Source organism: Gossypium arboreum, chromosome 6 (genome assembly GCF_025698485.1).
Source record: "Gossypium arboreum isolate Shixiya-1 chromosome 6, ASM2569848v2, whole genome shotgun sequence".
Taxonomy (NCBI): domain Eukaryota; kingdom Viridiplantae; phylum Streptophyta; class Magnoliopsida; order Malvales; family Malvaceae; genus Gossypium; species Gossypium arboreum.
In genome coordinates, this window is record NC_069075.1 from 13,504,770 (window position 1) to 13,575,096 (window position 70,327).

The 70,327-nt window shown below is 32.6% G+C and overlaps 8 protein-coding genes, 2 long non-coding RNA genes and 2 other non-coding genes across 17 annotated transcripts in view; 6 read left to right on the top strand and 6 right to left on the bottom strand.

The window, feature by feature from the left end:
* Positions 1-441: 441 nt before the first annotated feature.
* Positions 442-548, bottom strand: LOC128294273 (small nucleolar RNA R71). Its single transcript, XR_008284587.1, has one exon. It is a non-coding gene; the product is annotated as a small nucleolar RNA R71 (small nucleolar RNA).
* A 9,087-nt stretch (positions 549-9,635) lies between these two features.
* LOC108485763 (sodium/hydrogen exchanger 1-like) lies at positions 9,636-12,281 on the bottom strand. Of its 2 annotated transcripts, XR_008284422.1 has the most exons (7): positions 11,896-12,281; positions 11,745-11,820; positions 11,602-11,648; positions 11,253-11,365; positions 10,991-11,064; positions 10,439-10,557; positions 9,636-10,037 (listed from the first exon to the last, which is right to left on the bottom strand). XR_008284422.1 is itself a non-coding variant. In XM_053030135.1 (3 exons), the coding sequence occupies exons 1-3, from the start codon at positions 10,715-10,717 to the stop codon at positions 9,959-9,961; spliced, it is 228 nt and encodes a 75-aa protein (XP_052886095.1). In that variant the 5' UTR covers positions 10,718-10,964; the 3' UTR covers positions 9,636-9,958. The 2 variants fall into 2 exon arrangements, 1 of the variants encoding a protein (XP_052886095.1); XM_053030135.1 differs by lacking the exons at positions 10,991-11,064; positions 11,253-11,365; positions 11,602-11,648; positions 11,745-11,820; positions 11,896-12,281 and adding an exon at positions 10,688-10,964.
* Positions 12,282-19,912: 7,631 nt separating this feature from the next.
* Positions 19,913-20,571, top strand: LOC128294148 (uncharacterized). 2 transcript variants are annotated; one of them, XR_008284416.1, is made up of 2 exons: positions 19,913-20,007; positions 20,158-20,571. It is a non-coding gene; the product is annotated as an uncharacterized LOC128294148 (long non-coding RNA). The 2 variants fall into 2 exon arrangements; XR_008284415.1 differs by having other exon boundaries at positions 19,918-20,011.
* A 2,456-nt stretch (positions 20,572-23,027) lies between these two features.
* On the top strand, positions 23,028-23,906 carry LOC128293729 (uncharacterized). Of its 2 annotated transcripts, XR_008283914.1 has the most exons (3): positions 23,028-23,057; positions 23,225-23,439; positions 23,693-23,906. It is a non-coding gene; the product is annotated as an uncharacterized LOC128293729 (long non-coding RNA). The 2 variants fall into 2 exon arrangements; XR_008283913.1 differs by lacking the exon at positions 23,028-23,057 and having other exon boundaries at positions 23,064-23,439.
* A 13,285-nt stretch (positions 23,907-37,191) lies between these two features.
* Positions 37,192-38,993, bottom strand: LOC108485553 (ATP synthase gamma chain, chloroplastic). Its single transcript, XM_053029574.1, has one exon. It carries the CDS (start codon positions 38,527-38,529, stop codon positions 37,399-37,401), a length of 1,131 nt encoding a protein of 376 aa, XP_052885534.1. The 5' UTR covers positions 38,530-38,993; the 3' UTR covers positions 37,192-37,398.
* A 495-nt stretch (positions 38,994-39,488) lies between these two features.
* LOC108485552 (pentatricopeptide repeat-containing protein At1g11710, mitochondrial) lies at positions 39,489-41,701 on the bottom strand. The gene has a single exon (XM_053029573.1). The coding sequence runs from the start codon at positions 41,699-41,701 to the stop codon at positions 39,734-39,736; it is 1,968 nt and encodes a 655-aa protein (XP_052885533.1). The 3' UTR covers positions 39,489-39,733.
* Positions 41,702-52,668: 10,967 nt separating this feature from the next.
* Positions 52,669-56,118, top strand: LOC108485554 (uncharacterized GPI-anchored protein At1g61900-like). Of its 3 annotated transcripts, none has more exons than XM_053029242.1 (8): positions 52,669-52,997; positions 53,594-53,773; positions 53,861-54,466; positions 54,587-54,832; positions 54,968-54,979; positions 55,160-55,303; positions 55,435-55,486; positions 55,666-56,118. In XM_053029242.1, the coding sequence occupies exons 1-8, from the start codon at positions 52,937-52,939 to the stop codon at positions 55,676-55,678; spliced, it is 1,314 nt and encodes a 437-aa protein (XP_052885202.1). In that variant the 5' UTR covers positions 52,669-52,936; the 3' UTR covers positions 55,679-56,118. The 3 variants fall into 3 exon arrangements, with proteins under 3 accessions (XP_052885202.1, XP_017644899.1, XP_052885201.1); XM_017789410.2 differs by having other exon boundaries at positions 52,674-52,997; positions 55,435-55,479; XM_053029241.1 differs by lacking the exon at positions 54,968-54,979 and having other exon boundaries at positions 52,674-52,997; positions 55,435-55,479.
* A 2,205-nt stretch (positions 56,119-58,323) lies between these two features.
* LOC108485555 (uncharacterized) lies at positions 58,324-59,019 on the bottom strand. The gene has a single exon (XM_017789411.2). It carries the CDS (start codon positions 58,813-58,815, stop codon positions 58,483-58,485), a length of 333 nt encoding a protein of 110 aa, XP_017644900.1. The 5' UTR covers positions 58,816-59,019; the 3' UTR covers positions 58,324-58,482.
* Positions 59,020-60,093: 1,074 nt separating this feature from the next.
* Positions 60,094-60,166, top strand: TRNAR-UCU (transfer RNA arginine (anticodon UCU)). The gene has a single exon. It is a non-coding gene; the product is annotated as a tRNA-Arg (tRNA).
* Positions 60,167-60,268: 102 nt separating this feature from the next.
* LOC108485557 (uncharacterized) lies at positions 60,269-63,523 on the top strand. Its single transcript, XM_017789413.2, has 2 exons — positions 60,269-60,407; positions 62,039-63,523. Exon 2 carries the CDS (start codon positions 62,040-62,042, stop codon positions 63,261-63,263), a length of 1,224 nt encoding a protein of 407 aa, XP_017644902.1. The 5' UTR covers positions 60,269-60,407; position 62,039; the 3' UTR covers positions 63,264-63,523.
* A 159-nt stretch (positions 63,524-63,682) lies between these two features.
* Positions 63,683-65,740, top strand: LOC108485558 (mediator of RNA polymerase II transcription subunit 21). The gene is made up of 4 exons (XM_017789414.2): positions 63,683-64,081; positions 64,175-64,252; positions 64,341-64,392; positions 65,250-65,740. The coding sequence occupies exons 1-4, from the start codon at positions 63,875-63,877 to the stop codon at positions 65,324-65,326; spliced, it is 414 nt and encodes a 137-aa protein (XP_017644903.1). The 5' UTR covers positions 63,683-63,874; the 3' UTR covers positions 65,327-65,740.
* Positions 65,472-70,327, bottom strand: part of LOC108485556 (uncharacterized) — a 7,465-nt gene continuing 2,609 nt past the window's right edge. The window contains exons 7-18 of the mRNA XM_017789412.2: positions 70,115-70,171; positions 69,802-69,924; positions 69,604-69,720; positions 69,230-69,337; positions 69,004-69,139; positions 68,525-68,662; positions 67,921-68,097; positions 67,025-67,836; positions 66,529-66,718; positions 66,112-66,337; positions 65,871-66,026; positions 65,472-65,773 (exon numbers count right to left, since the gene is read on the bottom strand). Of these exons, the coding sequence (XP_017644901.1) occupies positions 65,674-65,773; positions 65,871-66,026; positions 66,112-66,337; positions 66,529-66,718; positions 67,025-67,836; positions 67,921-68,097; positions 68,525-68,662; positions 69,004-69,139; positions 69,230-69,337; positions 69,604-69,720; positions 69,802-69,924; positions 70,115-70,171 (2,340 nt within the window). The 3' untranslated portion in view covers positions 65,472-65,673. The remainder of the gene's footprint in view (positions 65,774-65,870; positions 66,027-66,111; positions 66,338-66,528; positions 66,719-67,024; positions 67,837-67,920; positions 68,098-68,524; positions 68,663-69,003; positions 69,140-69,229; positions 69,338-69,603; positions 69,721-69,801; positions 69,925-70,114; positions 70,172-70,327) is intronic.

Sequence of the window (70,327 nt, forward strand, 5' to 3'; positions counted from 1 at the left end):
GAGATGGTTGATAATCAGAACAATCCGTTACCTCTTGTGGTTGCAGTAAATCCAGTAGATCAGAATCTTGCTCCTCGAACTATGTATGATTATGCTAAACCTACTTTCACAGAAACTGAATCGAGTATAGTTAGGCCTACTGTTGCTGCAAATAATTATGAACTGAAACCTAATACGATTCAAATGATACAACAGTTTGTTCAGTTTGATGGTTTGCAGGACGAGGATCCAAACACTCATTTAGCAAATTTTCTGGAATTCTGCGACACCTTTAAGATCAATGGAATTTTTGACGATGTCATTCGTCTTCAGTTTTTTTCCTTTTAATTGAGAAATAAGGCTAAACAATGGTTGAATTCGTTACCACGAGAGTCAATCACCACTTGGGAACAAATGACCCAAAAATTTTTACTTAAATATTTTCCGCCAGCTAAAACAGCTAAATTAAGGAATGATATCTCTTCTTTTATGCAGATGGATCTAGAAACTCTTTATGATGCATGGGAGAGGTACAAGGACTTATTATGAAGGTGCCCTCACCATGGGTTACCTCTATGGCTGCAAGTTTAGACCTTTTACAACGGTGTGAACCCTTCAACAAGGGAACTGATCGATGCAGCCACCTGTGAAACTTTAAACAACAAAACACCTGAAGAGGCTTACGAATTTATTAAAGAGATGTCACTGAATAACTATCAGTGGCAAGTCATAAGAACAAAACTGACAACAGCAACTGGTGTTTTCAACCTCGACGCGGTCACTATGCTATCCAACCAGGTAGAACTTTTAAATAAAAAGATTGATAGTTTGTATGGTTTGACTCAGGTACATCCAGTGATGAGGTGTGATTCAAATGGAGGAGGAGTACACAACACAGATTATCCATCCTTCAACCCTAGCACAAAAGAGGAACAAGTCCACTATAGCGTAATAATTCTAGACCTCAAAATAACCCGTATAGTAACACTTATAATGCAGGTTGGAGGAACCATCCCAATTTCTCGTGGGGTGGTCAAGGAAATCAACGGCCACAACATCCTCCAGGTTTTCAACAACCACCCTACCAACAAGAGAAGAAATCAAACCTTGAAGAGATTCTTACAAAATTCATCTCGGTGTCAGAAACTCATTTTTAGAATATCGAAACAACGTTTAAGAATCAGTAAGCGTCAATTCAAGGGCTCGAAGCTCAAATAGGATAGCTTGCTAAGTTGATCTCTGAACGACCACAAGATGGCCTACGAAGCAACACTGAAATTAACCCAAGGGAGCAACTTCATGCCATTACTGTGTACAATGAAAAAGGGTTAGTTGAGGATGAACCGAACCTGAGGCAAGAAAATATGGTGGATAACGGTAAGATTGATGTAAGTAAAGAGTATAAACCTCGTGTGCCATACCCCAAAGCGACAAGGAAAGACCATACAGACAAACAATTTGGTAAATTCCTGAAATTATTAAAAAAATTACTTATTAACGTATCGTTTATTGAAGTTCTTTCGCAGATGCCAAAAGCGGTGAAATTTTTAAAGGAGCTTTTAGCAAATAAGCGAAAGTTAGATGATGCATCGCACGTGGAATTGAACGTAGTTTGCTCAGCCATTCTACAGAATAGCCTACCCAACAAGTTGAAAGATCCAGGAAGTTTTACGATTCCTTGCTTAATTAGTAGTTTAACTGTTAATAATCTGTTAGCTGATCTAAGGGCGAGTATTAATGTCATGTCCTATAAAATGTTTAAACAACTAGGTATTGGGAAACCCAAAGCATTTAATTGGCAGATAAAACAATTAGATTTTCTAGGGGTATTATCGAAGACGTGCTTGTCAAAATTGATAAATTTATATTCCCAGTTGACTTTGTTGTTCTAGACATAGATGAGAATAGTGACGTACCTCTAATTTTAGGAAGGGCCTTTTCAGCAACTGCTAGAACTATCATTGACGTTAGCACAGGTGAATTGATACTTCGTGCAGGAAATGACACGATTAAACTCCAAGCTCATAATTCTACTAAAATATCTAGTAATCGAGATGATTGTTTAAGTTTTAATAATTTAAGTAATGTTACAATTCAAACTCCTTTGCAAGAATCCCTTAGAAAGAACGTGATGGAGCTTCATTCTAATCCATGCCACAAAAGAGCGACTCACGAAGAACGAAGGCTTCATATCAATGAACTAGATGAATGGCGAACACATATCAAGGAGAAACCAAAAGCACACGATGAATCAAAGCAACACCACGACAAGCGTAGTGATGAAACAACGCAATTTATGGTTGAGGACTAAGTATTTTTAGATGAAAATGACGCTCGAATTGCTACTTCAAAGCACAGTAAAAACAGAGCGATTCCCTTCACGATATTGAATATCTTCCCACATGATACAGTCGAGGTAACACACACTGAATTCAGAACTTTCAAGGTAAATAATACTAGACTAATACCTTATTTTGATAAAATTGATAGCAGAGGTGAGGATTTTCAACTCCTCAATCCACCGTGACCGTGAAAATATGAGGTAAGTCAAGCTTAAAATTTAAATAAGCGCTTCCCGGGAGGCAACCCTAGTAGTAACACCACTAACTAGTTAAATTTAGCTATTTTCGTGTTTTTTATGTAGGAACATTGACCCACACGGCCTGGAGACACGGACGTGTCCATGGCCGTGTCGAAACAAGGCTAAAAATCCCTAAGTATCAAGCCACACAGTCATAAATTTGATTCACATAGCCGTGCGACACGGCCGTGTGAAAACTGGAGAAAAATTTTTAAATTTTTAAACAAGTCAGAGAGGTACACGGGCAAGGCACATGGTCGTGTGTTCAGACACACGAGCATTAGAGAAGTGAACATCGTAGCACACGATCGTGCGATACGGCTGTGTGAACCACACGATCTAGACACACGGGCATGTCCCTAGGCTGTGTGACGAATGGTACTTAAATTTTCACGATAAATACGGGCTAAACTCGAGCCACAGGAGTGTGTAACACGGCCGTGTGGCCCAACGCGAGGCCTTAACACGACCGTGCCCCTATTTTAACCCCCAAACCCAAATGTTATTTACTTTTGTCTTCTTCCCCAACCTCCCCCATCCATAGCCGCCATCGTCATCCACCACCCTCCCACCGTCCGGTTACCACCCTCTCCGACACCTCTACTTACGAAGCATGGCAACTGGTCATGTATTTGATTTGGTACATTTTATCACCCTCGCTTTTCGCCACCAGACAGATCGCCATAGGAGGGGCCCCATTTGTCTTGGCCCCTACGTGACTCGCCTCGCTCGACACTTCAGCCTCTTCGACACTCCAGAGATGTCATCGACACTAACATTAGTAGGCCAGATATCTCCTCAAGGAATATCTAGTATGATCCACATGAGGATGATAGAGCGACGCCGTGGAATACACCCCCCTCAGTACAGACTTGTCTACTCTGATGACCAGTACGAGCCAGAGGACATTACTGATGATATTCTCCCCCTCACGAGGACCCACCCCTACCACTACCACCACCATCGAGTCACAAACCTCCTGTCGCCACTTTGACAGATTTATCCGATCGATTCACTCGCTTTGAGCAACAGTGCTTTGAGCGGTTCGACAGCATCGATGCCACTCTTTGACAGATTTGCCACCACCTCCACATCTCTCCTTCGGCACCGTCGACCCACGAGGCATCTGATGATGAGGACCTTTGAGTCACTTTATTTTACTATTATTTTTATTTTTATTTTTATTTCAGTTCTATTTTATCACTTATTTATTTTTGAAGACTTATGTTTTCTATTCTGAACCATGTTTATCTTTATAATGATTATCAAGTAATCCCTTAATTCTCTTCCACAGTGGTGTTTATTTTTTTATTAGTTACTCAGACTCATGCCTTTCATTAGCCTTCTCTACAACTCTCGCTTCCGCTATTCCAAGAATTTCATCCAAAAATTTAGGGAAGTTTCACTTCTCTCCCTCTCTTCTGATACTATGCTTATATTTCTATTATTTATCTTTGTACATTGAGGACAATGTACATCTTTAGTGTGGGGAGTTTATTTATGTAATTATCAAAAAATCCCTGAATTTTTGTTCTCAAATAATTTTCCCATATCATTATTAGATTGAATTCTGATTGATTTATGATTTTTATTGATATGTTTTGAATTAAATCAAAGGTAACCGTGCATTGATTGTTTAAACTTTAAGACATTAGAGAATCAAGCATGATAAGTTGACATTTGAGAATTAAAATTTCTAGGTTATTTCCCTAAATTGAGGTATTATCTTGAAGTTTTGAATTTACAGGATTGACATCAAATACCAAAAATTTTCGTGAGATTTTAAGCCTTTTAGAGCATATATCCTTCTTGCTCACTTATTTTATTAGTTATGAGTGTGTCAACATTGATTTGCTATTCCAGAACCTGCATCGATTATACATGTCGAGACCATACCTTTGATTTGATATACTGAAATGATAAAGGCACTTAGATTTTAACTCATTTTCCCCATAAAAAGCCTACCCACATAATTGACCCCTAGTGAACCCCTTCAAGCCTTGACTTTTATTTCTTGACTTTTTCCCTTAATATTAACCCACAATTTAACCCTTTTTGATTCGTTAAAAATTTATCCCTTTTCATTAACTCCTTTTTATCGAGATTTGATTTGACTAGTTACCTAACTGTGTTCGTTCATTCGAGTTGCTGAATTATTTCTTATTATGTATTACCCATTATTGTACTTGTTCTTGTTCTAAAAAAAACGTATATTTATATTCATTCAAATTACAGATTATTCTAAAGAGCTTGGATAAGTTAAAGTCATTATATTGAGAGAAAAGCTAACTTCATTAGTTTTGGTTACTTTTAACTCTAGCACTTGTTTGTAATTCAGTAATTAGCTTTGTTTTTCTAAGTTTGGTAATTTACTAAATTAATCTCGATTCTAACCTTCTTTTTCAACCTTTATCCACACCTTTAACCCAAGCCCCATTACAACCCTATTAAAGACCTTTTGATTTGTGTATCATCTTATTTATAGTGGTGGAGATTTGATTTTCATGCAAGCCTATGGTAATAACTTTTCATGTTTGACTATTGAGTGCTTAATTATTGAACCTTAAACACTTTGAGTGATTTGAGTGAATCTTTAGTGAGAATTTCCACCCTTGTCGATTTGGAATTAAAGATAATTACTTAGATAAACGGGGATACCTATGATTTTATGATTAAAATGCTCAACTTGGATTGTTTGAAACTTTAATGTTCTTTTAGTTAAGCTCTTAATGTATGATTACTTGTGGATTATTTCAAACATTATTGATGAAAATTATAAGTTGAGAAGAATTTGTTTGATAAACCATAATATATACATATTTTTACCCCATTCTTGGCATATTTATGGATGATTTTTCCTTGGTTTCATTGAGTTTGATGCTCCTAATTCTTTAAATTCATGTTTTATACTTAGGTGAGCATGGGAAGGCGAAAAGAGTAAGAAACAGGCCAAAAACAGGCAAAATGGGCCTAATTCAGCGTTTCACATGGCTTAGGCATTTCCACACGGGTAAACTATACGCCCGTGTGTGACACACGGGTAAGCCACACGCCCGTGTGTCATAGCCGTGTCGACATTAAACCAAGTCAGAATTGCACATGGCCTGAGCACCTTCACAAGGGCGTGGCACACAGCCGTGTCCCTGTTGAGCTCAAGTCTAATTCTACTCGGAAAAGGCTAATTTTAAGCTATTTTGGGCATTCCAAAGTCTATATAAACACCCTAGAAGAATATTAGGGGGCACACAGAGAGTCAATGCAGAAAACACTCAAGGTCAGCCATTGAAATCATCTCGGAAGTAGGATCTCCTTCAAGACTATAGATCTCCATTCAATTTCTACCGAAGTTTTTGCGTTTCTTTATGTTTTGTTGTTTTCCCAATTTTGAGATGTTTCCCTCTATTGTTATGAACTAAATTCCCTAAATACCTAAGGGAGATGAAACCTAAGATGAATCTTATTACTATTTGAATTATATGATAAATACTTGTTCTTATTCTTAATTGTGAATTTAACCATTGCTTTAATATTCCAGGATATTAATTCATGTTTTTGATATGCTTATTTAAAGGAGGAAAATTCCTTTTTAAGAGTAGATCGCCCATAATTAAGCGGAGTTACATGCAATCTTAGAGATAGGACGACATAAATCTATCGGATTAGAGTCAAATCTAATAAGGGAATCCATAGATTGAGTTAATACGACAATAGGGGTTTTAATTAGGAAGAGATTTCGATTAATCAACTTAGAGTCAGTTGCTTTTAGTCTCGAGAAAGATATTAACATAAATCAGGGATTCCTATAGATTAAGTCAAGTGAATAAATCATCTAATTCAGAGGTAATAAGTGAATTCTAGGTGAATTCTTCGTTGGGTATTGTCTTCTCCATCGGTTTTCCTAAAGTATTTTCCAACTTTTATCTCTGTCATAGTCTTAGTTAATTAGATAGTTAATTTTAGTTTTGAAAGCACCCCTTCATTTCTCAGGCTAGATAATAAAAAGATAGTAATTACTAATATTTTTAGTCCTCGTGGATACGATATTTCAGTTCTCACCTCAACTATACTACTGTTCGATGGGTGCGCTTGCCTTAGTGAAATTTTTAGTTAGTTTTACGACCATCACTAACCAAAAATTTGGGGTGATGTGTTCTAATCTAAATTTACTAAACTAATTTAACTAAGAACGCAATAGAGAATGAATCAAAGAAATAATTTAATATTAACTAATGAGATAGACAATACCCATGAAAGAATCCACCTAGACTTCATATTTTATTATGAATCTGAATTAAATGATTTATTCACTTGTGTCTTGATCCGTAGAAATCCCTAAATTATGTTGATATCTCTTTCAAGAGTAAGAACAACTGACTCTAGGTTGATTAATTGAAATCTCTTTCTAATTAAAACCCTTATTGTCACATTAACTTGATCTATGGATTTCTTTATTAGATTTGACTCTAATCCGATAGATTATGTCATCCTATTTCTAGGATTGCATGCAACTCCACTTAATTATGCTAGATCTACTCTTAAACAATGACTTTTACTCCATTGAATTAAGCACATGAAACATGAATTAATATCCCAAAAATATTAAAACAAGAAATAAGCATACATAATTGAGAACAAGAATCAAGTATTTATCGCATAAAAACAGACATTAAATAAAAGGATTCATCATAGGTTTCATCCTCCCTAGGTATCTAGGGAATTAGTTCATAATCTTAAATGAAAACATCTCAAAGTCAGAATAACCGCAAGACATAAGAAACTCAATAAAACTTCAAAAGAAATTAAAAGGAGATCTTCGATCTTGATGGAAATCCGCTTCCGAGTTGATTCCGATGGTATTCTTCAAGTGTTTTCTTCGATCTTCTCTAATTGTCCCCTTATGTCTTCTTCTAATTGGTATTTATAGACTTTAGAATGCTCAGAAAGTCTAAATATTGGGTTTTTTCGCATATTTGGGAAGCAGGGCTTGATACACGGATTGGCACATGGGCATGAGTCTAGCCCGTGTGGCTTACATGGGCATGTGTCCAGCCCGTGTGGAAATGCCCAGGTCGGTGGCTCCTGAAAACAGCTCTATTTGTCAGATTTTAGCTTGTTTTTCGCTCCTTTCACTACTAAATGCTCTCCTAAGTATAGAAATATGAATTTAAAGGACTAGGAGCATCAAATTCATTAATTTGTATAATTAATCATCCAAAAATGTATTAAGAATACGATTAAAATATGTCACTTTTATAGCTTATTAATATTGCTCCAAATGTGGTTAACAGTGAAATCGTAGATAGAGAAAATATGTTAGTTGACTTCGATCAAGAAAATGAAGATGACATTGAAGAGTATGAGATAAAATGTGATGAATATCATACAAATACAGAATTTGTTTTGTGATTGCTAAACTTGTTTTGTTCTTTTTTTTTTTTTTAGAGATTGTTAAAGATGTTTTTCATTATTTAGCTATGATCATTTAAGATTTTTAGACGTTTTATTTTTCAAATGAAATTTTTTTAATTTATTCATCTTGAATTTTTTTTTTCCTCTTAGTACACACTAGGGTGTTACAATATTGTTTCTTTGTGCTAAAATTATGAACTTCTACAAAAAAAAAATACACTTTGAATTAGAAAAATTATTGTGAATTGTAACCAATGGAAAATCTTGCCATTTGATTTTGGGGCTAATTAAGAGACTAAGTATGTACTGTCATCTAAAAGCTTAAAGTTATAATCTTAAAGATGAAAATATAAGAACAAAGTGGATAAGTAATAGTGTCTTTTGCCGTAACTTTGAGATGTTAATGTGAATTCTATATCGCTTTTAAAGCATGTTCGCTAAATAAAAAAATAATCGTCACTAATAAGAATTTACATCAGCAATGAGGAAAAATAGTCACTATTTTTTCAATACATCAAAAAATCAATTATCATAAAAAGTTTTAAAGGTAATTTTGCACCTAACATATAGTTATGTACACAAACAATGTTTTCAAAATTGCCATATAAGCTACATAATCAACAATTAAACATGACAATTATTTATTTTCATCATGTTTGTGTTATAATTTGTGATGCCATTTTAAGAATCACTTAAGAAATATATCAATAATTAGTAGTATGTGTAACATAAAAAAAAATTCAAACATTTAAGTGACAGTTCTATTTCAATTAATAATAAACATTTACTTAAATAAGTGCGTAAGTGCATGTATAGTACATTTTCTCTTCATTGTAATGAAAAAACAAAAGTGTCACTACTACAACAAAACAACCCTATCGCGACACTTTTTTTTACCTAAGACAACGCAAAAAAGGTTGGCATAGGTTTCGTGACGCTTCTTTCGATGCTTCTAAAAAGGTTGTCTATAGTAAAGTTGCATAGGCTCCGCGATGCTTTTGAAAAAGCGTTGCCATAAGTCAACATAAGCTGACCCTTATTGAAGGGTTGTGAAAGGCTTAGTCAATGCCGACCTTTAAAAAACATTGGGATAAACCTAGTCAAGGCCAACCTTTGAAAAAGGTTGGGGTAGACCCGTCTAAGACAGCCTTAAAAAGGTTGAAATAGACCAGTCTAAGGCAACCCTTAAAAAAGGTTGGGATAAACCTTGTCTAAGGCAACTCTTAAAAAAGGCTGGGATAAACTCGTTTAAGACAATCTTAAAAAGGTTGAGATAGACCTTGTCTAAGGCAACCCTTAAAAAAGGTTAGGATAGACTCATTTAAAGCAACCCTAAAAAGGCTAGGATAAACCTTGTCTAAAGATACCTTTAAAAAGGTTGAGATAAAGCCGTCTAATACAACCTTAAAAAAGTTGGGATATACCTTATTTAAAACAACCTTTAAAAAGGTTAGGATAGACGCATCTAAAGCAACCTTTAAAAGGTTGGAATAAACCCGTTTAAGACAATCTTAAAAAGGTTGGAATAAACACGTCTAAGGCATTTATTTTCTATTTTTTATTGTTTCAATATTAATATATTTTCATAAACATTTACAATGAATAGAAATTGTGCTTTAAATACAACTAAAAAATATTAAATTAAAAATAAAATAAAGATTGAATATTTATTACAAAAATCGATCCAATATCAAAATACACTAACATTTAGCCAAAATGTATACCACCAACATTCAACCCAATGTACAAAAGTAAACAAATAAAAAAGTTCCTAAGACGATGGATATTGATATTGATGTTATACTACATAACAGCTAATACAGTCTGAAATTGCAACTTCAATTCCAAGAAACTCCTCTTATTTCTACAAGGGTAGCCTCAGGTAGTGAAACATGTCCAGATCCAAGTATACCATATACCTACTTGTAACATAAGCAATCTTCTCTCATTTCACCATTATTGCTTCCCAACTCTTCGCTATATTTAGCACTATCCCTCAAGCCTCAACCTTGCTGTAAGCCAATTGTAGACCTTATTCATCTCTTTAGGGATTGTGTAATGACCAATCCTGCACAAACCAGATCAAAAACTTAAAACTTTGTCTGGTTTTGTATTTCCTTTAAGATCAAAAGGACTGAGATTAGAAAGGCTTTAGGAAAGCAAAATATTAACTAAATGCCGCCATCACTTTTACTCTAAAAAAATTTAAATAAAACATCAAACCTTAACAAGTAGAAAAGACATCTATGTTCCTCTATTTACAGCAATGAAAACATTGGGGAATTCTCAATGCACTCAAGTTTAAACTAGAATAGAAACTTAGGAATGGCTATTTAAATAAAACAAAGCTTCTCATTGGATAAGTATTATATGTCCATCTATTTTACCTTTTACAAGGTATAATAAATTATCTTCATATTTTTCATTCACAAGATAAATTAAAATGAAAATGAAAGATAACAAACTTACTCAGTATTGAATATAATAGGGGGCAGAATATGGATAAAGAACAGATCTTCACTAAAGACTAAAAGATGAGAGCTTTTACCCTCACTTGTCAACAAAATAATGACCTCAATAAAAACACCCTGCAAACAAAAGTAATTTAAATCAAATATATCAAACAAGAAAAACATACAAAACCAAGCAATCAAAACTTAGCTGAATTGTCCATGAATGACAAAATCAACGTCAAAAGATGTCAATAGAGAAACTCACAATGATAAGGGCAGTAATTGATTCGTTCATCCATCTATTCTACACCAAAAGATGACCAATCACAATGCAAGCACAAAGAAGCGCTACAAATATGTTCATGGAGACCACAGACGCATGGTCTGAAGTAGATAGTGTCTGCAACTTAGTAAAGACAGCAGCTAACTCCGGCGCCACCATATTGATTTTTTTAATCAAATTTTATTAAACAACCAAGAGAATCTTGAGAGTCAAATGATTTTAGGGGGAAAAGGCAGAGAAGGGGGCGCAAGAAGACAGATATAGACTCAAATTAATGGTGCACACCAGAATCCAATGCAAGCACCTCTCGCTCCATCGCTTCAAGTTTCACAAGGGGTGAAATAAAAAATAGGGAGAATCTGGTAAAGACAAGATACCGACATAAGTCCAAAATTCTGATGACTTAGGGAATCAGTATAAACAATGAAAGACCAAATGATTACTCCTTTAAAAATCCCTATAGTGAAGCTCGAATCAAGCAATGGAAAGTAAAAGGAAAAATAAAATTCAATAACTAAGCTCTGCCCTTTACAATTTAATCATTTACCTTTTCAAAGCACCCTTGAGAAATTCTCTTTCAACTTCAAAATGGTAGCATGTATGCTCAGGTTCAGTTTATGCATTTGATGAGCCTCCATATTTGGATAAGTAACTATCATACTAGCAAAGAAAAGTGTCAATGGAGGTAGGCCAAACAATTATTACATCACCAAATAAAAATAAACACACCGTTTAGAAGTAGGATAAGAAAAAAATACAGTTTAAATTGACAATAACAGAAGCAGGCAAAAAAAAAAAATTCTTGTGAATATCATTTCTAAATTCTGATAGGCTAGCAAAAGAATGACAAGTTAGGCATCTAGAATAGCAATAGGAAAGATTATGGATGAACAGACCTCCTTTTCATCGGGAAATTCAATACTACCCATGAATAGCATGTGTTCTACAAAGAAATAAAGAAACTTCATGAATATAGGCAGAGCAGAAATAAGTGCAGTTAAGCAGAATGGGAAGTGAATAAAACTGTAAGTAACGAAACCTAGAAAATGAGCAAGATCCTGCGCCTCAGGAGGGTCAGAGAAGCTGCCAAATCCAACACACATTGCTGCCGCTGCCTACGACCAAATTTGCAATCGATGAATCAACTAATGTCAAGACTTCAATCAATAAACGGAGGAGAAAAGACGAACCTTTTTAGTCTGAGCAATCTTCACTTTCTCATTGTCGGCGTTGGCTTCATCTTCATCTTCGTCTTCGTCTTCTTCTTCGTCTTCTTCTTCATCATCATCATCATCATCATCATCATCTTCATCCCCATGCACAGATGACTGCTAAAGAGCAGATGGAAGAGATATCAAGCTTGGTTATGATGGTAACCAAAAGGGCTGTCGGCAACTGATCCAGCCTCTCCACTCTCCAACTTCCCATCCTCTTTTTCTCTTTCAGTTTACTTTGGGAAAAATAAAATGGGGAACGAAAAAGAAGAGATTTCAGGTGAAATTTTGGGGGGTGGGGGAAACCGATTTTGGGAAAAAGAAGAGGGAAAAGAAAGCTTTAAAATTTTTCTTCTCTTTTTGTAATTATATATTCTTTCAATATTTTAGGAAATTAAATTAAAATTTTCAATTTACTAATTAATTTTGTTTCTCTAGATATGTATGTGTTAGCAATTTTTTAATTTTAATATATATAAAATTTATCTATTATCTCTTAAATAATTTAAATTATAATGATAATTTTAATATATTAAAATTAATATTATCTCTTTTAAAATTATATAATAAATCATTTAATATATAAATTAAAAAACAATCAATCATATACCAAAAAAACTTTAAAATTATTTTAAATAATAGTATTTTTAACTTTTTTCATTTTTAACATATATTTTTCTATGTTTTTACTTTCAAATTTTTCTACGTATCATTAATTTTTTTCGAAGATTTTAAATATTAAATTAAAAATAAGTTGTATTTTAATTAATATAAAGAAACTAGTTAACTAATAAATAGAAGATGATGAAAGACTACATGAGTTGTCGAAAAGAATACATGATAACCACTTGGATGATGGGTGAGAATACAGGGAGCAAAACGGCGCCGTTTTGTTTTAAATAAAATGATTTTTTGCGACATTTTTATCAAAATCCCTAAACCTAAACACAAAACCCTAAACTCTAAAAACTAAAACTCAAAACTCAAACATTAACATCTAAACCCTAAACCATAAAACATAAACCACAAAACTCTAAAATCATAAATCTTAAACCCTAAACTTTAAATCATAAATTATAGCCTTAAACCCTAAAATAAAATAAACTTTTGCAGCACTATTGCTTACCTTTTGTGGCGTTTTTCTTATAAACGCTGCTAATGCTTGACTTTTTTAATGATATATGAGAAATTTTTATATTGAATTATTATATCTTTCATATCAATTTTAAATAAATAATTTTTGAAAATTTCAATAATATTTAAAAGAATTAGATAAAATTTGAAATTTTATATAAATTTTATGTAAGAAAACAAAACAAAAATTTCAAAATATGAAAAAAAGCTTTAATTTTTTTTCTCTTCGTAATTATATATTCTTACAATATTTTAGGAAATTTAACTAATTTTTTCATTTTACTAATTAATTTTGTTTCTCTAGAGATGCATGGGTTAGCAATTTTTTAATTTTAATATATATAAAATTTATCTATTATCTCTTAAATAATTTAAACTATAATGATAAGTTTATCTATAAAGCGATGATTCGATAATCAGTACAATGGATAAATACACGTTGATAAGTAGAAGAACATACTTTAGATCCAAGTTGATCTAACGCTTATGTTGAGATAAAACTAAACTATAAAAGTGAAAGGGAATAAGAGCTTTCGATTGGTGCACCTGGTGAGAATAGAGAATGTCATACAGTAGTGATTTTGGTAGCTTGATGACTTAAATGAAAACTTTTGAATAGTTTATTTATCATTTAGTAGCTCGCTGTCATACAGCACTGAAACTATTGTCAATACAAATAGGAAAAAAAATTAATGTCATAGCAATTCTTTAATTTCTAATTTGATTATGAAACTTTTTCCATTAACAATGGTCATTAAACATGTTTTAACCTTAAATTAAAATTTATCTTTAAAGAAAAAAAACAATTATGTCTAATATGAATATGGCCTTTTCTATGCTTGTCATGAAAAATGCAGTGAGGATATATAAATCTTAAACATTATTCTCACTCAAAGCTATTAAGTCATTTTTATTTTACTATATATAATTATTAACACTCATTATGTAAAATTTTAAGAATATTCATATTTTAAATTTAAAGATATTATTTAAAATATTAATACCAAATTTTTTATTTAATATAAAATTAATTTATTAGAAAAGTGATATATACAATTATAAAATTAGTGATTGGTGGTATATCGGGAGTTAGGACATAAGAGTTTTTCTTTTCATATGGCAACACTTTTATATAGTTGGGAAAGGTATAACACAAGTCGGCATAGTATTGGACAAAACCAACTCTTATTTAAGCGTTGCCTTAGGCATGCATATCCCGACCCTCGTCCAAAGAGTTGGCCAAAGCATATGTTGGCAAGTCTATCCCAACACTTAAGAAAGTGTTGGCCCAAAAGTGTCGGCATAGTGTTGGACAAAGCCGACTCTTATTTAAGTGTTGCCTTAGGCATGCATATAGCTACTCTTATACAAAGAGTTAGCCAAAATGTATGCCGACAAGTCTACCCCATCACTTAGAAAAGTGTCGACATACTGTTGAACAAAGCCGACTCTTATTTAAGTGTTGTCTTAAGGATGCATATCCCAACTCTTATACAAAGGGTTGGCCAAAGTGTATAACAACAAGTCTATCCCAACACTTAGGAAAGTATCGGCCCAAAAGTGTTGGCATAGTGTTGGACAAAGCCGACTCTTATTTAAGCGTTGCCTTAGGCATGCATATCCCAACTCTTATATAAAGAGTTGGCCAAAGTGTATGTCGGCGAGTCTATCCCAACACATAGGAAAGTGTCAGCCTGAAAGTGTCGGCATAGTGTTGGACAAAGCCGACTCTTATTTAAGCGTTGCCTTAGGCATGCATATCCCAACTCTTATACAAAGAGTTGGCCAAAGCGTAGGTCGACAAGTCTATCCCAACACTTAAAAAAGTGTCGCCCCAAAAGTGTCGCAGTAGGCATGTTTTGTTGTAGTGGACTAATGATACAAGAAAATTTTCAAATAAAATTTAAAATGTCACTAAAAAAGTTCCCACCAAATATATTTGGTAGCAAGAATATTAATTGACACAATCTCATGATGTTTCTCAAAATCATCATATAAAATATAAGATAAATAACAAGGAGTAACAAATTATTGCATTCGTCATGATAAACCTATTTTTATGACATAAATACCCTGTTGCGTTTTATGTATTATAAATACAAAAAACCAAATTGTCACTAATAAATCTTATTAATTCGTTACAAAAATAATTTAAACTAGTGACGATGGAAAATCATCACAATTTTCTTGAAATGTCACAAAAAGATTTCCAACCAAATTTTTTTATATGTAAATTTTAGCATCAAATATATAGTGACATAAAATTATGGCGTTTTTTGAAATTGTCATATAAGATTTACTATCAATAATTAAATGTGACACTTAGTTGTTTTTTTCACATTTGTAGTATATTTGTGACATTGTAAGCATCACGTAGAAAATGCATCACTAATTTATAAATTTGTTTTAATGTTTTGAACTATTATTTCAGTTTTTGGATTTTCAATTTTCGGATTATTGAACTTCTTTGCTTTTGCTACTGTTACTTCCTTTTGATGATGATACTGCTGCAGAACTGATTTCAGAATTGTTGATGAGCTAATTCTACCTAAGAATTTTATTTACTTTGATGCATTAATTCATTACTTGATTAGCTTACTTAGTTATAATTATGGTTGGTTAGTTATTGATGCAAAGTCGGCTAAGCATTGACGATTAATTTACTTAAATATTTTCTAAAGTTAAGTTTATTGAGTTAATGAGAATATGCTAAGGAGGAGCTGAGATTACTTGATGATTTAGCTTCCTACATTGTGTATGTTTTGTTCAAAAAATAATTGTCAAAGGGGGAGATTATTGAAAAGCATAGAACTAGTAATTGAGTGCCAAGGGTAGTAATTGAGTGCCAAGGGAGTGTCCACTCCCCTACCACTGGAGTTGTTTTAGATAGTTTCCATATTTGAGATATTGACAATTTATTGAGAGATATCTATAGGTTGTGTGGATTATGTGGATGGTATCTAGCCTATTATTGAAGATCATATCGTTTAGGGAAACATGTTTTCGAGATTGGATCAGATTAGATCATCCTTATCTAATACCTTGAATCGTGGATATTGGATTAATTTAGAACATTGCATTCTTAGCTGCCAAGAGTCCTTATTTACCTTATTTATTATTATTCTATTGCCTTCAACTTGTATAATTGAGAGACTTGTATAGTTTCATGAACCTAGAATCGAAAGCACTAAATATGTTCAAGTGAGAAACTATATTTTGTGAACATATATTGATAGTAAAACCTTTGTGTTGTGGTTTTACTTGTTCAATTCACATGGGTGAATTTAGTGGTGAACGTTCTAGCCTTCAAATATACAAGTAAGGAAATTGTCACGTGTATGTAATAGATTTAGGATCATTGTGTAAGAGTTTAAAGATAGTTGATACTTCTCATTGAGCTAGACTCCACAAATGTAAAGAAATTGAACTGCGTAATACTTCTAACTGAACTAGACTCCACAAATGTAAAGAAATTGAACTGCGTAAACAAACTTTTTATCCCTGGCTTGTTTATAATTTCACGCAATATTGAAGGAGTACCCACTTCCTTATCACTCCTTTCAAACACCAAACTTATTTCTAAGCAATTGTTTCAAGATAATAACATTTGTTAAACATAACTTAATAAACGTTTAAAATCTAATCTTTATTTATTAAACATAATTTGTATATAACTTACCCAATTAATAAATATAAATTTATTAATCTCAAAATAAATAAACTTCAACATTTTTGAATGTAAGTTTGTGAAACTTACGTTAATAAATATTTTCATGAATGAAATAAAAAGTTTATCCCCTAAAATTTCTCATTCACATTTTGAGTTCTATAAAATAATAATAATAACTTTCATTAGACAAGTTTTTATAAAAAAAATTTCCAACAACTAGTAAGGTTATCATGATTGCCTAATTTCACACATTAATGGGTTAAGTAGGGTGGACCAATAGTGACTCTGTGTCAAATCCTTGAGTATGAGGTAGATGGAAAAAAAACAACCTGTGGCGAAGTATCAATAGATTGGGTGGGGTTGCCCTTACAATTTTTTCTTCTTTTTCTTTTTTTTTTTTTTTTAGAGGAAAGAGAGTAATGAACCATAACAGATGCACCTAACTATAAAGTGCAAACTAGAAGCAAGACAAACAGGTTAACCTAGTAGAAAAACATTAAATATATCCATTGAGATCAGCCAGCAAGCATTAAGTAGGAAGTGGAGTCAGCCTGCAGCAACCCGTAAGCCAAGCACGACAGTAAGCCACTGGTCCATTAGGTATCCCCGTTTAAGACCTTCGGATAGGTTTACTGCAAGTAATCTCACTGCTGCCACACCTTCCGCGGGTGCAAGTCCTTAATTGCGCTCACCAATTGCATGCAAACAATGCGTCAGTGCCAAGCTATCATCAACAAAAAAAGATTATGATGAGGAGGAGGAGGATGAAGAAGCGCGTTGTTATGAAGGGATACGTACGTCAAGCTTGAAGGAAAGGTGTTTAACCATGGCCAAGGAGCTAAGGTTGAGGTTTTACATATTAACAGGTCCCTTATTATGTTACTGTTGTTGGTACCGCAAGTACTAATTTTTCAAGCTCTTTCTGGCCTACCGGTTGTGTATTAACTAACTTCTTAAATTGTGCCGTGATCTTCAAGTATCATCATTAATTTAAGTACTTCTATAGTTCGATATTAATTCTTGCAATTCAAAAATACATTGCAGGGTTTAGTCATTAGCAGAGTTTCCACGTGAAAACAGTCATAAAGTGGGGCTGTTTTTTTGCTGTAAAAGATGGGTGTTAGTCTGTTACAGATGCAGACATGCGATCATTGGGGTTAGACACAGGTTTCCCCTCCTTTTTTTCGATATTTGAGTTTATATATGTACTTTCAAAAATCAATTAAGAAATATCAATGGCCCTTTCTCTTATATGTTTGCACCAGTGAGATAATAGGAGGGGCTCAAAAAGAGCTGGGATCGATCAATCACTAGTACAATAGAAACAATCTTTCTTTTTGACCACTATTGGGGTTAGTGTACAAGGGCTTTGTATTGAATCTTTGTTCTTTCTTTAACCGGCACTTGCTTTTACTAGGGGAACATGCTTCAAGCATATTCACCATTGTAGAACATGGGTTCTGTCAGTAACAATTGAGAAAGCACTGCCCAAATCTAATCTAATGGGCTACATTGATTAACTTTTAGGGACCATGGGTCAATCTTCACTTATTTTGTGTGCGTTAGCGTTACCCCCATTGTTGATGGGGTTGTAAACAGGTTGGTACTTACTGAATTCCAGGATCTCCTCTGATAACTCATTTAAAAGGTTTTAGGCTTGAAATTTCCCGGTATCACGCCACTCATCATGTCCAATTAGTCGGTTAGGGCAATTGTGAGTAAAAGTATTGTGCAGGTCACAATGTTAATAGTTAAATTGTATTTTTTTCTATTTACTCAAAAAAATGAGTAAATTAGTCCCTATGCGTTAGATTAGAGAGCAATTTAGTCTTTTTTTTATTAAAAATTTCATCCATTTTTATTATTAAAAGTAGCACGGATGACAGAGTAACAAGACAATTACACGTGACATGCTAAGTATATATCATTTTGACATACATGAACTAATTTTAAATAGTAAAAATTGATAAAATTTTTAAAAGAATGATCAGTTTACTTTTTGCTATAATGTATAAGGACTAATTTGTCTATTTTTGAGTAGAGAAGATAAAATATAATTTGACTCTTAATACAATAATCTTTATATACTTCTACCAATAATTATGATAATTATTTATCTAGTTATATACTATGTTGTTAAGATCGTTTATGGGGGCAGCTTCACCAAAATTTCCAAAAATATACTTCAATTAGTAGCTTCATTTAATTTTCTATCTAATCAAAACATGGTCCATAGGTCCCATGTTAAATATAATACTTCACATCAGTGATATATTTATAATGTAATACGACCAAATCATCATTATGATTGCTTATCAAAATAATTAAAATTATGGAAAAATGAAACCCCAACTACAATACCAACTTTCTTTTTAGGATCATGTACTTGTTGTTTGCCCCATTAATTGCAAATATTAATTGTGTCCTTCCAACATCATTCCTATGTGCTATATGTTTGAGATGGTTACACAGTTTGCTAATAATGCAGCAACAATTTGGTGCAATTTGGGTCTTAAATGCAAAATATGGGTCTCAGAGATATTGTTTGGTACAGTCTCACAATACCTAAAAATTAAGTTCACCAACCAAAGACTTCATTCCCCAACTCTTTTTTGAAATTCAAATGGTGTTGGCACCACACCAATAGCAGCAACAACAACAAGGCCCTTCCACCTCATAAATACAAAATTGAAAGCTCAAGGGTTTGTTTCAGTGAGAGCTTTCCTATTGTCTCTCAACTTTATATTTAATACACCCACACCTTTTTTGTTGTTGGGTTGGTGGCCAATTCAATGCAACCATTTACCTTTTAACGCTTACCTCTCTCTCTCTCTCTTTTTATTTATTTGGTTGTATGTATGAGTGAACCCTCTTTGTCTCTAAACTCTTAATATATGAGATTCTCTCATCTCCTCCTCTTCCTACTCCATTAATGTTTCTTCTCTTCTATACCTTGAAAGCTGTTTCTTTTTCATGTCTTTAGCTTTCTTTGTTCATTATTTTCTATCATCTGTTGATGTTGAAGGTAAATATGTATTATGTATATGAATACTCCCTTTCATATGTATGTGATTGTAATTCTCCAATATACAGGAAGGAAGATGGTGTGAGAGCATGGGGAAAGCATACATAGAAAAAAGTAAGAATGTTAACGAGATATTGGTGCGGTTCAATTTAAGAGCATCACTCTAAAGGTTAAGAGTTATGTTATTTGATTGAGCCGTGCCAATATCACGTAATAATTATACACCTTTGCTCTTAGTAAAAGTATGAGAGTTCCAAAGGTAGGTAAGCCCTACTGCTCTTTTTGCCATGTTTAATGATGCTACTGCTGTTTTCTCCATTTAGATTAGTTTTTGAATGTTGAGGGCTTCATACCATACAAGATTACAGATAAGATTGTCCATATATATGTATGTATGTATTGGGTGCAGGATTTTGAAGTTCTTATTGACCATTTTTGAAATGCATGCAAGGTGGGTTGAAGAACCCAGACAAGAACCATCGAAGAGGACAATTTCAAGGAGGATTAAATATTATTATTTTATTGAGTTGCCAACTTGCCATCAAGCTCAGTCAAAGCCAAATTTCATGCAGGGAAATTTCCACCAAAACATGGTTGTGAATAGAGTAGTATATATATGGACAAAAACAAAGACAATGTCAAAGTTATTGTTCAGTGTGTAGCTTTTCCATGTTTCTTGTTGTCCAAATGGCGATCGAATCGACCATTTGGTTGAATTTAGAGAAACTTTTGATGGGGTAGGTTACATAGATTTAATCAATGAAACTGAACTTTTATGTTTATCAGTTACTTCTACGTAATGTCCACATTTTTGACAAATTGATATGGGTAGTTGACAACATCCATATCTCCTTTTAAGCCTTTTTATAACACATTCCAAACTCCAAATATATCTACCTTCCATCTATATACCTTTTAAATTTTTAAAATTCTCTGACATTAATAAATATTCAAAAATATGGTTATCACATATATATTTAGTTTAATTATTTGGTTAAGGTATTAAATAAAGTACGGTCAAATATTTGTAGATATCTAGTAATTAATTGATTATTTTTTAATTAATGGACTGACTATAAATTAAGGTTAATGTGTAAAAGTTATATATTAGGGTTATGGTTCTTAAATTACACATACGTAATTTTTTTTTGTAACAACCCAAAAGTTAGTGATGTTGGAAAATGTCGTTTCAGAACTTCGTTTCTATAAACCAGACCCGTAAATATTTAAATATTTATGGAACTATAATAGAAGTAAATTGAATTTCAGTCAGGTAATGTTGTCAAATTACTAATTAATTAAGGTAGGGACTAAATTGTAAATGTGGTAAAAGTGCAATTACTAAATAACTCCAATTAGAATTTAAAGTGAGGGTCTTGTATAAAAAGTATATCATTAAGGTCAGGAAAGTGGACGGTAGTAGTTGATGTTGAATTTACTTAAGGTTAAATTTGTGGATTGAAAGAGAAAATCTTGTCTTCTTCGTTCATCAAAACCGAATATAGAGAAGAGAAGAACTTTCAGCTAGGGGTTTTGAACTTTGAAGCTTAATTTGGTTAATGCAATTTAGTTCTTTTCTTGTAATTTTTATGTTTTTAGAATCTTGAAAGTTTAAGCTAGTTGACCCATGTAGTATTTTTTAGAGCTGTTAAAGATTTAGGATGTTGTCATTGTTGGATATTTGAAGTTTTAGGTACTAATTTGATATATTTTAACCTTAACGTTGAAAAAGGACTAAATTGTAAAGTCAATTGATGATTTTTTTCAATAGGGTCTAAATGCAAAAATTTCAAAATTTCTAGTAGAAATGAGAAATAGGAGGTCCAATAAAGATTTAGTGAATTCGGCTTGAAATTTTGAGATTTGAATTGAAAGTTATGTTAGTCTTGGTTTTAGGGACCAAATTGAATAAAATGAAAAAGTTGTTTAAATTAGCAATTGAATGTGAATTTGTTTGTATATTGATGAATTATTATGCTTGTGTTAATCTGTAGCTAATGTTGACTATGATTCCTCGAAGAAAAGGGTAAAAGACAATCGTCGACAAATAACTCAGAGTTTACGGTTTGTATTTCTATAATCTGAACTACTTTGCATTTTTTCATAATGGATTGTTTGTGCATGGTAAGACTTTGTGCATGGTAAGACCATAAGGTGAGACAATTTTTTTATAAATAAGTTGTATTGGATTGTTTTGAATTGAATAATGTTAATGAGGACTAAATTAAATATAAGTGAAAAATGCATATGTTTATATAAATGTGAAATTGAATACATATTGTGTAACATCCCGTTTTTCAGTGGTGACGGAATAGTGGTTTCGGGACCACAAATTTTTGTCGTATCAACTCATAAATATTATTTTTAGAATATTTATAGAGTCATTATAGTCGTATTAAAATTTGGTTAAGAAATATTAATGTTTAGTTAGTTAATTAAAGAAAAAGTACTAAATTGAAAAATGTGCAAAACTTTTTAATTATAGTAATTAGGTGATGAAATGGTGTAATTATTAATTGAGGAAGGACTTAAGTGATAATTAAGCCCTAAATAATATAGTGGGACAGCAAATTGATGGATAAGGACAAAATAATGAAATTGTAATGGCAAACTTGTAATTTAGTTGAAATTAAAACAAAATTAAGTAAGAAGAAATAGGTTTTCTTCTTCATTTTCTTCTTTTTTCATTTCCGAAACACAATAGAAATACCTTGGAGAATCAGTTGAGCATAGGAGCTTCCATGTGAGTTCAATTCTTACTCGTTTCTTGTAATTTTTATGTTTTTGAGATCGTTGCAACTAGATCGAGCTAATCCTCACCTTCGTTTCTGATTCTGTTAAAAATTTTGGAGGTTGTCATTGATAAATATTAGATGTTTTTGATGAATAACATGGATTTGGAGCTTTGATTGTGTTGTTTGATGATTTTGCAAAGTGATTTTTTGTTAAATATTGATTTTAGAATTAAATTGTGAAAATGTCAAAATATTAGGGTTTGATAGTGAATCTTAGGTTTATTAGGCGCTATATGAGGGCCTAGAATATTTGGATAGATTATTGATTTGAGTAAATTAGTTAATTGATAGATTAACTAATTAAGGGATTAAATTGCAAAAATTGTAAAAGTTTGGGGTAATTGCATAAATTCAAAAAATAAAAGGGTATTAATTGTAAAATGGATTGGAAATGAAATATATGCTAATAAATGAGTAATTTTATATTCTAGATCAAGATCCCGTAGATACTCGCAGAAAAGGAAAAATAGCATAATAGTCCCACAACTTCTGCAATTACAACAATTCAGTCCAGGTAAGTTCGTACGGTTAAAATTTAACATTTGTATAAATTGATGATTGGTATTATGCATATATTCTATTGTTGGAAATGAATTATTGTTTGAATTATAATATTGAATTGGATATTCAGTTTGAATTGAACGCGGGATTTGAGTACATTCGTGATTTGGTGTATGACAGGGGTTTGGAATAGAGATGGTATTGGAGGGATATATCGGTAATTTACCCAAGTAAATCAAGGTTCAGCATTTGTTGTGAACTCTCATGTTTTACTTTCTGTTTGGGGTGATTAGGTGGATCAGCTCTTACGAGCTTCTATTCAGCTTTTGAGCTTCTGTTGGCGTATTCGAGAGGACCAGATCTTATTAGTTTTTGTTGACGATGTACTCTTACCCGTAAGTCGTTCTTCTAATGGAAAATTCTCGGTAACGTGATGATTTATTTAATGAATTTGAAAGACACGCTATTTATTTTTGTATTGATTTGAATACAGATGTATTTATCGATTAAAGTTGTGAATGACAATGAGTTGTCTTGGTTTATTTTTATTATTTGATTTATTATAGTTAGTTCAGTAAGATTTTTGTTTAACTCATCGAACTTACTAAGCTTCATTAAGCTTACTTGTGTTGTTTAATGTCATTGTAGATTTTCTAAAGGTTGGACGATCAGATCGGCACTCAAGTTACGCTATCCAGTTTACTTCGATAGTTTTTTGAAACGTTAAATTTGGATTATATGGCATGTATAGGCTCTTGTGCTATTTTGGTTAATGTTTGGCTTATGTAAATGTTATGAATGATATTTTGTGCAAATAACCAATTTGCAAAGGGTATGAGAATGAGGTATAGTTGTTATGCTAGTATGTGTGGCTTACATATATTTGATTTGTTGTGGTTATGGTAACTTTGTTAGGTATTTTGATTTGGTATTGCTGGAATGAGCTGATGAATTGAATTAATGTGTATTTTGAGATTAAGTTGTATATAATTGTGGTACCAATTAGGGTACATTGGTCAGGCACATATTAGGTTGGTTTTGATGTGCTTTTTACCTGATTAATGTCATTTTGATTTTTTATTTTGGTTATTATTTGAGTTTCTTAAGGTCCAAGCAATTTAATTATGTTTGTATAAATGTATGATTTGAATGATTTACTATTCTGTTGTCCTGTAATACTCCGTAACCCTATTCCGGCGATGGATACAGGTTAGGGGTGTTACATATTGAGAGGAATTATACTGCCATATGTATAAATAAGTGGATTCTTGATTAAAATATATGTGAATTGAGATATTGACTGATAAAGAAATGAGTAATGAGTACCCTATTAACTGCTCATGTAGAGACGGATATAGTTGGCATGCCATAAGATAGGAAGAGTTTAAGGTTACTTCGACTACGAGACGATGAGGTACTGGGTGTCAAATTACTTTGGTTATACCAATGAGACACTGGGTGTCAAACTTATTAATGAGCGTTGGGCACAAACTATTTACTTCATATTTATCCGATGAGGCATTAGGTGCCAAATTGGTATGTTGGTTAGATATGTATATCCATCTGAGCCCAAGTCAACTTAATAGGGAGATAAATAATAAAAAATGAATAATTAGAATTGAAACGATGATGATCAAGTCCTCGAATTCATGAGAATGAAAATTAGAAATGAAATATGGTATTTGATAATTGAGATTGCAAATAGATATGAAATGAAAGTATTATGAGCTTATACTTGTGAATTAAATTAGATTGTTGATAATGAGATGAGAAATGGTTAATTGACATGGTACTTGCATATCATTACTTGCTCTTTATTCATGCATTCAAATGATTTTGTCATGTTATAATATTCGGATTATAGAAACACCGCTGAGTTATACCTAGCATACGATTTTATTTTTCATACATAGGTTAAGTTTTATATTGTTTGACCGTCAGTATCAGCATCCAGTAGCAATCCTAGACTCAAAATGGTGGTGATGTTTTAGTTGTTAATGGCATGTACCTAGGGAGTCATATGCTTATGCACTGTTCTATTTTGTATTTTGTTGCATTTTGAGAATCATGAGCATATGTGTATATATATGTGTGATAACAATGGTATCCCGTTGAATGATTCAGGTATATATATGCTTAAATATTTAAATAGTAAGTTGGTAGTATGATATAGAATAGGTGTGGCAAACAAATAGTTGAGAAATGATGAATGTTCTGCTTATATTGGCTTGATTGTTTGGAAAATTTGGTACATATTTATAAGGTTGTATTTAAGTCAATTTAGATGCTTGAATGATTAAATTAATGAATGTTTTGTTGTTTGTTTTGAGGTGTCAATTGTGGCATATTGTATGGTTTTAACTGATATAACATTGAATTATATGTAGGTTTGAATAGGTTTCATTGTAATTTAGGTCATACTTTGCATATGAGAAATGTTCAAGGTTCTTTTAGGCCCTAAAGGTTACTTTTTGTGCCACACAGCCTTGTGCCACACACGGACTAGAGGCACGACTTTTGTTAGTTACACGGCTAGCAACACGGTCGTGTGATAATTATTGAATAATTACACTTTTATCCTACACCATGGTGAGTTACACGGTTTGGTCACACGGCTATGTGACTCAATCTTTACACGGCCTCAACTAGTTACACGGTTTGTCCACACATCCTCAACCTGTCAAATGCCCAAATTATTATTACTATCATCACTACTATTACTATTATTAAATACTATTATTGTCATTTTTTACAAATAAGCAAGATTAAAAAAATAATAGACAAACATGAAATGAAATGAAAAAGAGGAGGCTTTTTATTATTTTTGTTCTTAAAAAAATAAGGTAAAAAAACACAACTACAAGCATTCTATTTCTTTTTTTTTTCTTTTCTTCTATCTTTATTTTTTGCCATAGGCATGTCATGAGGGATCGGATTTTAGATTCTGATGAAGGGGACGTCACCAAACTATCTGTCCTCCGTCCCTAGGAGCCCCCAAAAATCTCCTTTTTTTTCCTTGCTAAAATAAAGGTTTCTTTTAAAAAAAAAAAGCTTGATTTTGGGGAAAATAGTGTTTTTTATAAAATTAGAAAGTTTAGATTTTGGAGAAATAAAAATATGTTTTTATTTATTTATTTTAAAGGAAAGATTAAATTTTAAAATAAATTTTGATTTTTTTCAACCATTTCAAAGTAAAAGCTTTAATTTTTAAGAAAAATAGTGTTTTTTAAAAAAGGAGAAAGTTTAAATTTTGAAAAATAAATAAAGTTTAAATTTTGAAAAAAATTTATTATTTTTAGTTATTTTAAAAGAATTTTAAATTTTTAAAAGAGTTTTGATTTTTTAACTACTTCAAAATAAAACATTTAATCTTTAATAAAAATAGTGTATTTTTTTAAAGGAGAAAGTTTAGATTTTGAAAAATAAAATATGTTTTTAAGTCATTTTAAAGGAAAGTTTAAATTTTTAAAATAAAGTTTTGATTTTGCTTAACTATTTCGAAATAAGATTTTGATTTTTAAGAAAAGTAATGATTTTTTCTAAAGAAAATTTTGATTTTGCAAAAAAAAAAGAAAAAAATTCCAGCCACTGTATGCGGCGGCCCACCACCGGAGGCTGGAGAGCTGTTGGGCTCTCCGGTGGTAGAGCCATGGCCAACATAGAAGTTAAAAGAGGAAGAGATTTTTATTTTTATTTTTATTTTTTGAAAAACAATTAGGTTTAAATGAAAGAATGAATATCTTTTTTTTAATTTATAGGTGCGAAAAATGGGTAATTTATTCTCACCCCCTTACTTTTTAAATTTACAAAAAAAATACCCCGTTTTTTGCAGCACCGCCATCACTCTTTGACCTATTTACACTCGTAACCATTTTATTTATTTAAACATTCGATTTAATTCCAAATTTAAAAATTAAAGGCAAATTAATTGCTATATCAGTCATTTGTCTTCCACATTTTTATCTTTAGTCCTAAAATCAAGCTATGTCATTTTGTTTCCATCTTTAATAAATAATTTACACTTATATCTTCCATTTCACTTGTATTTATACATTATATATTTAATGTTAATTATGCACTTTCTTTTAATATTTTATATTTATTCACACTTGGATAATTTTTATTTATTCTTATTTCGTTTTATTTATTTTCATATCTATTTTTATTTTTTACACATTCCCTTAAATACATTTTAATATTATTTATTTATGTTATCTTGATTCTTTTATTGTATTATGAATAAGGTGTATTATTGTTATTATTATTATTATCATGTTAATGTCTTATTTATTTCATTTATTTAATTTTTCTTTTATTATTACCATTTTGAAAGAGTTTTAACTTTTATTAACTTTAGCCAATTTAATTAATTTTCCTATTTTATTACTATTCATTTAAAAGATAAAATTTTAGGTCATTTTTTCATCCTATAATTGTTGACATGAAATTAGTTAAGTACGTGTTATATTTTAATGAAACCATAAGGTATTTACATTTGGATTTAGGTTAGTCCTTAATATCTCACCTACCATTTACCTTAGAAAATTATAAATAATATGTAAAATATTTTTAGGGTTTTAAATTAGTTTTAAATATCGTATAGGATTAGGATCTTAAGTTAATATGTAAATATTTTTAGGACTTTATTCAAGATTAAAACTAAAGATTTTTTAGGTGAATTGTAAATCATGAATAGGTCTTTCGAGTATTTTATTTTAGAAACTTTTTAAGAAAGCTAATAAATGCTATTTAAGATTTATTAGTTTAGGATTTTGACTAATTTAAATCTTAGATCAAGAATTTTAAAGTAAAATAAATCATAAACCCGACATAGGATACTTTCGTAAGATCTTGATAAGTTCAACGTTATTAATTAAATATTTTAAAATAATAATAATAATAATAATAGATCGAATAAGTTGTAGATATATTTTAATATTTCTCTGAATTCATTGGTAATTTCTATATTTTTTTTAGAATTCTAAAATAGAATTAATTTTAGGAATTGGAGGTATTTTACTAGAATTATTTTGGTATCCTTTAGGGGTTCCTGTTAAAAGTAAAAATCTCTAATTTAAGTTTCAAATTAGATAAGTTTGGTGAACACATCTTAATGAAGCTACACGTAAATCAGAGGCCTTTCTTTTAGAGTTTTTATTTAAGATTTTCATAAGATTTTAGCTTAGATTAAGACAGTAATATGCTTAAATAAAAAAAAATTTATCTCTTAAGACCCTATAGGACTATCCCCGTTGTGGGGGTACTGTAACACCCTAAACCCGACCTAGACGTTATGGTCGAATCTAGTGATATCACATGGAATGGGATCTGAAATCGAGATTGACAAGTTAAAATCGTTCTAGTTAATTAGCTTTTATTTAATTAAAAAAAACATGAACTAGCTGATTTGCCTTAAAACATGTCTTTTAAGCGGAAGCTTTTGAAACCAATTATTTTACGAAACCAAAAATCTTAGTTTTTAGAAAAAAACCGTGTTTTGTTGAGTTGCAGTTTAAAAATCCATAAAAATAGTATAAAATCCCAATTTAAGTCAAACAGTCCAAAGTCCCAACATTGCAATAATAAATACCTAAAGATAATATAAAATCAAAAGTTGTTATAAAGCAGTTTAGTAGTGGTGGTCATCGTCGAGCCTTCCGCTACACCGATCCGCCTAAATCTGGGGATTACCTGTACAGATTAAATAGAAAAAGGGGTGAGTTTTCACAAACTCAATGTGTAATCCCCATAGAAAACATACATACAGATACACATCAGAAAATAATAAATTACAGTCTGGGGCCTGAGCCCATTATAGATTCAATTTGGGCCTTGGCCCATTCGGATACAGTCTCAGATATAATTTAGGGCCTTGGCCCATCTCAGATACAATATGCAATAGCAGAAAATCAGAATCCTACCTACCAAACTCTACATACCATCTCCGTCCATCCCTACACGCCATGTGGGGATTAAATCAACTCACTCTGTAACAGTCCGGTTTTTAACTAAATCGGAATAGTGGTTTTGGAACCATAAATCCGAGGTCAAAAAATTATTTTAATATTATTTTTGGTATTTACAGCATGTGAATATATATGTGTGAAAATTTCGTGAGATAATTTTATCGTTTAATAGTCAATTTGAGAAAAATGACTTAATCGCGTAAAAGGCAAAAGTTGAATTCTATTTGATAAAGGTGTCTATTTGTTATGGCTTATTAAATGTGAAGTTCTTATGTTGTAAATAGGCCATTTAAATAATGGATGGACAAATATGCCTATAGTTAGTGGAATTTTAATGTTTATTCATTAAGGGTAAAATGGTAAAATATGTATTAAGTATAATAAAATAAAAACAAAGTTAATTTGTGTTCATATTTTCTTGCTATCAATTGAAATTGAGAAAGAAGAGAAGCCATTTTAGGGCTTTGATATTTGGCTAGCATATTCTTTGATTAAGGTATGTTCTTTACTCAGTTTTTGATGATTTTTATATTTTTGTGATCGTTGCTTCGAGTACTAGCTAGCCCATGCTTTAATTTTTGAATTTGTTGATGATTTTGTGAAGTTCAATTGATGAATGCTTGAGTTCTTGAATGTTTGATGACGGAAAATGAGTATTTGATGATAGATTATTATGTTTAATTAAGTGATTTTTTTATAAAAATGCTTATTGTGGATTAAATTGTGAAATTTCAAAATTTAGAGGTCTAAATATGAAATAAATTGAATTAATGGGCTGCTAGGGACCTAGGTAAAATTCAGCCTAACATGAACATATTGAAATTTGGTGTATTTTGAGTTGTTTTGAAATAGCGACTAAATTGAGAAAATATAAAATTATAGGGGTTAACGTGTAAAATGCTCCAAATTGTGTGCTTTGGATGAAATTGAATGAATTGAGGAATAAAAGAGTTAATTTTGAATGTATATAGATCAAGAAAGAAAGAAATCGGATTTAGATCGAGGGAAATCGAAAGTTATCGAATAATCGATCCAATTCATCTATTCCGACTACGAGGTAAGTTCATATGCAATTGAATGCTTTTAAATTGAATTATATGTTTTTACTTTCCATTGAATTGTTATAAATATTGAATTAGCATTTATGAGCAAGAATCGACAGAGTTTCAACATCCGAAAGTCCCGTACGAACCTTAGGAATAGTATAGGATACAGATGTCATGACATTAGGTTATCGATATGTGATTACATGTAAGACCATGTCTGGGACATTGGCATTGTATTAAGATTACATGTAAGACCATGTTTGGGACATTGGCATCGTTAATCGATTTCGTGTAAGACTCTGTTTGGGACAGTGGCATCGTTATGTGATTACATGTAAGACCATATTAGGGATATGGCATTGTACGAGTTTATATGATTTCCAAGTATCCTTATTGATTCCGAACAGTTCAACGGGAAAAGTTAAGTCGAGAAAGAATATGTGAATGAGCCAAGTGATTCAGGTATGTATAAAATTCATATGATCTTTGAGAAGAGAAAGTAATTAAGGAATTGGTATGTTTGAGAAGTATAAATTGATTAATAGAAAGGTTTGTGATCTTGAATGTGTATTTAATTGTGCTTATTTATATCTTGTTTAATTGATGGTAAAGATATTGATTCATAAGATGGTTTATTTGTGTATGGCTTACTAAGCTTTTAAAGCTTACTTTGTGTGTTCTTTCCATGTTTTTATAGATCATCGAAGCTAGCTCGGACTCTGCGATCAATGGGAAAATTCATCGCACTATCGATCAACTCGTTGGTATTTTTGGGAGCTTTGTATATATGGTATATAGCATGTATAAGCTAGAGTTATCTTGATATGTTTTGAGTTGTGATTTTAGCCATGTGATTTGGCTTGTAAATGTTGGTGTGGATTTGGCCATTTAAGTTGGCTTAAGTTATGTGTTTGATAAGTTAATTATATGATATATATAATGCCTTATATGTTGGCTTATTTGGTGTGATTATGTGTTGGTTATTTTGATTAGATGTTAATTGATGTGCTTAGGCTTGGATAATACCATATTGTGGTTTGATTTTAGATGACCATATGGTATATGTTGAAATATGAAATAGGTAATAAGTTTATGGATAAATGCATTTAGTATTTATATATGTTTGATGTTTTTGGTATAGTGAAATGGTATGTTTAGGTTATGGAATTGAGTAGTGGAAATGGTTGTGAATAGATGGCATGATATGTGTATGAATTGGTAAGTTTTTGGTCACTTAAAGATGTATTGAAATAGTGTTATTTGGTTGCTATGTATGCTTGTGGTTAGGGTGGTAAATTGGCTTTGTAAATAGCCTATTTTTGTCCACATGGGTAGAGACACGAGTGTGTGTCTCCACCGTATGCGACACACAGTCTGTTGCATGGCCGTGTGTCCCCTGGGGTACCCTTCGATTTAAAGTCAGTATACCTTACAGTTTTGACACGGCCTAGACGCGCGGGCATGTCTACTGGCTGTGTGTGGTACAACGGCTGGCACACGGGCGTGTGGTCGGCCATGTGACCCAAGTCAATAACCTTTCTAAGATTTTACACGGCCTGGCGCGTAGACGTGCTCTCGGCCATATGGTGCAAGTCAGTATGTATGCCCTATTTTCCCACGGCCTGTGACATGAGCGTGCCTGGTAGCCGTGTGAGGCACACAGCCTGTTCACACGAGCGTGTGACCCTAAAATTAAAAAAATTTATAAGTTTCTCAAAGTTTGTGAATGTTATCGATTTAGTCCCGAACCACTTCTAAGCATATTTTAAGGTCTCGTAGAACCTTACAAGGGACAATGTGATTGATATGACTAGATTTTGATTATGAATGTATTAATGAATGTGAATTGTGTGTGATTTCTGGTAATGCCTCGTAACCCTATTCTGGTGACGGATATGGGTTAAGGGTGTTACACACCCATCCCTACACACCATACTGTACCGAAATGCGACACATAATCAAAAATATGCAGCAAAGCTGCCAGATAACAGGCTTAATAGCCGTTCAGACACTTCTTCCAGATAACAATAACCCACCTCGATGCAATGCAACATACAAAAGATGTCATGCTATTATGTAATTATAGTACATGCATTCAGATATCATAATTCATATTTGGTACAGAAATCAGACAGACAGATCAATCATATAGGGGTCTGAGTAGGGTTTACCGACCCTTTAGTAGGTTCACAGTTGACTTGGGCGACCCATGCAACCTTAAACAACTTTTCAAAAAAATGAGCTCACATGCCCGTGTGGCCCACACAGCCCACATTGGCCTTGTCCGTGTGATTCATTTTTAATGTAACCCATGCTAGCTAAATATTCATATATGTCTTCACTATTTACTTATATGTTCATTCAAAGCTGTCTACTTGAGTCATTGTCACTAAATTATTTATATCATGAGCTACATAATTCCAAATTAAGATCTGCTTGATGTTTTTGAAACTAGACTCAAATACCTTTCTATCATAAAATTTTTAGAATTTATAATTTATCAAATAAGTACAATAAAATTTTCAAATTTATCCCTATTCTATTGTTTAACAGCTTCAACCTCTCCTTACTAAAAATTATTTATCTCTTAGTACGGAATTTGGATGATGTTTCCATTTGTTTATCTTAAAAATAGACTCATTAAATATTTAAACATATAAATTTAAGCCCCTAATTATCTTTTTACAATTTTTTATGATTTTCCAAATTCAAATTAGGGGAACCCAAAATCATTCTGACCTTGTCTCAAAAAATTTATTATATCGCATAATTTACAATTCCATTGCTTACACTGTCTCTTCCATGAAAAACTATACTCAATAAAATTTAATTTCATATTTTATTAAACCTCTAACTCAATTTCCAATATTTTTGATGATTTTTCAAAGTTAGACTACTACTGCTGTCTAAAACTATTTTAGTGCAAAATGTTGATTTCCAAGTTTATAACATCCTTATTTTCTTTCTCTACAATTTTTCGCATCATTTTCTCTGTTTTCTCTTATTTATCGACGGCAAGCAATTTCGGCTTTTCGTCGAATCCCGTTTTCTACATTTCGGGTATACACCTGGTATCGATTCGATGTGCAAAGTAATCCGAGCCTTCTAAAACCTATATTTGACCAATATATCCCTTAATTAATCATTTGATTAATCAATCAAACCCAATATAAAACTCGAGAAACTAAAGCAACAACAATTCGAAAACTTACAGCGACGAATCCAATAACCAGCTGCCTCCATACACTGGAATATTCGCTTAAAACCTTTGAACAGCACCTGAATGAGAGTAAAATGAACCCTTTGTTAATTGCATAATCGAAATATGATAAATAAGGGGAAAAATTCCACTTACAGAAATAGATGAAGTCGAAAGTTGCACCCAAAGAGATGACTCACAAAAAATACAAAAAAGAAAAGAGTAGGGAAAAGAGAAGAGAATTTCAGCTATAGAGCAAGAGATGAAACGATCAAGAAAACGAAAAGAGAGGGGAAAGAGAAGAAACAAGATTCGGCCAAAGGGGAACAAAAACCAAAAGTGAACAAGAAGGGAGAGAAACGGCAGAGAAACAAAAGTCTAACATTAGAAAATTTGTTGGGAAAAAAGAAAATAGAAAACTGATAAGAAGAAAATCTTATTTTGATAACTTCTCCCCAATTATCTCTTAAAAACACTCCCTATTAACTCACTAAAACACAACTACTCAGCAGTCCAGTTTAATTTGAACTCCGCCATGCCACACGCCTCAAACAAAAACTAATTCCCCTACTTGCACAGGGACTCAAACACAAGACCTCTTACACACTAACCCTCCACTTAACCACCAGACCAGTAGGCCCATTCTAATATATTTTTACCAACAATTAAATAAAAGCCTACTAAACAAGAGTAGGGCCTAATTCATTCAACATACCTAAATTTTCCCAAGTGAAAGCTTGAACTTGGGACCTCCCAAACACTCACAGAACACATAACCACTAAAGTTGACAAATATTTGTGTCATATTTTCACAATAACGAAATTAGAAATTTTGGGGAGTTACAAGTGCTATAACCTTCCCTACACGTAACTGTACTCCCGAACCCGAAATTTGGTGATGAGATCAGGTCTAGATTTTTAGGATTTTTCCATAGTATTAATTCTAGATTTTTAGATGATAGGTGGCTAACCAACCTAGCCCTAATTGGTTAGTGGTGACTCTATGTAATTTAGTCCCTCCGTGTCTAGCTTTGCTTACTAGGCCCCCGTACTCTTATGTAGGCAACGTTATGGCAGTTAGCAATAAGGTGGAATGGGAGAAATTTATGAGTAATTCCAACCAAAAAGACTAGAGTGGTTAAACCATCAGCAACACCCTTTGTTATCATGGTTGCAACATTAAATCTCTTCATGAAATCACGGAGGGATTCTTTCTCCTTCTATCAGATGGAAAATATGATAAGTTAGGGATTGTAATGGGGTTTTGTTGACTAAAAATCTATTCATGAATAACTCGACTAACTAATCAAAGTTGTTGATAGACCCCGAGGGAAGCGATAGGTACCACTGTCTAGCACTGCTAAAAAGATTTATAGAGAAAGCTCTACATTTCACAACATCTAAAACCCCAAGAATATTCATATGGTTGTTGTAATAGTAAGCTAAATGGTCATTTGGGTCACTCGTACAAGTATAAGACAACTTGGGAAACTTGAAAAAAGAAGAAAGGTTATGGTCAGCACGGAAGGGGTTAAGGGTTCATTAACGTAACTCCAACAAACTTCATCAGACTTAGAACCCTTAGCCTCTTGCAAGAACTCCAATAAGAGGGTTGCAATTTGTTCTTCAACGGAAACAACCTTGTTTTAGGGTTCTCGTCCTAGACAATTGATAGGCTGAAGATCTTGTACCACTTCATTATCATTGCGATCCTTCTCATCTTTACAAATAGTAGTTAGTGTCATACCTTCTGGTTCTTGCGGAAGGGGTAGACCACCACCTTCTGCAGCATCTTTGGATGCACGCAACTTCGTGATAAACTGTTCATTATTGGCATTTTGTTGATCCAATAGGCATTGACGCTTTTGTTGTTCTTGGAACTAAAGTTACTAAGCCAAAAGTTTTTCCTCCATAAGACGTATTATTTCCTACATCTCAGTACATAGTGTTGAAAACCAAAAAGTTGTTGTCACTTGGAAGCTTGATCTAGAGAAAAGCCACAACAGGGGGTTGAGGTTGGGAAGCTAAACAAGAGAGAATTTGTTCTATAAGGTTATCTATGAGATATTGTGGGGTAGTAGGATATGATGGGGTGTTAGAAATTGAATGAGAGGCAACAATCGTTGGGTTAGTGGAGAGACTAATGAGGACATTCAAAAGTTGGGTCAGGGCTTCCATGGTGATCATGGCTAGGCGAGTTGATGTCTTGGTTTGTGTTAAGGGAAGTTCAATGTTGGTGGCGTTATTTCCATTCATTAAAGTGGAGGAATTGGCAGGGTTGGCGCCGTTATTCTTATTAATGGGGTTATAGGTAGCATCATTGTGATTCTGAGACATTTTGGATCCACGTACACTGCACCAATTGTTGATACAATGTATAACAAGGAAAGAGGTAAGGAGGAGCAACAAAGAATTCGTGGTGGTGCAATGGATGAAGGCTGGTTCACCTAAAGAGGCCAAGAGCCGGGACAGAGACAAAATGACAGGTTGATCAAGAAAACAACTGCATAAAGTAGCTTTAAGGTGTTAAGAGATCAATCCTTTCTTCATTGTTTGTCAAGGCATTTATAGGAGAGATCCTCTTATCCGTTAGTATGACGTGACAGGATATACATTTATCTTGTTAAATGAATAAAAGATAATCATGGGCATGTATCATGAGACTTTATAAGTACAAGATTGTCATGCCTAAATGGAATTTTAAAAAAAAAATAAAACTTAAAGAAAACAATTGAAAAATAAAATAAAATAAATAAATAAAATATATAAAAGATCAAGATTAAGAAATAATTTAAAAGAAAATTTTCAAAATTTTAAAAGAATGTGAAATGAAAGGGACTAATGTCGCAATAAAAAGAAGTGGAGAAGTGGAAGATCTAAAAAGAACAACCGAAAACTGTGGAAAGGTTTATGAAGCAAAAGCCGACTCAGTTTTGTCTATAAAAAAATAAAAATTCCTTTCATTTTCATTTCTCCCATTGAATCCTTCTCTCTTTAAATCCTATACTTTCTTCATTTACTGTATCAGCAGGTTTCCATAGTCGAAAAACTCAAGTTCTCCAATTTTCAGCGTCACAAAACTTGCATTTCGTTAGAAAATTCGAACTTTATATATATATATATATATATATATATATATATTTTACGATCATTTTCAATACTCATATGGGAGCAGTGAAGGCCTCCTTGCGCCTAAGACTTGAACTCATATGGAGTTTGAATCTTTTGGACCTTTAAAAATCCAGCATCAACTTTGACTAGAAATGAACTTGGGCTTGACCACTAATCACACTTAGTTTGGACCTTAATGAGCTTCGCCTGATCTTAAACAACAATTAATCTAAATAGGAGTGATGCTCCTCAAACGCATTCATATGGTTAGCTTTCCAACTAGTTGCCATATTATGCAGGATTCTGTGTTTGGTATTTTGTTCCTTTTGTCTGATATATAAATCTGCATATCATTTCGATTTATTAGGCTCTAAATTGCCAGTAAATTAACTTAGATTCACCATATTTTGTAACCAAAACTTCGGATGTGGTCTGTAATCGGCCGCCGATTCAGGAATCCGGCCTTAAAGACTTAACTTATAAAGCCAAGAATCTAATATAAGCAATGATGTAAATGTAATGAAGCAAATTGATATCTTGGTTTCATCTAAACCCTTTTAATTGTCCAAAGAAACAGATGATAAGATTAAGTAACCAAAAGCTGCAGGGAATCAAATGAACCTGCATGAAAAAAGGCCCCTCTTGAGCAGCTCTAATGAATGAAGCCTATTGAATCTCTCACGGTTTAAATTCAAGGAAGAAAATTATTCTTGCTTGCAATATATCAAAGGCAACTGGAGCATGCGAAAGTCTGATCTTCGACGGTGACCGGACAAGTATCATACATGTAAGGAGCAAATAACATACAAAGATGGGTAAATGCTCTTATTTTTCAACTCCAAAAGACATTGCAGCTCTCACTGTGCAAAGAGTTCATAAGCATTCGAGAATTACAATGCAAAAAAAACATATCAGCATGGCTGTTCTTAAACAAGTATATAGGAATGAATAAGGAAACTACTCATAATTTAATAATTTCTTTTTAATACCTACAAGGGAACATAATTGACGGTGAAACAGGTTTCAAGTTCATTAAGCCAAAGCATTGGCACCAGCAACAATCTCCAATATCTCTCCGGTGATTTTCGCTTGACGCTGCCGGTTGTAGACAATAGACAAGGTCTTTTTCAGTTCCTGGGCATTATCAGTAGCATTGCTCATGGCACTCATCCTAGCTGCAAGCTCACTGGCTAGTGATTCCTGCAAAGCCCTCAGAACCTGGCTGTTGAGATAAAGAGGCAACAAAGCATCAAGAATCTGAACTGGGTCCTGCTCAAACTGCAAAATGGGAGAGAAATCAGCTGTCTCAGTCCTCATAACTTCTCTCTCCACCGTCAGTTTCCCTTCCCTGGTTGTCAATCTGAAGAACTCATCCTCAGCAGCATCAACACAAACACCATTTACATCACAGATTTCACCCTTTGGTGAAAGTGGAAGCAAAGTATGAATCACAGGATCAGACTTAACCAAGGATACGAATTTGGTGTACAAAAGCTCCACTTTATCGACTTCTTCACTAACAAAGAGTGAAAAAACATCATCAGCAATTGCCTGAGCTTCTTTAGCTGTAGGGAGTGAGCTACCATCTAGGAATCTGTCCACTGGGATGTAAGGCCTGCGGATGAAATATGAATTACCCTTTTTCCCCACACTGATTATTGTATAATCAAGTCCAAGCTGCTTCAATTCTGCAATTCTAGCTTCAGCTTTCTTGAGGATAGCATTGTTGAAACCTCCACAGAGACCACGATCACCAGTAACAACAACCAAAGCAACTTTTTTGACAGGCCTGACGTTTGTGAGAGGAGCATCTATGTCTTCAGTCTGGAGCTGTTCATTGATGTTGTAAAGAACTTCAACCAGGGACTCAGAGAAAGGTCTGCCATTGACAACAGCTTCTTGTGCTCTCCTAACTTTAGCAGCAGCCACAAGTTTCATAGCTTCAGTGATCTTCTGCGTGTTCTTTACTGAATCAATACGGTCTCTAAGCTCACGAAGACCACAGTGAACTGGGGTTACAGATGAGGACCTGGAAGGGTTACCGGGGGTTGAGCTCTGAGACGGGAGCTGAAAAGGGCTGATGAAAGAACGGAAAGAGAGTGAAGAAGTGTCAGAAAGAGAGGGTTTTGAGGACACCCACATTGTCAGATTTGAGCAAGACATGGTGACAATGGATCCCGGATCTCTACAAAGGATTGCAAGAGAAATTTACTCTAAAGAGAGCAAGAGAAAGAGCTTTTTCCTACAATGGCTTGTTTTTGTATTTTGATTTTTATCAAGTCTTATCCTTTTGTGTGTTGGAGAGTTGTTTCTGGTATGGAGGAAATCAGAGAGAATGTGTGGAAGTGAGAGGGAGGGAATGGATGAGGTTTTGGGATAAGGATTTTGAAATTTGTGTCCATTGATTTTTCACCATTACATCTTGATGGGGCCTTTTTGAAGTGGCAACCTCTGAATGGTTGTTTCTTGGATCCTAACTTGATAGGTTCCCTATTCTGAAAGGTATATGCTACTCCATGAATTTTGATACTTTTCAACCATACTTACAATATTTACTTGTGTTAATTTCCAGAAAATATGTGTGGAAAAGGTTATGTACCTGATAAGAAAAGCCATAGACTTTATGTTGCAAAAAAACTGATTTTCTGTAAAAATGGTTGGAGAACAGATCAAAAGAGCTTTATGATTTGAATGTCTATCATATTTCCATACAAAATAATCAAAAGATTACATTTCAGAAAACAAATGCGTTGCCTCAGACATATTGCTGGTGTTCTATACCCTGTAACAATAAGAAATGAGGGAAAATAAAGGAACAAAAAAGATGATGAAATTTCAAGGCCACACATTCATGGACCGATACATCATTAGTCAAAATTATGCAGAAGATCATTTCCAATTTAACAGGTCGAAACATCTTGCATCAGAACCGCAATGCTCCATCATCTTCCTAGATCAGTGTTGCAGGAGCTTTTTACTGTCAATGTCTACTCCTTTGAACCTATGAGATTTAAAGCTCTAAGTAATAAGAAAGGAAAGAACAGGCTAATTCAAGAACTTCCAGGCCCCTGAATCCATATCCTACTCATAAACAAAACAGAAACAATCATCATAACATCATCTTTTCCTAAAACTGTTTTTCAAGTAGAAAATTTCACATAATAATACATACAATGGCATAAATTAGCAACCTGTCGTGTTCGACAGCTGCATAATTCACTAAAATCCACACCATAGGCGAAATCTCTATATTTATTTGACATAAAGAAAAAGTTCTCAGTTGTTCATCATCTAATGACAATGAATAAGAAAGAAGGGGGAAAAAATCAAAGGCAACTGAACTAACATGAGTAAGAAAATATAAAAACTAAACTCTTGTCTCCTCATTTTCTTCCCCAAGGAGGGGTCTGACAATAGCTTGATATGTCTGTCGGGAAGGAACCACTCCGTTAAGCACCATGGAGTCATGCAATTCAATAACTTCATCTGCGCTACAATTCTTAGCAGAACATGTAATGAGCATCGTGTATGTTATAAAATCAGGAATCAGGCCATCTAGAACCATTCTCTTCGTTAGTTCTTTTGCTTGTTGAATGCACCCACACTTGCAAAGAAAGTTTATCAATGTATTGTAAGTTACTGTGTTTACAAACCTCCCTACCTTTCGCATCTCCATTAACAGAGAAAATGCCTCGTCCATATTACCACAGCTGCAATAACCGTTAATGAGAGTATTATATGTTACAGCATCAGGTAAACCCAGACTCTTTAATGAATCTATCATCCATCTTGCAGCATCCATTGACATATCCTTGCACAATCCATTAAGAATAGAGTTATATATCACTATGTTGGGCTTTTTCTCCACCTTCATCTTTTCGTAGACCCAAACAGCACTTCCTAGTTTCCCTTCCTTGCAATACCCATCAATTAAAGCACCATACGTGACCAAGTCAGGAATTAAACCATGGATGAACATGCTACCCACAAGTTGCATGGCTCCTGATAAATCATTGCTTTTACAAAGGTAATTGATGAGAATATTGTGTGAGAATGTGTCTTCAATAACATTCTTTTCCATAATCTGGCAATGAAATTTAAAAGCTTGCATCATATATCCATTTCTGCAAAGCCCCTGTATAAGAGTAGAGTAGGTGAATTGATCAGGGAATACATGCTTGTCAATCATGTCCGATAATACTAAAGAAGATCCCCCAATATCACCTTCTGAGTAAAGCCAATGGAGGATTGAATTATAAACAACTGTATTAGGCATCAAGCCCCTTTCCACCATTTCATCACACAATCTTAATGCCTCCTCCAAACACCCTCCTCGTGCATAACCATCTATCATTGCTGCATAAGACCTTACATCAGGCTTGACACCTGCCTTAATCATATCATTAAGGACCTCTTCTGCAAACGCAACTTTCCCTAATTTGCAAAACCCGTTAATGATAGAATTATAAGTTACAGTGTTGGGCGAAACAAAGTTCTCTGACATTACTCCCATCTTTTCAACTAGCTTCAAAGCAAGCTCTATGCCACCCACCCTACAAGCTCCATCTATTATCATGTTGAAAGTAACAATATTAGGCAGGATCCCACTCTTCAACATCCGATAAAATGTCGAAATAGCTTCTAGCAATTTACATTCCTTACAAAGAGCATATACAACCAAGTTAAAAGTATTCACATTCTCAATATACCCGTAAGAAATCATTTCCTTATACATGTTCCAAAATCTAACAATTTCATTTAACTTCAATAGTTGACTCAAAAAATTATTCCAAGCATGAATAGTAACAAGACGACCCTCCATTCTCAACTTCTTAATGACTAAGTAAGCACCTTCGGTTGCACCACATCGAGTGCAAGCTCTAACCAATGCATCAAAGACGGCTGGACATGACTTACAAATTTCATAACTATCCAACAAACCATCCAAAACTTCCATTGGGATCATTCCATTTACATATATTAATTTCTCCATTAGAGACAATGCATCATCGAATCGCCTCGACTTGACCAACACATGAATTAGAGCACAACGCGATGTCAATGAGAGTGGGAACCCTTTTTTCTCCCCAACCCAATCGTAAAATTCCAAGGCTAACTGAGGTGAGTTCTGAAACTCGCCAACAACACGACTCACCAATGCATTTGTGAGACTTGAGAACACTTGATCCAAGAATTTCCATCTTCTATGCTTTAAATTAACACAAATTGCTCTGAATACAATGTCTTCACTATTTGGGCAAGAGAAGTGCTTACCTAAATGCAATCCTCGGTGGAAAAAGCAACTTCTTTTGGACAAAAAAGAGCAAAAAACCATAGAAATATCGATACCCAATTCATCAAAAGCAACACTTCTTTCTATAAAAAAGATTAAAACAGAAAAAGAAAAACCCAAATCACTATAGCAACATAAAATCTGCTTAACTTACAAGAGAGGGGGAAAGAAGAGAAAGTTGCAGTCTAAAAATGAAACACGGCAAAGAAAGAGATGAACTAAGCTTACAACAATACTACTAGCTTCTAAGCAGCTCCAACGGAGTGTGTCTTGAAGAAAGACTGCCGACGAACTTATGAGTAAAGAAAATATAAAAGTCACTGCTAAGATTAGTGCAAACAAAAAAGGTAAAATGTTTTTAACTTTCCGGTTGCCACCGGCTCCAATGTCGGCAACTCATGATATCGTTCATGGGCATTGCAATCATGGGTTGTTTGTTATTCCTGGGCTTTAATTTTGTCCAATAATATTTTCCCTTTTTGCTGGGCTTGATCAACCTTATACTGGGATAGATTTATGGGGTTAACTTTCTCGTTGGCCATTTTAAAAATCAAACAAGATGCAAAGAAAATATCATCTGCCAGTTGGGCTAGAAATAAACTTAGTTTTTCGGCTTAATACCACTTTTGGCCCTTGTACTATAGCTAAATTTTCATTTTAGTACCTGTACTATTTTTATCAATTTGACCCTTATGCTTTATTTTTGTTATCAGTTTGGCCCCTGCTCTTAATCCCTGTTACCCATCCAAATTTTTGTTAAAAAAATTAAACCAATCAATCAAACACTACCACGTGTTAAGGGGAAAAATACATAAAATTGCTAAAATTATAAAAAAAAATCATTAAAATTCAACACCCAAAAATTCTTAAAACTCATAAATTATAAAAAAACTAAAAAATAATCTATTTTAAAAAATTATTTAAAAATTAAAATTATAAGCATGCAAAACATAAAAAAATCATAAAATTTAAAATATATATTTATTGGGAATTTCATGTTTTAAAATTTTAGAATATTATGAAAGTTTTTAGAATTTTATGGTATTTTTATTTAAGAAAACTTAAAATTCCTTTTAAAATATCAAAAATCATAAAAATACAAAAAAATTCCTAAATTTTCTCAAAATAATACATGAATTTTAAAATTTTCATAAAATTCTAACATTTTATAAAAACCTTAAATTCAAAACAAATGGATTTATTTTAATTTTATGATTTTTTTGAAGTTTCACATACTTGTAATTTTAAATAAATAGATAATGATTTTATAATTTCCTAAGTTTTAATATTTTGGGGATTTTTGTTTTATTTTTATTTTTGAAAATTATCAAAATAACATCTAAAATAACTTTAAATTCTAATAGTCGTTAGAAGTAGATCTACTTCATTTTACTTCTTACGTATATAAATGGAGAGTTTGGAGAAGTTTTATAAATATTTTGATTAATCAATAAAATATGCTCTCTCTTTTCTCTCTTATGTTCTTTGTTCTTTATTTTCTGTCTTTTTATTTTATAACAGTTTGTTTGGAATTTTAGTTTTAGAAATTTTTAGAATTTTTATGAAAATTTTTAAAATGTTATGATTTTTTAAAATTTTAGGAATCTTTGTTTTGCATTTTTATGAAAATTTTAATATTTTTAAGGAATTTTGAGTTTTTAAGTAAAAATACCATAAAATTCTAAACAAAAATCATAATAATTTTAAATTTTCTAAAATTAAAATTTGTAACAACCTGTTTTTCAATGGTGTCAAAAACAGTAGTTCGAGGCCACAAATCCGACAAGTGAGCCTGTAAATATTATTATTTAATATTTCCGAGTCAATTATAGTATTAAAATAAAATTTGAATTGGCAAATTATGTTGTTTGAATGAATAATTAGGTTCAAGTGATATGACCCTAAAGTTAAGTGGTTTTAGAAAATAAGGTATCGGGACCTCGTTTCTATAAACTAAATCGTAAATATTTTATTAAATATTCATGGAGTGTTATTAAGGTTGTATTAAAGTTTCGTTAAGAAACTTTAATATTTAGATAGTTAATTAATTGAAAAGAATTAAATTGTAAAAGTTGCAAAAGTTGATTTCTATTAGTTAATTGGACCAATTAGCTTTGAAAAGGTGAACTAATGGACTTAAATGGTAGATATGCATATTGATAGTGGACAATTATGGATATGCTTTGTAAATTTTTAAATTAAAATCTTAAGGGTAAAAAGGTAATTTGATAAATAAAAAAAAATAAAACAAAAGCTATCTTTTCTTCTCTTCTTCTCCAACCGAAAAAAATAATGAAGAAAGACATTTTTTTTAGTGAAGGGTCGGCCAACTTCAAATTGATGCATGTAAGTCCATTTTTCATTTATTTCTTATAATTTTTATATTTTTAAATTATTGTAATTAGACCCATTAACTCAGTATCTCTATTTTTGAAATTATTAAATGTTTTATAATGTGCCATGGATGATTTTGAGGTGTTTTTCAATGTTTATGATAGATTGTTAAGCTTTGTTGTTAAATAGATATATTTTATTAAGTAAATTTTGATGATTTTAAAGTATAATGACTTATTTATGAAAATAGTAAATTTAAAGGAAAATATTTCAAATGGATGATAAATATGGGCTGTTATAAAAATAGGTAAAAATTGGTTTGCATGAATTTTAATTAGAAATGATGAAATTGCAAATTTCGGGTTTAGGGACTAAATTGCAAAAAGGGTAAACTTTGAGGGTAATTTTGCAAATTTTCATTATTATAGGTTATAAGCTAAATTAATTATTTTAAATGCTGGAATGGAATTAATTGAATAAAAATGGTTAATTTGCATGTTTTGAACTTAAGGACTAAATTGTATAAAAGTAAAATGTTGAGGGTAATTTTGTAATGTCAAAAAAGGACTTAATTGCATAAAATGGATTGATTTTTCTGATAGAATTAGAAAATTGAATTAAATTATTTTTTAGACCAAGAATGAGTGGAAAATCGAGGAGAACAGAAAATTACCAAATAGCCCATGTACTTAGTCATTGCTGCAATTTAGTCAGGTAAATTCGTATGAATTTTAATTATTGTAATGTTATCTAAATGGAATTTTTATTATGTATTTTTAATGTAAATAAAATCAATATATATAAACGAATCAATGCTTTGAAGAATTGACGGATATCTAGTCTCGGTTGAACCTTAGGAATTTTTAAGATGCAAATGCATGTCATTAGGGATTTCATGTTTTGTGTGCGGGTCTTGAATGTCTTACCGATGGCTAACGCCTTACATTTGTTGCAAATTCTCCATAGCTCACGTGAACAACATTGTGTAACTTACATTCCGACCCACAACACGTGTGGGCAGGCCCATTTCACAGCTTGTGTGAGCAATGATGTAAAGGAAATGTTACGGTTATATATAAAGGCACACTTCATGTGAGCTTTCCCGAGTATCCGATAAAATTCTAGAGGGTTCAACGGGTAAGAAAAAGAATGGAATGATAAGTGACTAAATAGAAAGGTTCATGATTATATGGAAGAGTCTAAAGCTTATGTGATGTATTTTATGAAATTCTGTTTATGATGTAAATGAGTTTACATATGTTGTTGATAAACCTATTAACATGTGAGTTTGATGATGCTTGAATAGGCTTGTACTAAACTTATGGTATTGGAAATGTTAAATATGCAAATGAAATGAATCATGATCTTATGGTAACAATGATGAATTAAATGTTATGTTTATACATGGTTGATCTTATATGTATCATGAACAAGTATGCTAACTTGCGAGTTTGATGATGTTGTATAGGCTTTTACTAAGCTTACGACATTGGTAACATTTGTACTTGTTCTATAAATTTCATTATTGAAATGGTAGATTATGTTTTATGTTTATACGAGCTTATTAAACATTCATTGCTTATGTAGTTATTTTCCTTGTTTTACAGATTATCGGAAGCTAGATCGGTTGGAAGTTCGTTGGAGATCTATCACACTATCCAGTGAACAATTCAATAGTTGTTGAGTAATTTGATTAAGGTTTATAATGGCATGTATAGGGTGATTTGTAATGGTATTATGGTGTATGTGTTAATGGTGTTTTGGTTTGTATAAGCTTTGGAAAGTTATGTTGGTTTGGTACACCTTGATGCCATACCAAATTATGTGAATTTGGTTACTTAAAGTACTTCTTGATACGGTTCTCTTGGCATGTTGATGATGGTTTGAAAATAGTTACTTGTGACATGTTTTAGTTCATATTTGAATTAGGTTTTTATGTTTAGAAATGGCAATATTAACATATATAGGGTGGTTTATAATGGTGTTTTTGATAAACATGTAAATGGTAACTTGATATGTTTGAGCTTTGATGTTCTTGTATGCTTAATGGAGTTAAAATGCTTGTTTTGGGTAAGTACTTTTGGTCACTTTTTGATAAAGGATATATATGGCATGTTGGTACAATTTATTGGTTAAAGAATGGTTAATATGTGGTATGTTTTAGGTAAGTAATTAAATAGGTTATCATGTATGAATTGTTACAATATTGACATGTTTGATGGTTGATGTCTTGATATAATGTGGTGCCTTTGAATGACATATTGGTTAGTTGAATTAGGGTTTTGAGAATGGTATAAATATGTGTGTGTTTAGGTGAGGTTTTTGTAACACCCCTACCCGTATCCATTGCCGGAATAGGTACGAGGCATTACCGGAGTTTACTGAACATTTCCAGATAATTCTGAGTCATTTATTATTCATATTTTGAAAATAATCATAACGTCTCTTTATTGGGCCCTCGAAGCCCCAAATATACATTAAAAACCAACCGGAATTAAATCGGGATCATAAAAAATTTCGCAAAATCTTAAATTTTATTTTCATCTAAGTACTTACCATTTCAATGCTTCTTATAATTAAACATGTTACCATTCAATCAATAGCTTGACCTTTGTCTAAGCGTCAAGCCACGTCATTGTTAGTATACTTGCACATATTTCATATAAATTCAACATTGATATACTTATTTTCTCGACATGTCACACTTGAGTTTAATAATTGTCTTTAGTTACATTATTTCCTTGTATCAACATATCAAAGATAATCATATATGTACATGTCATGAAACATATCATTCTCTTACCGTTTCTTCATAAGCATATATCATTCATTTCATTATATCAATATTTCATGCTCCATCATTTCCATATATTTTATGTATATTTATTCCGGTAATAGCTTATATCAAACTTAACATAAATTATATTCCATGTACTTATAGTTATTTCGTTTATCTATCTTAATAATTATTTCATATAACCATTCGTCATCTGATACATATTACCTGAATATCAATTGTTCAACAGATGTCATAGCGTCTCCCATCCACGGTCTTATTTATCTTTGACATGATGCCATAGTGTCTTTCAACTATGGTCTTACTCATTTTCATCATGTTGCCATGGTATCTTTCAACCATGGTCTTACACATTCATATCAGGTTGCCATGGTATCTTTCAACCATGGTCTTACACATTTCATATCAGTTGCCATGGTGTCTTTCAACCATGGTCTTACACATTCATATCAGTTGCCATGGTATCCTTCAACCATGGTCTTACACATTTCATATCAGTCGCCATGGTATCTTTCAACCATGGTCTTACACATTTCATTTCGAGAGCACACTCCATGAACCTCATCCTTACAGTGGGATTACCGGTCAAGCTAAATCCAGTAATATAAACTCATAGAGTATTGTCGGGATTACCAGTCCAGGCTAAATTCCCTGCAACGACAATTACTCTAATGAGCTTGGATCTGAATTACCAGTCCAGGCTAAATTCAAACCCTAATTTGGATTACCCGTCCGGGCTAAATCCATTTTACACGTATTCTTCGGGAGGGCTATATCAGAATAGGATCACCCGTCCGGACTAGATCCTTTTTACCGTCAATTCCTTTTCAGAGATCCATCGAATTTTCCTTTCATTCAACCGGGATTTATTTTCAATTTATATCGAGTATTATCAATATTTCATCAAATATCATGAATTGAACATTCAAATCATATTTTCATCACATAACCACATATTTCAAGTATTTAAAATACAATTCAAGTTACACCAACTTACCTCATTGCTTGTTTGTGTTTATAATTTTATTAATCCGATATCTTTTCTTTTCCATGATCAAGTCTCATATTTGAGTCGTCCGGATCTTTATAAATAAATTTGATCATAATTTTCATTCATTTCATATTCTAATGCATTTAATTAATGCTCTAGGCAAAATTACCATTTTGCCCCTAAACTTTTAATTAATGACGATTTCATCCTTAGGGTCAGGAAAATAAAATTCTTGCAATTTAATCCTTATTTTCAGCTATTATTCTCATGCATATTGATAACAGTCCATGAATTCTATAAAATATTAGAATTTTCCATAATTTCAACACTTTTCAATTTAATCCCTAAAACATGTTTTCCCCCTATCTTGAACTAAATTAATAATTTTATTCAATTTTGTAATTTAAATAATAAAATAATCCATTTCATGCAATTTGGTCATTTCTGACATTTTTATAAAATTGCCCATAAAGTTTTACTTTTATTCAATTTAGTCCCTGAGCCTAAAATATGCAAATTAGCCATGCTAAATGAATATTAATATATGTTTTCCTCCTCCTCCTCTCCATTCCACATCCTTAATGTATATAACACACTTGTAAGTAACATTATCTATATTTTTTTTATTTACTTTTATGAATATTCAAGCTGTCCATCTGTGTCATAGTCACTAAATTATTTATATCTGAAGCTATAGAGCTCCAAATTAAGATACAAAATTTTTTCCTGAAACTAGAATCATATATATTCTTGCCATAAAATTTTCATAATTTTTGGTTTAGCCAATAAGTACAGTTTATTCTTTAAAATTACCCCTATTCTGTTGTCTGACAGTTCTGACCCTTCTTTACTAAAAATTAATTATCTCCTCGTACATAATTTTAATGGTATTCACGTTTATTTATGTTGAAAATAGACTCATTCAATATTATAAACATATAAATTTAAGCCCATAATTATTTCTATCCAATTTTTGATGATTTTCCAAAGTCAGAATAGGGGAACCCGAATTCATTCTGACCTTGTCTCACAAAATTCATTATATTTCATGATTTAAAAATCCATTACTTACACCGTTTCTTCTATAAGAAACTAGACTCAATAAGATTCAATCTCATATTTTATTCATCCTATAATTAGATTTCTAAAATTTTTGGTGATTTTTCAAAGTTAGACTACTGCTGCTGTCCATAACTGTTTTAGTGCAAGATATTAATTACCATGTTATAACACCCTTATTTTCTTTTTCTACACCATTTCTCATCACTTTCTCTTATTTTCTCTTCACTAACATATCAAGAACATGGGACCTTATGTAAGAAAACTCTACTATAACATTATTTCCATGCTTTGTTAATAATAACAAACTTAAAAACATATTGAAATCTTGATGTACTTACCTTTTCTTATTGACTTCAATCTTTAACTTGATTTTTCTCTCTCCTCCAGCTTATATTTCTTGAATCCAACTTGATATTCTTGCTCCCCATCATCTCCTTGCTATCTTTCTCTCTTGATGGCTATGGAAATTCTTTCAATTTTTAGGTGAAAATAATGAATTTTTGGAGGAAGGACTAAATTGTAAAAAAAGGAAAACTTTCTTTCTTCTTCTTCTTCTCACGTTAGTTGCATGAGAATGGTGATCATCCTCCCCTTTCTTTCCTTACATATATATATTAAATAAAATAATAAAATATCATTTAAAAATCAATTTAAAGTATTAATAAACTAATATTTATTTATTTAATTTATCTAAAATATCTCCAACATCATCATTGTCTCTAGATTTCTCTCTCTTCCAATTGACCATTTTGCCCTTTGTGATCTTTTAAACTTCCAATCTTGAGTCATCACTTAATTTGATAAAATTACAATTTAGTCCCTCATAATTCTTCACCTATTCAATTTGGTCCTATTTCATCAATTTTCCTTGGTTTCTAGATCATTCCACCCTTAAAATATTTGCACTATTAGTCCTTCAACTTTTCATATTTACACTTTAATCCTTCAAATTTTGAGTATTTACTCTTGGGCCACAAAACTTTTCTCACTTTTACAATTTAATCCTTTCTTGAATCAATATGTCATAATATACTTCCCAATATTGACATAACTCAAAATTTCCCTTTTTGTCACTTTATTTCCTTATTTTACTATATCACGGATAATATTTTACTATAAAAATTTTTGGGGTATTACAGTTTTGGTGCATTGAAAGTGTGCATTATTGATCTAAATATTTATGCATGACATGGTTTTGAAATGACTTGATTTTAGGTAAATTTGGGTTCACACAGCCTGAGACACAGGCATGTGACTCAGCCGTGTAAGACACAGCCATTTTCATCTAATGATTTCTTAAAGCTGCAAGTCAGTGAGTTACACAGCCTGGCACACGGGCGTGTGACACGGCCGTGTGACCGCTGTTTTCAAATTTTGTAGCTTTTTCTAAACTTTCCAAATTGTTTCAAATTGGTCCTAGTTTGCTTCTAAGCTATTTTTAAGGCCTCAAGGGCTCAAGTTAATGATAGTATGCATGCGTATGAATGAATTATGATATGATTTAAATTATTGAATGTTAAAATATTTTCGATTGTATGGTAATACTCCATAACCCTAATCCGGTGACGGAGATAGGTTAGGGATGTTACCAAATTTCAAATAAACAAAATTTTAAAATTTTATGAAAATTTTTAATTTTTTTATGTTTTGCATATTTATAAACTTAATTTTTATACTTTTTTAAAATATATTACGATTTTTTTATATATTTTTATAATTTTTCGATTTTAAATATTTTGGGGTGGTTTTTTTTATATTTTTGTTTTAATGATTTTTAAATATTTTTAAACATTTTTATGTGATTTTTTTCTTGAACTGGCATGTTATTGGCTTGTTTAATTTTTTTTAAAACGAAAATTTAGGTCAGGGTAACGAAGATTAACCGAATGAAAGTACATGCGCTAAACTAATAAAAAAATAGTATAGGTATCAAAATGATAATTTAACTATAGTATAGGGGCCAAAAAGTGGCATTAAGCCTTGCTTTTTCAACCTTAGATTTGGATCCAATTAATTTAAAAGGTAAACTACACAATTGATCGTCTAACTTTCATAAGTTTTCATTTTGATCACCAAAAATGAAAAAGTTTGCATTTTAGGCATTGCCATTAACAACCGTTTTCATTTTGTTCACCCGTAGCCGCCCTTAATTAAATATTTATTTTAGTCACTCAACTTAAATAAGTTCTCATATTGGTCACTCATTTTATCTTTTAATTTCCCTCTTTTAGTATTAAATTTATTTTTCCCCAAATTTACATGAAATTACTTGATATTTATAAGAAAATTTTGGGTTTTATAGGAAAATCATTTTATATTCTTAATTTATTTTTCCTTTTTTATAATTAAGATTAGTTTTTTAAATAAAATGAAAATTTAGGTTTTATGTAGAATTGAGTTACATAGAAAAAACTTGGGTTTATCTTTGTAGCTGAATAATTCAATCCTTATAAAAACTCAAGGGTTTTTTAAATAAAATAAAATTAATTCTAAAAATTAAATAGAGGGTTATAGGTTAAAAAGCTCTTAAGAAGAAAACGAAAAAATCAACTAATCCCCTACACTAATCTGCACCCAATTAATCCCTTAACGGTAACATAAAAAATTAATTAAGTCTCTCTACTAACGATTTTCATCTTTAACCATATTGACCAATAAAATAAATTGATATGTCAATCAAATGGTGACATGTGCCACTTCTAATTTAATCTTATATTTTTCTCATAAAATAAAATATTTATTTAAAATTACAAATATTAAAAAATTAAAATCGATATAAACTTATAAAAATGTTAAAAAAATTATAATAAAAAATAAACTATAATAAATTATAAAATTAAATAAAGCATATTTAAAGTTTTATAGAAACATAAAAAGTTATAAAATATAAAAATTCTAGTAAATTATATTTTTAAATAGAAATTATAAAAATTATTTAAATCCTAAAATCATAATGAACACTTGACATTACACCAATAGTTGGATATGGAAATAATCACTAAATTGTTAGGGTCATGTTGAATAAAATGTTCTCAATATTACACAATAAAAGCGATAATTGTGAGACCTCATCCTTCTTACGGATAAATTATTTTTTTAGTTTTAAAATTTTTATATCTAATTTTTAAGTATAATAATAGTTTAGACATTAAAAATAAAAATTGTTTGCTAAGTATTATATGATATAAAATATTTTTGTACAATTAAATTCTCAAACCAAAATTTCATTAATTAACTATTAGCATATATCAATACGGAATATTCTGACCAATGTTTTCAAAATCAAATTGGTGGTTGAAATCGTTAGGCTACTAGTTCACTAATTCGATTGGTCCATCTGGTTCAATTAAATAAATTATTAAAAAATAAAAATAAAAAAACAGTTTAACAATCCGATTCTCGAATCAACTAGCTTAATCGTTTTCTTCGAATCGGTACTCTTGTTGATTCCACTCCAGTTCACACAATATTAATTCTACGATTATTCCTATTATCTAACTGTTGATCTAATACTACTTTTTTCTTTAGGGATTTAATATCCAAAACAAGGAACCAATAAATAAAATTTAAATTTTATATATTTTAATATTTTATAATTTTATTAATATATAATTTTAATAATTTATTAGATTTCTTATAAATTTTTATAATATTTATAAAATATATATTAATAATATATTAAAAATAATTTTAAAATTTCAATGCAAATAAATTTTAAAATTTAAATTACAACCCTTATTTTTATATTTATTAAAAAAATTAGCTTTAATACTGGGAAAATAGTAGGTGAGTCTGAGAGTATTTAATTTGAGTGTAGGGCCTACTCTCCTTCAAGAGGACAGCTATTTTCATTAGTCATTACTCCTCGCTGCTTTGCTTTAATTTTTTTAAGTCCCCACCACTCTTTGAAGCTCATTCATGGCTTCTTTGGGCTCTCTTCTTCTCTCTGTCTGCCATGTCTTCCTCCTCTAGTTTTTCAAGTTCCCAAACTCTCCTAACGTCTTAACCATTCTCCTAATCTCTTTTCCATTTTTGGCTTCCTTTAAGCTTTCTTTCCAACCTTACTTGTATTACTAAGTGAAAGAAGAAGATTATGAGTGCAGGGGTGTCTCTCCTCACTATGCTATTCCTTGAGTTGTTTATGCTTTTCGCCTGTGGGTGATTTTGCTTTCTTGTTTGCTTATTTGGGTTTTGTTTCTTTTAGCATGATCTGTTAGTTTCAATAATTGGGTACTTGGGTCATTGTTTCCAAAATTTCAATTGTTTTTCTTTTTTACTAACGGGGAAATGTTAGCCTAGATTTCTTAAATTTTGCTGTGTATATTTAGGGTTAGAGAAATGGATTCTTCTTGGATTTGTGTGGGGAAGGGTCTTCCTAGAAAATATTACTGCAATTTCCAGTAAAGAGCTACAAATTTGAGTTCTTTTAATTGCTTACCCACAAATAGGTGTTCTAGTTGTTACTCTGTTTAGCAAAACCAGTGCTTAGAAATGTATGATGGTGATTAAAACTATTTGAAAGAACTCCACATTACACCATGGAGGTGTTTGAGATCTCTTGACTAATTGTAAATTGCTTTCGTTGATGTTGTAATGAGAAATGGGAATTGTTATAGCTTTATATATGAGGAACATACATGAGACATGTCTTGTCAATGACATTTGTCTGCTCTACTATTATTTGTACTTGTTGAAAGCCACAAACTTCATGGTAAAGTGTATGATAATTTCATCCTTTCTCTCCTTTCAGGCTTCCATGAATGTTTATCCAGCCCTGTGGATCAACTTAAAAGTTATATCTTAACACAAAGAGGAGCAGATGCTTTCTTACCTGAAATTACTCCGAGTGCAGCTCCTCAGCCATTTCTTCCTCTTCTTGCACCTTCTCCGTTGTCACCATTTACAAATAGTACTATTCCGAAATTATCAGGTATTTGTTACTTGGTTCGTAACATTGGAATGTCAAAACAATTCAGATTTAAGTGTATAATTACTTATTGTACTTGGCCTTTTGTAGGACTTTGTATGTTAAACTTCACTGCTTCTCAAAGCTTAATGACCATGACCTCAACTGATTGTTGGGCTGCATTTGCTCCATTGTTGGCTAATGTAATATGTTGTCCTCAGTTGCATGCGACTCTCGTGATTCTTGTTGGTCAATTTAGTAAAGAGACCGGTGTGCTTGCTTTAAACAGAACCCTTGCGAAACCTTGCCTTTCAGATATTGAGCAAGTCTTGGAAGGCCAGGGTGCTAGTGATGATCTCAAGCAGGTGTGCTTGATTCATCCATCAAACCTTACTGAAGCGTCGTGCCCAGTAAAAGATGTTGATGAATTTGAGAACACTGTAAATTCTTCTGAGCTTCTTGCCTCATGTGAAAAGATCGATCCTGTGAAAGAATGTTGTGACCAAGTTTGTCAAGGTGCCATATCAGATGCTGCAACAAGGATTGCATTGAAAGCTTCTGATCCTTTGAGCATGGATGGAACCCATGTTCTACCGGAGCACTCGACAAGAGTAAATGATTGTAAAAGCATTGTCCTTCGGTGGTTGGCAAGTAAACTCGACCCTTATCGTGCAAAGGAAGTTCTTAGAGGACTAACCAATTGCAATGTTAACAAAGGTGAGTTTGGAATTTCTTATACATAGATAGGATTCACCTATGCATGTAAGAAAATCCCTTTCGATATTGAGTAGCATTCAAATTTTCATTACTTCTTTGTCTTTTTGTTTTCTGCTTCAGTTTGCCCTCTTGTTTTCCCCAATATGAGGCATGTCGCAAATAGCTGTGGAAATGGAATAAGTAACCAGACTGCTTGTTGTGATGCTATGGATAGCTATGTCTCTCATTTGCAAAAGCAGACCCTCATTACCAACTTACAAGCTTTGGATTGTGCTACCTCACTGGGGTTGAAGCTGCAGACATACAATATCACCAAAAATGTTTATAGCCTATGTCATATAAGCCTCAAGGATTTCTCTCTTCAAGGTTAGTTTTGTTTTTCTATATGCACCTCTAATAATGATCTTTAGTGACAATTTTGATGTGGTACTATTACTAACACTTATTTCTTTTTGTCATCACTATTGATTTCGGTACTGATTACAAATTTGTACACATCAGTTGGAAGTCAGGGTAAGATGCTTACAACACTCAGGACTTCTTCCTATTTCTTGCACCTTAAAGAAGTGCAAAATCCTATGACTTATATTTTCTCAAAGCAATAATATTTCTCATATGCCTAGATTATCTGAGACGTGCTTGATTGTTTATAATAAAGTGCATAATATGTAATTTTTTTTCTCGTGCTTTTAGTATCTGGATGTCTCCTGCCAAGCTTGCCCTCTGATGCGACATTCGATCAGTTTTCTGGAATCAGTTTCATTTGCGATCTAAATGATAATATTCCAGCTCCATGGCCGGATCCATCACTTCTACCAGCTTCATCATGCAATAAAAGTATGTACTCTCTAAGTTTATTGCTAGCTGCTAAAATATAATCTATATTAGAAAATGATTTCATATTACCATGATGCTCTTTTCCTCTCCTTTCATCTTTCATTTATTTCACCTGGGTTTTTGGCATGCAGCTGTAAGAATCCCTGCACTACCTGCGGCAACAAATGCTCAAAGCAGTAAGAAGTAGATCATTTTACTCGAATAATTGTAATCTCTTTGAGTTGAGAGGAATTTACATATGTCTTGCCATGTAAACTCTAATAGTTCAATTTATGTCAAGTAGCTGAGTTATGTTGTTGAACATAAGGTTGACACACAATCTATGCCTCTTTCACTCTCTGAGTATTCATTCTCTCTTGCAGGACTTTACAATGAATATGCTGCAGTATATCTTCTCATCGCTTCTTCATTGACCATGATTATACTCTAGTTCGAGGCTGATTCAGTCTTTTCTCCAGAACTGTATGACATAAGATCAGTCTTCTTAAGGACAAATGGATGAAATCCTCTCAAGTTTAACACTGATTCAGGCATGACCACCTGTTAATGGAATGTTCAACCAGATGCAGACTCAAGTCCATGTATCTGATCATATAACGATTCTTGCATGTTTTCTGTAATAATATTTTTGTAAAAAAAGGCTACTTGGGTGCAAGAGAAAAAGTTATGTTGTATCTACATTAGTATTTGAGTATACCATGTAAATTTTGATTGGATATCTATTTACAAGAATTTTTATTCCTGTTGCAAGACTTTGGCTTAAGCCTGTTGGAAGTTTTGTAAGCAGCCAATAAAATCCAAATTGCCTTTGTTCAGTTAGATTGTCGGTGCTTAGATCATAAGACGTGGGCATGAGCTCATTGTTTATGAGGTACTACATGCATGAAAAGGAGAACAACAGTTCAACAACTGAGGGTCGCCTTCAGATAGCATTTGAGGCTACTCTTACTCTTTAAGTTGTGACCTTGGGTTGCAGAGACGTATAAATGCTGTTGGGACATGCCTCAATATTTCACATTGAACGCGCAGTACACTGTCTGCAGTTGTGGAGGTAACCCTTTCATTTCAGCACGCTTGTGTTCAATTATACCTTTAGTAATAGATATAACTTTTGTTTTTGTTTTTGTTTTTGTTTTTTTTTTTTTTAAAATTTCGGTATCCATAATTAAATCTGAAATCAAGTCGGATCGGATATTTTTGAATGTTGTTTTTTCTATCTACCTTACTTAAAAAGAAGTATGGATATTGATGAATATTTTAATAAAGAAGTTTGTTATGGAGATAGAATAACCCAATTCACATTCATCATGTGATATCAAGCTTGACTTTAAGATATAAAGAAGTTTGTTATGAAGATACAATAACCCAATTCCTAAGCCCTTCTTTCTTTCTTTTCTTCATTCTTTAACAATAATGGTTAATTTTCAATTTAGTCCCTTTATTTTTAATTATATAAAAATAGTTAAATTTCAATTTTGTTCTTTATACTATGTTAAAATTTGAGATTTGATCTTTGCACTTAAGTTTTTATATAATTTAATACTTCAATGTTTATAATCTCATTAGTTACTTTAAATGTTTTATTCTAATTAAAATGTTAACATAAATTTAAAGAGTTGTTAATATCATTAACTTTTTGTTATTATATTCAAGTCCATTATAATGCCATTTTTGTGACATTATTATTGAGTGAGTATTTAAGAAAAAAATTAAAATGTCACACCAACAAATTAACAATTGGACTTGAATTTTAAATTCGAGAAATAAAAGGGATTAAATTCTTAAAATAAAGATTAAATTCCAAATATACAAAAAAAAAAGAAGAAATAAATAACTTAAAGTATATTGTAACCATTAAATTTTAACTATTTAATTCAAAATAATTAACTCAACACGAAGCATGATAATAATATATATGAAAGGAAGGTGGATCTTCCTCCAACTTACACCTGGCAGCCAAATTGTTTGCCCCTTTCTTTGTTTCTTCCTTCTTTTCATTTTAGCAAACCATGCTCCTTTCTTTGTAATTTGGTGCCCAGATTTAACTGCTATATTTTATCAAATAATTAATTAGTATAAATAATTAATATAATTAAATTTTTACTAAAATATTATGTGATAATATAATTGAAGAAAGTCTTAGATATGGATACCAAAATTTCTATTCCTTTTAGGTTTACCTTGTTGTTTTTTATTTTCTTTAAATTATAAGATAATGATCAAACTTCAAATTCAATTTTCTAATTTTATGATATCATTAGTTAGCCTAAATATTTAATATTGTTAACTATTTTAGTCAAAATACTAATATTAATTTTTCGTAGGGACAATATTCCAACAAAAATATATATATATAGAGCATGATGAGCTCAAATGAATGTTTTAAAAAAAAAATTCATATAAATATTTTCAATATTATTTTTATTGTTACATGATTAACATGTAATTTTTTTAATTTTAAAATGTTACATCAATTAATTTAATAGAAAAATTAACCATGATAATAATTGGCCCTAAATTTTAAATTAAAAAATATAAAAGATCTAGATTTTTGAAACTAAAAGTAGAATTAAAATATAATTTAATATTCAAATTTATACCTTATAATTTTACACAAATAAATAATGGATTTGATTTTTTACTCCAAACATCACTTTGTTGTTTGTTGCAAAGGTGCTTATGTTATTGCTAGCTACAAATTGGTAGACATATGCACAGCGGATTATAACTCTTGAAGCATATTTTCGAGAATAAAAGGTTTTTTTTAATAATTTTATTATAAGTTTCGATCTTTTTTTTTTTTTAATATATTGCTTAAAACTATTCATAGCCCATCCCAACTTATAAATAAGAGGATAATGCGCTTCAGCGCACTCGAATCTACGTCCTTCTGCATTGACAATAATACCCATACTAATCTAGTTAAGACTGAATCTATTTTTAAAAATATATGTTATTTGACTGCGAGTTGCAAGTTGTAGTTTTATTGGTTTTTTAAGATTTTTATTTATTTAAAGGGTTTTCACAAAATCTTATTTTCACCATAAATTCTGAAAACCCTGATATTGGCATTCAACAAAAAGAAATAATGCCAAGTCCAACACTTGATAAAAAAAAATGAAAACAATCAAAATTTCTCACTGCAAAATCGAGAAAACCACAACGTATGCATGTGTATATCAAGTGAACAAAGGACGAGGAAGGGTGGCATTAATGGTTCCACCACCACCACGCTTCTTGTTGTTGTTGTTGTTGTTAAACAAGCGTCTCCAAATTTTCAATCCATCAACCACCTGCTTATAAACGCCACCACACTTCCTTAGCTTCTTCAACCTTGCTCCAATCTTCACCTTTAGCCTACACAATCTCATTCCTAGGAACGATGGTTTTCTTCTACAATCAGCTTGATCCATCACCTTGTAGATCAAGAACTGAGCTCGTCGATGGATAATGTCTTGTGGGTCTTCCTTATTCATCTTTGAGTAACCATTTGATCTCCTCATAACACCCATTGTTGTATATGCCAGGTGCTGTGTGACTTAGGGGTGAACCAAATACTTATAGAAGCCATTGAAGATGTCATGTGCATGTGATGATGAAGCTTTTAACATGTGCACTGGTTTCAGTTTTGCAGAAAATTTTTAATTAGCTAACCTCTTTGGTCAGTGTGAAATGCAGCAATTTAGTTTGAGTCTCTAGGAATTTATATGTTATTATATTGTGATCAAATCATAGTCCATTTAATCATAATATATGCCAAGTCTATCAAATGTTGGATATTAATGTCACTGCATATGATATTCCAGCTGTTTGTGTGTGGGGTTTTGACTTTGAGAGAGAGGATGGAAGTAACATTTGAGTGTAACAACAAAGCCGACATCATTTAGTTAATTGGATGGGAACAAAGACATGGTGTGAAAAAGGTATAGAAGTCAAAAGAGTTTAAGTACTATAAAAGAGACCAAATTTCCACCGCCAGACATTAAGCATCTTTTAATCAGTGGTGAAGTTAAGTCTTCGGTTGGAGCCAAACATAATTTTCGTAATTAAGCAGGAATAATGGTAAAAATGCTAAGAATAGTAAAAGCAAGATTTAATATAAATTTAAAATTGTAAATTAGGGTCTATTATATTAAATTATTAAGAACAAATTTAAAATAAAATTAGATGTGTTAAATATTTGGTCTTTCTCTTAAAGATGAGATATTAAAAAATATATTGTATGTAGTTTGAGACCATAATTTAAATATATAATTTTTACATCATTAATTAGAAATTAGTTACTAGAATATTTACACATATTTAACCCATTAGGTGATATATATATATATATATATATATATATATATATATATATGAGCATATGCAGTGTGCAAAGATATGAGCATATGCAGTGTGCAAAGATATGACAAGGAGATGGGAAAGACACAAGTATTTTAACCCAATACAAGGAAAGAAAAATGATAAACAAATCAAATATGTATATAAAGATATATAGGTGGATGTGATAGGATAGGTGTCTACAGCAGTAATATCAGCAATTAGATGCATTGAAACACTATGAAATAAAACATGTTGTGTTGCTCTCTAAGTCTTCCTATGTGCAGTAGCAATTGAAACACTATCAACAGCCATATCAATTGCTAAATTACCCACAATCTAGCTACGTTTATTCAAAGGGATACCCAATTGAAACACTAGAAGCTATTCAAAGTTGGCTTCTTTGTTGGGGTATAGCTTATTACACATACTTGGGGCAATAAGTAAATAATTTGGAAAGCGAAACAAAAGCGCCTGTGGCCTAATGGATAAGGCGTCTGACTTCTAATCAGACGATTGTGGGTTCGAGTCCCACCAGGCGTGAGCTGTTGTTTTATTATAGTTTTTGAGTTGTTTCAAATGGGCCCATTTCAGGCCCAATGAACCAAACAACTACTCCAATGGAAATCTCGAAAAGTAAAAAAGGTACAAAACAATTAAAAAATGAGTAAAATTTTTGGTTTGCTTACTTACTTTACTGATTATTATTATCTTGATAATTTATCTCACCCACCATTTTTTTCACTCAGCTGATTTGGATTTTAGAATCTCCAACAGAACAAAGGTACATATCCTTTCTTTTCTTTCTTTCAATTTAAATACTGTAGCTTTTGTGGAAACATGGCGTTAACAATTTTGTTTTAAGTGAAATAAACACAATTCAATAGTAATTTGTTTTTCTTTTATATTATTGTATTTGGGATTATTTTGGGTTAGTTCATAACTTAGCTGAAAAAGCCTCAGATTCATTACCCTCTTTAGATTGTTAACAAATAATAAAATAAGATGGTACTTTCTTTGATTTCTACCCCATTGAAAAAATCTGAGATACTTGAAATGTGTCAAAAAAGCTGTATTTTCTGTTTTTAAGGTTATGATTAAGGGCTCAAAACAATGTTGTTTTGTTGCAAATGGGAAGTTTGCCCCCTTCGAATGTTTTTCGGATTCGAGTTTCGGGTTTTATGTCTGTTATGCACAGATATTAGAACTGTCTGTTTCATCCTTGTTTTTTTTTTTCCTTAAATATATGACAACATTGTTGTTTTCTCAAGTCTCAATATCCTTTGATAATGTGAGAACTTGGGATAAGAAATCATAGTTTAAAGTTTAAAATGGGGATTTGCTTAGCATTTTCAGTGGCAGGTATATTGCTGCATGCACAATTTAGACAATCAAGCAAAACCTATGGACTTGAAAAAGACTTTAGCTCTGTGTCAGAATTTCTTGTATCTGCTTACACATCCTTGACAAATCATGTCTGTATTTTTATCTTATCCCAAAAATTGTTCCAGAAAATGACTGTTCTCTTAGGCTTTGCTTGGTAGAGTGGAAAGAAAATTGGAAAGATGGAAGATTGAAGGGGTAGAAAACTAGAGGGATGGAAAACATAATTTTTCTTTCCATACGTGTGCTTGGTAGGAAAGATGAAAAACTGGATCCATTGCTTGGTAGAGTTGAAAAATGAAAGGAAAGCAAATAAAATTTTTGAAAAATATATAATTTTGATCTAACAGACACCTCTCTTGCATTTTCTCTCCTCTCATCTTCCCTATTTGGAAGGATTGGTTTCTATGCATTAGGATGGAAATGGTCATCTCTCCTATTTTTCTTCCTCACTTTTCTTCCCTACCAAGCACACCCTTAGAGATGGCAAGGTCTTAGAGATCCTGATATCCCTAGCTCTTATTTTGTGAGCTTTTGTTCCAACTGTTTGTAGCATTAGCAACACCTATCATGAATGTATATTGCCTGCTTAGCTGTACAAATTTTTCGGAACCATCGGTGTAAGATTGAATATGACAAGACATGTCATAATCAAATCTATATCCATCAGGTTTGTTCTTGGGTCTAACTATATGGCATTTAGCACTTATCAATATTGAAATTTTAGACCAGAAACTGACTCTACTCCAAGAAAGACACTTACCTAATGCACCAATAGGTGGTCATCTTATGTTAATAATGATCTAGAGGGTCTTTTGTTATAGTTTGGTACACTTGATTCTTCTGAAATATGGTTGATTAGTATGGCAAAAGAAGCGGTATCTTGATCAACAACAAATTTGTATGATTTTTCTAATGCACTCTGTTCTTATTTGCTCATTGCAATTCTTTTCTGATTGCTAGTAAACTCGAAAAGCTTATAGCAAAAAGAATTATGATAAGATGGTATAAATTGTGCATCCATCTTTGCAGGATGAGCAGCAAGAATCAAGGGGTAAGCTTAACTTCCTCAGCAGAAACCCCTATGAAGCGGAAACGTGGGGACTACACACCTGCAACACCTGAATCTGACAATCTGAAGAGAAACAAGCAGAGTGAGTGGATAAGTGACCCTGCCTCTTCTGACATGTTAGGTCAGATGGTTTCTGGTGTCATTGAAGGTTCATTTGATGCTGGGTATGTTCTTCATGTTAAGGTAGGTGATACCAACACACATCTTAGAGGTCTTGTTTTTCTACCGGGGCTATTTGCTCCCATTACCAATGCGAACGATGTGGCTCCTCATGCTAAGATGCACAAAAGAAAAGATATTCCTATCCCATTTGTAAACCTCCATGGTCATCTCCATGTTTTGAGTCCATCAGGGAAAAGTGAGAAGCCGGTTGAGCAAAAAAATGACGCATCTAACCGTCATGACCGAGGTCTACACATGGGGCTTGAGCCTGGTGCCTCGGTTGCTGGTGAGAGCCAATTTGCTTCTATTCTAATTCCTCCAGCTAGTAACTTGCCAATAAATGAAGCTGGTCTTGCCTTACGACAAAAGGTCATGCAAGAACAAAGCTCGGATTCTGGATTACATAATGAGAAAGCTGTTGGACAGCATCAGTCACTTCAGGGATTTGAAGCCTTCAAACAGATGAAAGGGCCAAGTATTAATGTAGAGGCAACTAAAGCTTCTGAGCTATCTGCAGAATTTGCTGCTACTTTGCAAGCTACTGAAACAATAAATCTGAAGCCTCAGATTCAATACAAAGCCCTGAGTTCTGAGCTTAAGCCGCAGGCATTGATTCATGATCATGACACGATAAGCCTTGACATTGGCAACAACCAAACTCCCCAAATTTCTGAATCTGAAACTCAGGCCATGGCTTGTGACGCTGGAATCAACATGTTTGGTAAACAGGCTTCATCAAGGCAAGACACCCAGTCAGAGCTTGGTCAGAAGTATATGGACGGATTATTTGCTAGTGATGATGTTACGACTAGTGCAACAGCTCCATGCTCTGCATCCATGACTGGCCTACCAGTAATGATATGTGGGGCAGATACTATTCCATTTGAACCCAAGTCTGGTGCCGAAGAATCTGTTCTTCCAACAATGGTTGTCCCTGAAGTTAACAGTTCCCTAGTTACCACTGCCAACACTTACAGTGTGGAATCCAATGCCAAAGATGCCACTCCACCACCACATTCTTAGGTTTTTCGAGTTACAAAAATAGAATGAGGCTTGCAAGGCAAGGCTTGAAAGATGGGCAGTGAATGTCGTGACCGAGAATAGTTGAGAGAGTTTTTAAGGCAAATGCTTAATTTAGGTACTATTTGTCTCTAATTTGGATTATTTATGATTGTGACGGAAACTCTTTGCAGTCTTATGACTTGGTTTCTAGTTCCATTCCCATATGCTTCTATTATATGGCAAAAAAATCAGCAATCAAAACCCAGTTATTAGAAGGAAAATCTCCCAAAACAGGATAATTGATTCAACATGGTGCAACGAATAAACAAATGGGCCTAGTGAGGCCTTTTTCTTTTGATCAAACAATTCCAAATCCATGGGGTTTAGGGTTTGAAACAATACATAATTTCGTGGGCCAAATGACTCCCTATTTTTAACCTACGTAAGCCCATGTGATTTTTCCCCTTCGAGGCTGGCTCCCTACTCAAAGTTGAGCTCCCCTTCAAAGTTGATGCTTTACCTGCATCCCGTCTTTGGGTTCTCAGATTTAAGCAGTTTACGAAGCTCCAAGATCGAATTTTCTGAAAGTTAAGATTCGTAAGATTTGAGTTTTTTCTCGCGGTTTTAAGAAGATGGATATCATTTCCCAATTACAAGAACAAGTAAATTCTATAGCAGCCCTAACTTTCAACACATTTGGGACACTGCAACGAGATGCTCCACCCGTTAGGCTCTCCCCTAATTACCCAGAACCCCCTTCCAATCCCACCGAGGACTCTGCCAATTTCGCCGATCAACCTAAGCTCATGAGTGCTGCTCTTGTTAAGGCTGCTAAACAGGTCAGAATTTCTGGGAATCAATCGGTACTCTAATTACAGTTAGATCCCATGTGGGGATGATATTAGTGATTATTGCTCCGGGTATTTCCACAGTTCGATGCATTGGTTGCTGCACTTCCACCTTCAGAAGGCGGTGAAGAAGCTCAACTTAGAAGGATTGCTGAACTCCAAGTAATATAGTTTGTTCAATAATGTTGTTCGTTTTAAATTAGTTGTTGGAATTTTCTGTTTTCATTTTCATTTTACCCCTGTTGTCTAGGCTGAAAATGATGCTGTAGGCCAAGAACTTCAGAAACAACTGGAGGCTGCTGGTACCTTTCCCCCATCCTTTTTACATTCTTTTTTATGTAGACTTGGCTTGGGAGTGAATGTGTAGATTTGCTTTTCCAAGTCCTTGAAAAGCTATATTCCCCGAATCCAGATATGGATTGAGTAGTGGTGTTGTAGCAACATAATCATCTTCCATCTTCTTATAGATAAATAAGAGAGTGAGTTAGGCTGCGCATTTTCAAAATATGTTTGAGCAGTGGCCAAGGGCCAGTTCTTTATTGCTTTTGAAAAGTTCAGTGGAGAACTGTTTTTTGAGAAGTACTTTTGAAAAGTGCTTTGGAAAAATTTATGTTGTATGCAAGACATAGGATGTTTGCTTCATCTCTCATTCGTTTAAACTTTCAGTTCATTTTGATCTACTAGTATTTGTGTTGTTTGGTCAAATTCAGCTATTAGACTTTGTACTTTGCTTAAGTTTTGGATTTAGTACTTGGTACTTTTTCAAATTTTGAAATTGTAGTCTTAACAGCAGTTAAATCTGTTTGGTTAAATTCTACTATTAGTCCTGAATTATGCTTAAAAGTTGTAAATTTAGTCCATGTTATCCGACACAACCATTTTTAGTCATTACATTTTTCAAGTTTCAAATTTTCAATCTTAATGTAGACGTCAGACATTAAATCTATTAATTAGTTTTCTTTATTTTGAATAATATGTTAAAATAGCAAGCTGACATGATATTACACATGCAATAACCTATTTGCCGCTTCAAAATTTTAAAATAGCAAATCAAAGTACAGGGACTAATAGCAGATTTTAACCTATGTTGTTTTTTACCTAGAGAAATTAAGCTCCCCAGTTTAAAGTTCTAACTATCTGTATGTTATTTCCTTACCAGAGAAGGAACTGAAACAGGTTCAGGAGTTATTCAGTCAAGCAGCAGATAATTGTCTCAACTTGAAGAAACCAGATTGAATTCATTTCCTTGAACAATCCCTCCTTCCATGTTTAATTTTATTGTCTTTATATTTGTTTAATCCTAGGTTTCTAAAGGTTTATTTATATACTCAAAAGTTTGTACAAAATGTTCCACCTGGGCTTTTGATTCTCTGCACTAGAATTCAATCAAATTACTCTTTTATGTTTGTGAAAAAACCATGTTTACTGTTCCAATAGCAGTGTCAGTGTGCATCTAACAATTCAAATCATATTCATTTGCAAAGAATAGAATCTGAATCAGTCACACATACAACAACAAACACAACCTTTGCATTGAGGATGCAAATCAGTCACATATCAACATTTGCTAACAGATACGATAATTACTGGATTCGATAACCATTTGTTATCAGTCTAAGAAGTTGGACTGCCTTCTTCAATCTTCTATCTGTGTTCTCTTTTAGGACAACAGTACGAGGATTCCTGTAGGATAAGAAAACGTCAGTTGTAGGTCATTTTTCTTCCAACAAGAGACATGTTTCTAAAGGGAAATTAGCTTTTATAGTAAAAAAAGTCTGACCTTTTTTCAGTGTTCAATTTCCTTGTAAGCTCTTCAACAAGAGTGTGTAGTCTCTTCAAAAGAGCAGGAAACTTATGTACAGCTTTCACACCTTTCGGATTTGAACATATCTTCTTCAAGATCTCGGAAGCAATAAAGTAACCTTCTTCCTTGTTCCTGGAAATATGTATATTATAACCAAATCAGGAACAAAACAACATAAGATGTACCATTTTCTGATTAAGTTGGAAAATAGGAAAACCTGAGTATCTCCCATAAGATTATCTCAACTGATGGAGGAGTGTCGATTAACACTTCGGCCAAATGGGGATATCGGGCTAAGTTTCTGAGGGTTGAGAGTGCATGCTTTAGAACCTGCTGATCAGGGATGCTTCGACTGGCTGACCGAATCTGTTTCAGTAGAATGCCGATTGCACCCGCAGCCACAAGTTCTTCACAGCATTTCTGAGAATGGGCTGTTGCCATATCTGCAAATTGAGTATAATCATAAGCATGTAGATTCAAATCTCATTTTAGCTTTATCAAACTAGCCTCTGCTCATTAATAGGTGCCCTTTATATTCGATCATATTATTTTAGTGTATGTCAAATCATGATGATTATATTTTCATCTATGTTGATCCGACTCTTTATTTTCTTGAATATATGGAAAAACATACCCAAGGTCTCACAATGGTGAAGAATGCCACTGATGCTTTTCATGCTTAGTAGTACTGAAAGTGCTGATAAAAGTCTGTTAATAATACGTTTGCTATCATCAACGTTCTTAGCAGACTCCACCATTCTCAAGCGTAAATCCTTTAGCTGCCCTCTCGATTCTTTCCGGGCAACATAACCTTTCCAATGAGACTACCAAATTCACAAGGAAAAATGAAGTAGAATAAATTTACTTAAAATTGGGTAAGACATGCAAGTGAACATTCAAAGAATATATATTAAGCACATTAGCAAAAGGATGAGTATTGATTAAGCCAGCAATTTTAACTAAATGTGCCATAGTTCCAAATATAAACCAAGCCAAATATTTAGTGCAATCGATTGTAACAAGTAGAAACATCTTATTCTTATAGAGATATATCAGTTTGACCATAGGATGAAGGCAGCTTAAGAAATACGAGGAAACTTCATAACATAAACATGGGAGAGACAACTTACTTGGATCATAACAACAAGATACCTATATCTCCGAGCTTCTCTCCTTGCCATCCATCCACGCACAAAAGATTGAATGATGATCGCTGAACTGTTGGGATTTTTATATTGTTGATAAGTTCTCAAGCATTTTTGCAGTCGGAAATTGCTCTGAATTTTAATTATTGCTTGCTTTTTCTTCATACAATTCCTTCTTAACTGCCAACCACGGAAATGACTCTGAATTTTAATTATTGCTTGCTTCTTCTTCATAAAATTCCTTCTTAACTGCCAACCACGGAAATGACTCTGAATTCTGGTTGCAGCTAAGCTCTGGTTCTGAAGAGTTCTACAGATAAATTCCTTCCAAGCATTCTGAAAGGCCCTCCAACATTTTAGCCGTCGGAAATTACTTTGAATTTTTGTTATTGCTTGCTTCTGCTTCATAAACCTCATCCTCAACCTCCAACCGCGACAATAGCTCTGAATTTTAGTTGCAGCGTAAGTTCGTTTGTGTAGAGATCTGTGAAGAAAATTCTTCCATGCAATCTGAATCCTGGTTGCCGCTTCTATTTCTCTATTATTTAGACCCTTGACTTGGCACTTAGGAGATGCATTCTCAGTGCAAGCATGACCAAGAATGTGGTATGACCTCACCATCCAACCACGAACATATTTTTGAATTACAATGGCAGCTTTGACAGGGTCAAGACAGGATGCATCTCGTCTTTGAGCTATATAAATCTTTGCTGGTTGCTGTGTGAGCAACACCGATTTTCTTAAATTAACAAAATTGTGTCTCTCAACAATAAGCGTTGCAACTCTCTTGAGTTCTTCTGGCAAAGTGAGGGTCAAAAATTGAAGTGAGAAACTTGGAAATGAAAAATGTATATAACAAAAATGCTTACAAGAGCAAATACCAGCTCGAAATTCCTGACCACTGGCAGAACAGAATTTGTTGATCTTTGTATTTTTCTTTATGGTCAACCAGGTCCTTACAACAGTTTGGACTAAACAGATTGCTTTCATCATCTTCAGAAAATTACGACGCTCTTTCAGTCGTCTATAGTGAGACTGTATGATTGTTGCAGCATTTTCTGGAGCATCATGCAGGAGTTGCAAGGTTAAACGAAGAATATTACTTTCCACAAAGATGCTATTTATGGTGAATGCAATGAAAGGTCATAGAAGTCAAAGATACCATATTAAGTTAAATTTGAGTAAGCGATAAAATCAAGACAACCTTAGAAAAATGCATAAATTTTCAAGTATAGTTTCCATATCCAGAGTTTTGAACTCGCTGTGAACAGATTTCCCATGATAACTTGAATTAACAAGAATGCGACAACAATCAATGAATATCAAAATCAAATTGCTTAAGAAGAAAAAACAGCTAAATAATACTGAAAAAACAGCTAACCGTATTGAGCTCCTAGTTAGTGTTGACAATACATCAACCTGAAGCAGGATAATGGAAAAAGAAAACTATTACCAAAATTAACTAGAGAAGGAGCACAAAGTAACCTCTTAAAATGTCAAAGCTTGTCTTCTGAGCTGTGGAACAATTCGAAATAGAAGTGGCGGATCTTACAGAACTCCTGTAGTTTTGTTCTGTCATATTTCGCCACCAAGCCTGAATGGCCTTAAACTTTTTAGCAGCATCTGCATAAATGGAATGCAAGAGGGAATAAAGACCAGATTTAGTGCCCGATTCCAAAGGCTTGAACATTTAGTTTCCCGTTGATACAAAAAAAAAAAAAACATTTAGTTTCCTGGAAAATGTGAAAACTTCTCATAATAATTTCCTTAAACTAATCACATCAAAAAAGTACATAAGCACACAAATATATATATCTACTCATGCCAATGCACATCACACACAGACTGTATATAAAATATTTAAAATGCTTTGCTCATCACTAACATTAAAAGCCACGAAAAACAACCCTAAAGGATCAGACAGACTAATACTCTGGATTGACAAGAACCATTATTAGAATAACCTTTAGTGGTATCTATGTCTCTTTCCTTATTGTGCACAACGGTATCTGAACTTGCTGACTGTCTTTGAGTTAATGAATGCCTCCTCTCTAGGCTTTGGCAACCGCAACCCAGTAGTTTATGGAAATTCAACTGATCCTGGCAAAAAAATAGAAGAGCTCTTGAAGTGTTTTCTTAGCTATGACAAGATCAAATTGTTCATAAAAGACTTCTGGAATCAGGCGTTACCACATTTTTCTTGACAATAAGCTGGGACAACAGGAAAACGAGCAAAATTACTACACTCTGATCACTGACTGCGCCATTATGCTCAAGTAAGTCGCTTATTTGCAGAACCTATACAACACCACATGCAGACAGTAAGATGTACAATAATATTTTGACAAATAAACAAGTAAATTCCACATGCACAATCACCATTTAAACCACAATTTATCACTTAACACTGTTTTACCTCAAAGGGGGAAAAATCAGCTTTTAAAACATTAGCAGCATCTCTCATAATCTCACTTTTACCACACTTTATCAAGATTTTTAAGTAAATCAGAAATGTATAAGTAAACGGTACATAATCACTTAATAAGCACTAAACCAAACATTACCTCAGGAAAATTTCCCAATAATGTTGTCAGCTTCTGTGATAATATAAAATTGTGAACTGCATCTGTGTAATCAGTAGCAGACATGATTGATTTTTCACCTCTTGGTTCATGAGAATCCTGTTAAGGCATAATAATAAGATAATAATACATATCACAGTAGAAAAGAATGAAAACATTGGGACAGAGAATCTGCAGTACCTTGTTAGAACAAGAACAAGACAGTTCTCTGCGGAAGTAATAATCAAGCAAACACCATATGGCTTTTCCATTATCCAGAGAAGAAAAGCTATCAATCTTAAGATCATACTTTCCACAAATTGCCTACAACATTCATTTATATTCTTATTAACTGCAATGAAAAGAATAAAAATGCAAATTTTAAAGAGTAACCATGAAGAAAAAGAAAATTCCCTAAGCACAACTATTTTGATTAACAAGTATATCAGACAAAAAGTTACCTGAAAGGTGCAGAAGAAGAAGAAAGTAATATGGTTATGAAATAACAGAATACCTGGATCCAGTTTAAAAGTATTCCCATAAGAGTGGAATTGATTACATTCAAGCTATCCTGTAGTAACCATAGAAAAATGAAACTGAAAATATGAACACTAGGAAACCTTAATATACAAAAGAAAAAAAAAACATTAAAAAATGAACTTATCTAGGTTTTCTAGTACTTAAGCATAAAGCTACTTGCTATACTTCCTACATGCACTTCTTTTTT

Excerpts from the sequence above, each read along its gene's own strand:
- LOC108485763 (XM_053030135.1), bottom strand. The coding sequence starts at position 10,717 with ATGAACGAATCAATTACTGCCCTTATCATT. Across the intron at positions 10,558-10,687 it reads CAATTACTGCCCTTATCATT|GGTGTTTTTATTGAGGTCAT; the intron begins GTGAGTTTCTCT and ends TTTTGTTTGCAG. Across the intron at positions 10,038-10,438 it reads CCTATTATATTCAATACTGA|GATTGGTCATTACACAATCC; the intron begins GTAAGTTTGTTA and ends TGGTTTGTGCAG.
- LOC108485553 (XM_053029574.1), bottom strand. The coding sequence starts at position 38,529 with ATGTCTTGCTCAAATCTGACAATGTGGGTGTCCTCAAAACCCTCTCTT.
- LOC108485552 (XM_053029573.1), bottom strand. The coding sequence starts at position 41,701 with ATGGTTTTTTGCTCTTTTTTGTCCAAAAGAAGTTGCTTTTTCCACCGA.
- LOC108485554 (XM_017789410.2), top strand. The coding sequence starts at position 52,937 with ATGAGTGCAGGGGTGTCTCTCCTCACTATGCTATTCCTTGAGTTGTTT. Across the intron at positions 53,774-53,860 it reads TACTATTCCGAAATTATCAG|GACTTTGTATGTTAAACTTC; the intron begins GTATTTGTTACT and ends GGCCTTTTGTAG. Across the intron at positions 54,467-54,586 it reads CAATTGCAATGTTAACAAAG|TTTGCCCTCTTGTTTTCCCC; the intron begins GTGAGTTTGGAA and ends TTTCTGCTTCAG.
- LOC108485555 (XM_017789411.2), bottom strand. The coding sequence starts at position 58,815 with ATGGGTGTTATGAGGAGATCAAATGGTTACTCAAAGATGAATAAGGAA.
- LOC108485557 (XM_017789413.2), top strand. The coding sequence starts at position 62,040 with ATGAGCAGCAAGAATCAAGGGGTAAGCTTAACTTCCTCAGCAGAAACC.
- LOC108485558 (XM_017789414.2), top strand. The coding sequence starts at position 63,875 with ATGGATATCATTTCCCAATTACAAGAACAAGTAAATTCTATAGCAGCC. Across the intron at positions 64,253-64,340 it reads GAAGGATTGCTGAACTCCAA|GCTGAAAATGATGCTGTAGG; the intron begins GTAATATAGTTT and ends CCTGTTGTCTAG. Across the intron at positions 64,393-65,249 it reads GAAACAACTGGAGGCTGCTG|AGAAGGAACTGAAACAGGTT; the intron begins GTACCTTTCCCC and ends TTTCCTTACCAG.